Source organism: Pinus tabuliformis, chromosome 8 (assembly GCF_031772625.1).
Source record: "Pinus tabuliformis cultivar Carrire ecotype Pingquan chromosome 8, CPIR1, whole genome shotgun sequence".
NCBI lineage: Eukaryota > Viridiplantae > Streptophyta > Pinopsida > Pinales > Pinaceae > Pinus > Pinus tabuliformis.
The window spans coordinates 897,816,245-897,888,333 of record NC_142294.1 but is presented as its reverse complement, the minus strand read 5'-3'; the positions used below and the strand labels follow the sequence as shown (position 1 = coordinate 897,888,333).

At 41.0% G+C, this 72,089-nt stretch overlaps 1 pseudogene; it reads left to right on the top strand.

Moving 5' to 3' along the window:
- The first annotated feature begins 34,494 nt into the window (after window positions 1-34,494).
- On the top strand, window positions 34,495-60,178 carry LOC149238442 (protein DETOXIFICATION 16 pseudogene; annotated as a pseudogene).
- Window positions 60,179-72,089: the final 11,911 nt, after the last annotated feature.

Genomic DNA, 72,089 nt, shown 5'->3' with positions numbered 1-72,089 from the left:
GGTATCCAAGAACTGTTGAAGCTAAGGGATGCAGACATGGCGGCCTTAAGAAAGAAAATCAAGCTCCCAGCTACCATCCATCCGCAAACAGATGAGGTTGCCCAGCAAAGGCTGGAAAAGGATGCCACAGATCTAATGATATCTCTGTACAAGGAGCTGGTTCGGACTCAAGACAAACTAGGAGAATCAGAAGCTGCAAAGGCAGCACTACAGACAGCATTAAAGCAAAAAGAAGAGGGCCAAACCTCCCAGCCTCCTCCTGAAATAATCAATCTTGAGGAAGCCCCTCCAACAACTACTCCTCCTCCTCAACAGACAGGGCCTACAACACCAACTACAGCAACAGCTACACCAACAACAGAGCAGACTCCTAGTCTGGATATGCAGAAGCTGCAAGCCGAAATCCAAGTTCTTGAGGCTCAAATGAAAGAGCTTGATGAAGTCAGAAAATCTTTGACTAAAGTAAATGAAAGATTTGATAAGAGCAAGCAGAGTGAGGCTGCAAAGGAACGAGAAGTAAAAGCTCTAAAGAAGAGGATAACTGAACTTGAAAGGGAGCTCACACTAGAAAAGGTAACAGCAGAGTTAAAAGCAGTCCTCTGGGGTAACATTGGTCGGTCCATCACCAATCAGTGGCAGTATATTGAGACTATGGATGAGCAAATAGTACTCATTACAAAGGCAAACAGGGAAATACACAGAGCTAGAGCAAGCCTTGGCCACATGCCAGATGCTGCCAGCAGAATGATCAATATTTTAAATAACAAAACCAGCTCTCAACTAGCTACCATGGGAATTGCTAACAGGACTGAGACAATCTCAGTAGTTAAAAGAGTCCTGACACTACGAAGCCTAGTTGGGACGCTGGAGAGGAGAACACAGGATATGCAGACCGAAATCAACAAATTCCTGGACAGATTCCTGGCATTACAGAACAGAGGCCTCCCCAGCATATTAAGCAGTGTAGGAACACTGCTTACCCTGGAAAACTACATCAAAAGGGTTGATGCCCATGCTGCAGCACAAATTGCAAAACAACCCAGTACCTCAGCAGAAACAGGGCCAGCATCAGGGCAGAATTTGTATGATAGGGTGGACAACCTGTTTTTTATTATGAATGAAATTGATCACCTGTTTGATGCACCACCAAATTTCTTTAAGTATACAGAAGCAGATGAAACTATGGAGGCAATCATGAAGCACCAATTGCCCACACAGGAAGTCTGGAGGAATTTGACACAGATAATCTTATCAAGCCAGAACCTGTAGCGTTAATTTTCTCCAGTTTATGAGCAGTCATGCACAGGCAGAATTTTGGTGGATAAATCTACAAGGAATAGACAGATGCTGAGCCAACTCAGCAGGGCTATTTAGTCACCACAGCAGCAATCACAATCACAGGTGGCAGACCCAAAAATACAGCGCACGAGCTATAAAGTCGAGTTCTCCAGCATTTGATCAAAATATCCCAACCGACTCAGCAGCTCCCAAAGGCCAAAATATCTTCTGACAGAACATCAAGACGCCTTTATTTTGTATTCAATGCTGTAATAAATTTCTGATAATAATATCTCAAAAGTTGGTGAGAATATTAAGTCTGAGATAACTTAGAACTCAGATATTTTTGTAAAAATCGTAAGTATATATTCGCCCCGCACATAAGCTTAAGGGGTGGTTGTTATTTTCATTTTGGGGATCTCACTTGCTGTAAAATTCTCAGAGAAATAATACAAAGGGTGAATGGAATTTCCGAAGCTTGGCGTACCTTGATGCATTGTGATGAATGGTGAATGTTGCAGGATTCCAGAGTGTTTCATAAAACAATAAGTCTTTCTTAAATCTCTGTATTACATGTTTTTCGAGTCTTTTGTTCTCTTTTATTGTTTAAATGTTTTACACTTAATAGCAAAGTAGAAGAATAGTTCCAGGATTTAATCACTGATTACCCTGAACTCAATCTAAGCTATTATCCATGTTTTCTTCAGATACAGTGAATGAAGTGTAATTCTTAATTGCTGCACTTTAAAACTATATCTTTTGCAGTGATAGACATTCCCAGGGATTCAAGTTTGCTCCTGAGACATCTATCCGTTTCTCATACCTAGCTTGGTGGAAATACTTAAGTACTTTAGTGAAAATTGTTAAATGCTTTCACTGGTTTTTTCACCTGTTCATGTTATAAATCAAAAATTTTGTTGTATGAAGTATCCAAATGGCCCTGTAAGTTTCACCAATTCACCTCAAGGTTTCTAGACACCTGCAGCCATAGACTCCATTGCCCAATGATATTTGACTCTTTGAACACTACATCACAAGACCTGAAAGAAACTCTTCAACCAAAACATAAACAAAACCTGTGCATAATACCTAGCCTAAAACACTATCATAACAGATACAAATCATAAAGAGAGAGCCCTCTCTGATCACAGTTTGGCTAGAAACAGTGATCCAAAGATTGGTTAGTGGTTACCCCGGCCGTATTCCCTTGGGAGTCATAGGGAACAACCTGGGTGTTAACATAATTGGCGACTCCACTGGGGAACTTCTTAGGATTTTTCAATTACTATCTGTTTTCCAAAGTTACCATCAAACCTGAAATCAGCCAAGAGGCCTTAGAACTGTTTCTGCATCACATTAACAGCTTTAGGGAGGAGCTTGTTTGGGAAATCTTCGTCTTAGCTTTGAAGACATATAGCCATTCCAAAATCTTCATCCAGTCCTTGCAGATATAAAAACTTCCTACAAAATCCCAAAAACAGGTTGGAAGCTGGCTCCTAAGAAAAATCCTCAGCATACTAGGGCAAATCCTGACCCTAAACCACCCATCATTGTTGATAATCCAAATACCATCCAAAGAAACATCCGGAGACAGCAAAAGCAGGAAGAGCCTGCTGATGCAAATATAAGTTCGGATCATCCCAGCCTCATTCCCACTCCTTGCAAAGTTCTTTTCCGGTCCACCCCTGGTTCCCCTAGTTCACCATCAACATCGCAAAGTTCTCCGCTCACATCTGCATCCACTGCACATACTCCTTTGACCAGTCTCCCACTAGCTACTCATCCCATTAACCCTGTTATACCACTGATCCTTGCTGTCCCATTTGTTCCTATTAACCCTCTAAACCTCATAAATATGGCTAACAGGTATGCACCTCTGCAGATACCAGCTAATGCTGCGGCCTTACCTCAAGACTATCAAAGTAAAATCTCATATTTTGACTCAAATGGCTCTCTAACAGCTATCCAGCATGCCAAGAAAATGCAAGATCACTTTGAGACCTATGAAATAGATGATGACACTGTTAGAATGAGAATTTTTGTTCAAAGTTTAACTGGGGATGTTAGAACTTGGTTCAGATCCCTCAATGCAAACTCCATTACAACACCTGATCAGCTTTACGAAGCTTTTACTGAGAGATGGGAGAAGAAGAAAGATCCTCTCCACGTACTTGGTGAATATGACACTATTAAGAGAGGTCCCCAGGAGACAGTTTTGGAATATTGTGCTAGGTTTAACAATGTATATAATGCTATTCCACAGAATTTAAGGCCTCCTCCTGATTTAGCCCTATATAAATTCCCTGATGGTTTTGACCCTGACATGGCCTATCAGTTGAAGGAAAGAGATCCTCCAACCCTTGAAGAAGCTCAAAGGGTTGCTGTCACAGTGGAAGCTAACCTAATTGCCAAAAGAAACAGGGCAAAATTGGAGAAAAGGACTGCCTTCAAAGAAGAACCCTCGGGCTTTGATCAAAAGCTGGATGCAATACTAAATAGCATGAAGAGGTTGGGTGAGAGAGTGGAATCGGTTGAAAGAAAGTCATCATGGGAAACACCACAAAACAACCCTCCTAGAAATCCGAATTTTAGGAGAACCCAAAACCAGAACATTGGTAGGACAAGTGCTGACCAAGACATTAGACCCCCTTTCCAAGAAAATTATGCAGAAACTTCAACATCAACTGAACCTAATGAAGACCCTGAGATTAATCTAATGGGTCTAGATGGTAAAAGCCAGGTTTTCTTAACACAAGAGGATCATGAGGATGATGAAATCAAAATATTCCAAACTAAATCAGGAGAATCCTTTGATTTTAAACAAGGATATGATAGTGCTGTCTATGAAGTTCATAAATAGTACAAACTAAGGAGTAGGACTGTAAATGTAAATCAGCCTGAAAAGATAAAAGACAAACAGCAGTCTAAAGGAACCATAGTCACAGAAACTAATGACAAATCAAACTTGCCTACAGAGGAAGTAGTGGTTGAAGAGATCACCACACTTTTGTCACCACTACATCAGCCTATGGCAACGTCGTCCTCTCACCCTGATTTAGATATTACCCCTCCAGACATGAGTAAAAGGGACAGGTCTCAAAGTCAAGATGAAAACCAACAAGGAGATGTAATGAGCAAAGAAAGGGCCGCCATCCATAACTCCAAAACCCAAGCTGAAAAACCTTTTGACCTAAGCACAGAGATTGGCAAGCTAAAGATAGCAATTCCCCTCTCAGAATTAGCTAAGCATGACATATATAAACAACAGATTAAGAAATCCCTACAACTCACTGATAGCAAAGATGATGTAAATGTGTTAGATGACACTCCGGAATTACTGTTCGGCCCAGAGGTAGATGGAAAAACAGCAGTTACAGGGATATTACCTTTTTATGTCAGCTTGCATATTCATGACAAAATACTGCATAACGCGATGTTTGACTCAGGTGCCTCTCATAACCTCATGCCAAAAGCAGTCATGGAAAGATTGAACTTGGATATAACAAGACCATACAAAGACCTGTTTTCCTTTGATTCTAGTCAAGTCAAGTGCCTAGGTCTTATAAAAGATTTATGTGTGTCTTTAGTTCAATTTCCAAACAAGACAATCCTAATGGATGTGGTGGTTGCTGATATCCCACCTAAGTATGGAATGTTGTTGTCAAGATCATGGGGAGCCAAACTCCAAGGCTCCCTGCAATTAGATATGTCATATGCCACCATATCTGTCTTTGGGCAACCAAAGAGACTCTACAGAGAAACACTCATGAAATATATGGTCAGCAGTGAGGAAAAGCCTCAAAACTTTCCTGTATATGCTGTCCATTCAGACATAGACTCGTTCATTCTCTTCAACGACAGTCCAAGCCTCTCAAACAATGACATTAGGACCGAAACATTTATGCAAGAACAAAACATTAATCAAGCAAGTAGCACCCATAAAACATCAATCAGTCCAACAATAGACATTATCCCTCCTCTAGTTGTCAAAGATTGTCCAACAAGTGATGAAACTGTCCTAGAAAACAAGCGGGAAAAGAGGGAACCCCAACTCCTGCTTACATTGCCATCACATGAACAGATCTTTAAATCTCCTGTTAAGCAAGATATCCTGTGGATCTTAGAGTTTGATGGCTCAGTCAATAAGTTAGGGGCAGGAGCTGGAGTTTGGATACATAACAAAGAGAAAACCCATGCAGAAGGCAGAGCTTGTAGGTTAAACTTTAGATGCACTAATAACATGGCAGAATATGAAGCTCTGTTACTAGGTCTCAAGCTAGTAAAGGCACTACAAGCTCCTACGGTTTCGATCATGGGAGACTCTGATCTAGTGATTCAACAAGTGAAAGGAAATTTCGTCACCAATGACAAAAGGTTGAGGTCTTACAGGTCTGCTGTAATTGAAATATTGGACACTTTCTCTGAATTCCTTATCACAAAAATTTCAAGGGGCCACAATCTCCATGCACACAGTTTGGCAACATTTGCCAGCACGTTCAAATTTCCACTAGAACCCAATAACTGTTTCACAGCCGAGGTCAGATACAGACCCTCAATTCCAAACAATGTCAAAGAATGGCAAGTATTTGAGAATGATATACAAATAAACAATTTTCTAACCTCACAACAAGAGTTTGCAGGATTAAATATTGACACCGAATCAGCAAATCAATCACAAATACTTGAGACAGCAAGTCAATCACAAATATTGTTCCAACAGATGGCTCATCCAATATCACCCAGAACAGCAAAACAATTACTGAATCCAACCATCTTCAACAACGAAAACATTCAGCAAATTCACCAAATTGACTGTGAAGAGGTGACCAGCGCAGAAGCTGAAATCATACAACTCAAAGACAATTTCCTTCCAATAGGCCTTACCCCGCTAGAGGACATTTTTGATTCAAATGACATCCCTAGGAAGCCAAAAATGCAGCCATTAGATGCAGCCATTGAAGAATGCAACATTGGTACTATTGACAAGCCTAAAATAATAAAGCTATCTGCTTCTTTGCCCCCTGATCAAAAACCCAAATACATTGACCTCTTTAAAGAGTTTCAAGATGTTTTTGCATGGGGTTATGAGGATCTAAAGTCCTATGATACCTCTGTCATTCAGCATACCATTCCCCTCAAGCCTAATCAAAAACCATTCAAACAGAAGTTGAGAAGGATCAATCCTATACTCCTTCCTTCCATTGAAAAGGAATTGCAAAAAATGTTCAAAGCTGGCATAATAGCACCAATCAGATTCTCTGAATGGATTTCCAACTTAGTCCCTACAAGGAAAAAGACTGGTGAGATTAGACTTTGTGTAGACTTAAGGAATCTAAATCAAGTATCACTCAAAGATAACTACCCTCTACCCAAAATGGATCATATTCTCCAAAGAGTGGTGGGGGCTTCAAGAATGTCATTGCTTGATGGATTCTCAGGCTTTAATCAAATCCTAGTACACCCTGATGATCAAGACAAAACTGCATTTACAACCCCATGGGGAACTTTCAAGTATGTAAAAATGCCCTTTGGACTGAAAAACTCAGGGGCAACTTTTCAAAGAGCAATGGACATTGCTTTTGCAAAAGAGATTCATGACTTCCTAGTCATTTACTTAGATGATCTTACACCCTTTTCAAAATCCGACCAAGAACATCTGAAACATTTGAGACAGATTTTCCTAACATGCAGGAAATATGGTATTTCTTTAAATCCCAAGAAATCATTATTTGGCTTGGAAGAAGGGAAACTCTTAGGGCACATTATTTCAAAAGATGGCATAAGAATTGATCCAGACAGGATACAAGCTATCCTACAAATGCCTCACCCAAGGAATGTCAAGGAGTTGCAGGGATTCTTAGGAAAAATTAACTTTTTAAGAAGGTTTATCCCGAACTTAGCAGAACTAATCAGATTATTAAACAATATGCTAAAGAAAGATTCAAAGGTAAAATGGACTGTTGAAGCAAAACAAGCCTTTGAAGGTATAAAATTGGCCTTGACTCAAACCCCAGTGCTAACCAATCCTCAGTTTGACAGAGACTTTATCATTTTCTCTTTTGCCTCCCAGCATACTATTGCTGCTGTTTTATTACAGAAAGATGACCAAGGGAATGAGAAGCCTATTGCCTTCTTCAGCAGGACTCTTAGAGATGCCCCTCTAAAATATCAAATTATGGAGAAACAAGCCTATGCTTTGGTCAAAGCCATTAAAGATTTTAGGATTTACATCCTTTATTCCCATGTTGTGGCTTATGTACCAAGTCCTATTGTCAAAGACATTCTCACCCAAGAAAACTTAGAGGGCAGAAGAGGAAAATGGATTGCCAACATACTAGAATTTGACATTGAAATAAAACCTACAAAGCTAATAAAAGGACAAGGCTTGGCTAAATTAATGACAGAATCAAATTTCCAAGCCTTAGATATCAATCAACTGGACAGTGAAACAGAGCTGGCGACTCCAAAGATCAATGTAGCCTTTGAACAATCTCCTTGGTACTCTGATATCTGTTATGTGTTACAAAACCTGTGTGCTCCCCCAGGACTGTCCAGAACTAAGTGTAGGTTCCTAAAAATGAAAACATCTAGATTTTGTGTGATGGATGGAAATCTGCTTTGGAAAAACCATGAAGGTATATTGCTGCACTGTTTAATGGAAAATGAAACTAACAATATCATGCAGGAGTTTCATGCAGGACACTGTGGTGGACACTTGTACTGGAAGTCCACTGTAGATAAAATACTAAGGGCAGGGTATTACTGGCCCACCATGTTCTCAGATGTTAAGAGATTCACAGCCTCATGCCACAAATGCCAACTCTTTGAGGGCAAAAGACAGTTGCTGCCACTTCCCTTAAGACCCATTGCAACAGAGAGACCTTTCCAACAATGGGGCTTGGATTTCATTGGGGAAATTCATCCCTCATCTTCAGGCCAACACAGATGGATTTTAACAGCAACAGACTACTTCACCAAGTGGATTGAAGTTGCCCCATGCAGACAAGCAAATGACTCAGTAATCATTCAGTTTTTGGAAAACAATATACTGGCTAGATTTGGCTGTCCAGACAAGATAATAACAGACAATGCTGCTGCCTTCAGATCCAAGAAAATGGTGAACTTCTGCCATAAATTTCACATTACTTTGGGCCATTCTACTGCATACTATCCCCAAGGAAATGGCCTTGCTGAATCATCAAACAAAAGCTTAATAAATATCATAAAGAAGGTGCTAGAAGAGAACAAAAAGAACTGGCATAAGAAACTAGTCAATGCGTTATGGGCAGACAGACTAACGACAAAAAGATCAATTGGGACCAGCCCATATGAGTTAGTCTATGGATTAGAAGCCAAATTTCCTTCATCACTAGGAGTGTCGGTTATGAAGCTTCTGCAAGAAAGCCAAGCGGAGCCAAATGATATGCAAAGGAGGATCAATCAGATAATCTGTTTACAGCAAACTAGAGAACAAGTTTTCAGCAGAGTGCAGATAATACAAGAAAAATTGAAAAAGGCCTTTGATAGAAGAACCAAAGCAGAAGATTTCAATGTGGGGGACAAAGTCTTAAAGTGGGATGCAAGAAGAGAAGAGAAAGGAAAACATGGAAAATTTGACTCTTTATGGAGAGGACCATTTGTTGTCCAAGCAGTGCAAGGTAACAACACTTACTTCCTAAAAAGCTTAAATGATACTGATTTGGATGAAGGTCCTGTCAATGGCAGGATGCTGAAGCACTATTTTGAATATCACCCATAAGTGCAGCTTGAGTTTCCCTTGTATATATGCGGATGTACATATTATTTTCTGTTAAGATTCTGAAAATGCACTTTTCCAAGTTTATTGACTGTTAGCAAAGGTAATTAGAATCAGAGGACACCAAGGAGGAAGAGCACAGTTTTGGCATTTCAAAATAGCATGTTCCAAAGTTTTGGCAGGAGCAGTCAAGCAACAAGGCAAACTGACCTGCTGTTCTTGGTCTTTCAAGTGAAAAACCATCCCCATGTGGAGCCACTGTTAGCTACCTATACCAATAGGTTTCATATTTCATGATTGGCTATGGAAGGTCTAAATATGCTCTGCTTTGATGACTCAAACATCACATATTTCCTACAAAGTTTGATTTGTGACAATAACTTGGTAAGGCCTCAAAGTTTTGATGGATGGTCCAAAAGTCTAATCTGGATCATGCCATGTTTAAATTTTCTATTGTAGAATAGAGAAAGGAGTCTGTCCAAACTGTTCAATCTTGGCAGACAAGTAGTTCAGGTAGAGAAGAGAAGGTTCCCAACAGCTCAATCTGGGACCTTGGAAGAAATAAGGGTAGAAGTAGATAGAAAAGAATAAAGAAAAAGCCAAAGAAAAGAAAAGGCAAGTAAGGGTTTGCAAGTCCAAGTGCACCCTCCAAGGAGAAACAAAAAAATGCTAGGAAAATAGCTGGGTAAGCAGTTGTGGTTGCAGAAAGGGTATTTTCACCATTGCACATATGTCAAAAGGTGTTTTGCCAAGGCAAAATCTATCAATGGACAAAGTGGTTAATTCCATCAAATTGCAGCAAGGAGCATGACTAACCTCCCTTTCCCCCTTCATTTCATTACTAACATTCCCTTTTCAGCTGAGATTCATGGAGAGAGATCATGGTTTTATGGTGGTTCTTGTTCATTCAGAAGCCACATTTCTTGTCTAAAATCTTTTCATTTTGATCTAGTCTCTAAACTAAATCAATTTCAGATAAACTCAGTGAGATCCCCTTCATTTGCTCCCTTCATTCATATTAACCTCTAATTTTACTATATAGCTCCCCTATCTTACCCTTCCCCTAATAATATTAACACTATGGTGTATAAAGCCCCAAATCTTATAAATACCCCTTCCCTTGGCATTATAGCCATATGTTCTTAAAAAAAGAGGAACCAAAATGACCTCTGGTCACTTTGGTGAACCTATCGCATCCCACTCCCCCTTGCTACAGCCCAACTTACCTTTGAAACCCTCATTTGCATTAAGAAAACCTCATAAAAACCCCTTTTCACCCCTAAACCCTCTTTGCAAAAATTACCAAGGTCCAAAACCCCCCTTGGCGTTTATTCCAAGCATCAGCGCGCGGGTTCAATTTAATTGAAATACATTGAAAAACCTTACAAAAACCCATAATCTGAAGTTTTCCGCCCGCGCATATAACCCGAGCACTTTGTTGCTCCACCCACCGTCGGATCAGATCCTAAGGATCCGACGATCCACAGTGATATCGGAGCAGCCCCCGCAGCGGACCTTTAGCGCCCGAGAACGTGACGTTGCGTCACGTCAGGGCCAGTCCACGCGTCGCACGATGAAGGCTCTCGGAGCAAGGCCTGACACTTCCGGGACCGTACCCAAACCGCCCCGAGAGACCGTAGTGGCTAGCCTTAACCGTAACCGCTACGGTCCTAACCGCCAACCGTTGTCCAACAGCATATCGCCGCGTCACGTCCGCTTGTCCTTATCTCCGTTATTTGTCCACCTCGCCGTTGACGTGGCTGCCACCGCACCATCCTCCATGGACCAACAGCATACCGCCACGTCACCAGATGACGTCAGCTGACGTCACTTGACCTCGACCCACCAATGACATCATGCTGACGTCATCACTAAAAAAGCGCCAAAATCGTAAAAAGCCCATATTAAGCCAAAAAAACGCCTTTTCTTTCCATTTTTTATGCATTTCTCTACTGTTTCCTCTGCATGACCGTTTACGTCCTGAAATCCGCCAACCTGCTCAGTTGACCAAGGCGACCTCCACAGCACCAACCTTGCACGCGTGCACGACCTCTGCTCGTGAATTACCAGGTATTTTCCGTTTTCTATCCTCCATACGCCTGCAGTTGAAAATAAAATTACTCAGAGGGCTAAAGAGACGATAAAACTCATAATTTCACCGGCCATTTCCCTCTGCATATACCCCATTTGTAATTGTGAAGTCCAAAAACGCCAGCTGAGCCTTGTTGCCTGTATTTTCACTAAAAAAAAAGGTATTCTCTGCGCATTCCCGAAAGACTTTTGTTTACTGAATTCACCTGCTGAAGAGGACATAGTGAGACCAGACAGTAGCCCTGTTCCTGATATAAACAGTATTTCAATTGCTGTTGTATAATTTCCTCCTCTGGTACCTGAAACTCAAACTGTTTTTACAAAAATCACTTCTGTTCTGTGCTGATCCTTTTAAGCCGTTCACTTACAGTTGTTGAGCTTAAAGAAAACCATGGACACTCCTATTGCTCTGAATATCAAGCCCCTCAACGCTCCTCACCAGGAATTAGAATGGAAAGCCCTGGGAGATATGGATTATCAAATGCTGGACTGGTTTCTTATGGGCTCCAAATATAATATTCAGATGCTGAATGAGTTGAAAGCCCAGCACCTGAGTGGAGCAGACATCTTGGGGATTTGGGACTCAAACTTGCCCATCTACAACCTCCCCCAGGTAAATCCTATGCCAGAGTTGGTCTACAGCTGCCAGGAATGCTATGACCCAAGCCAAAGAGCTGTCATCAGCCCCACAGGCTCAGTCCTGTTCCATATCACCCCAGAGAGTATAAATGAGATGTTGCACTTCGATACTGCCAAGCAATTGACCCCCCTCCATATTCAGAATTTGATAAAGAAAGGGAGCAAGCTGTCAAGTGACCAACTCATTAAAATCAATCAGCTGTTTGTAAAACCAGGCTCTGAATCCGTCAGAACTCCTCCTATTGGATATCAGTACTTGAATGAATTGGGCAGGATGTTAGTGGATTTGATCAGCTATGCCCTAGGATTCAAGGGAATGGAGGATGTGGATGAAAGCATAATGGCAATGCTGTCTCTATTCTCTCCTGGTAAGCCCCCAGCTGTACATTATGATTATGCTACATACATTGCAGATAAAATCCATGACCAGTTTATGAACTTGAAGAGGGAAATACTATTCAGGTATACCTCATACATATACCACCTATTCTTGTTTTATCAGCCAGCCACCTTCTCTTTTCCTTTGAAGCAACTCAATGCCCAGGGAAATCCAAGGTCAGTTGTGTTCTCGACCTCTGTTTTTCATCATACCTCTGTATCACCTTACACATACTCTGAGTTCATTGACTTATTCGTTTATCCAGCCATGACAGTATTGCATGGTATTCCTCCTCCAAGACTAACTGATGACATGAGGAGAATTCTCCATTTGAATAAATCCTACAGCATTGGTAATTGGTACCTCTACCAAAACCACACAGTCATCAGAATATATGGCTGTGAGTTGAACCCGTTTAGGTTGCCAAGGTATGTCCCTATGAGGATTTTTGCCTTGGAATATTTCAGACAGTTTGGGAACTCAGACTACCTCCATTTTCAGAGCAAGAACAAGAAGTCACAGTTAAAAGTAAGGAGCCAGCTGGGTCCTTTCCTATACAACAGAAAAGAGGAGGGGTGGAAAGAGGCAAACAATATCCTAGAGGGCCTCAGACTGCAAACTAGCTTTGAATGGATACCCTATGACCCCAATCATTTTGTCTCCCTCAGGAGGATAAAATACAAATTGGGTAGCTATGCACACAAGAGACAACCTGAGATTGAACAGTATGCCAATGCATTAAGTTGGGAAGAAGGTACCCTAGAAGAGGAAATTACTGATGAAGAGCTACTAGAGAGAGAGGCTAGAAATATTCAAAAAGAAGCTGACTTAGAAACTTGTGGACAGGTTCCCCTCTCATACAAAAAGCAGCTTGGAGCAGCTACTACATCATCAACAACACAGCAGCAAACTGCCGGGAAAGCACCGCAGACAGCCAGCAAAGATAAAGGGAAGCAGGTGGAGCAGCCACCTCCATTGACAGAAGAGCAAGTGGAGACATTGCTACAGCAGCAAGAAGAGATGGAGCAACAGGGAGAAGGGCAGCAGCAAGAAGAGGTACAACATAATAAACAGCAGCCCTTGCAGCAAGAAAGAGTGATTGATGCTCCAAGTTCCACTGAGCAACAGGCTCAGAAAACAGTGCCTCCTAGGGCAGAAACTACTTTTGATACCTCGATCCTCAAAACCCCACAAAAGGAGGACTTAACCAGGAAAAGAGATAGAGAGACTCCCCTGACTTCATCCATCAATCAGGGAGAGAAAAGACAAAGATTAAATGACTTTCCAGAGGATGACATAGCAATAAGACAAGCAACGGGCATGGGCCCACCCAGCGGAGAAGTTTCAGCCAGTTCATTCCAGCATGAACATGATAGAGCTATAGGAGGAGAGGTCAGCTCCTCCAGCCAGCACAAAGAAGGACAGGTAAGCATCAAACATCAATTTATCGACATTAAAAGGAGGAGTGATCCTATTAAAATACAACTGTACAATCATTTGCTGAACCTGGCTCCCACCAATCAGCAAAGACTCATGTCTGCCTTTGATGTAAGTGAAGGCAAAATGATCATGAGTCACTTCATGCCCACAACTCTGCATCCCCAATCTGCCTCGGATTACCTGAGGACCAACATGGAGGTTCTGGCCAAAGACATACACCCTATGGATAAAATCGAACTGCATAAACAAACTGGTGAAATGGTGTATGCCTCCTTGGCAGATGAAACATTGGAAAATTACAAATTGAAAAGCAGCCTTGATAATACAGCCTCTCAGCTGGAATTGGAGAGAGCATCATCACAAGCCAAGGACAACAGAATCAAGTCCTTGGAAGATGTAATCATAGAAATGGGACATGATCCTAAAGATGTTAAAGGTATCCAAGAACTGTTGAAGCTAAGGGATGCAGACATGGCGGCCTTAAGAAAGAAAATCAAGCTCCCAGCTACCATCCATCCGCAAACAGATGAGGTTGCCCAGCAAAGGCTGGAAAAGGATGCCACAGATCTAATGATATCTCTGTACAAGGAGCTGGTTCGGACTCAAGACAAACTAGGAGAATCAGAAGCTGCAAAGGAAGCACTACAGACAGCATTAAAGCAAAAAGAAGAGGGCCAAACCTCCCAGCCTCCTCCTGAAATAATCAATCTTGAGGAAGCCCCTCCAACAACTACTCCTCCTCCTCAACAGACAGGGCCTACAACACCAACTACAGCAACAGCTACACCAACAACAGAGCAGACTCCTAGTCTGGATATGCAGAAGCTGCAAGCCGAAATCCAAGTTCTTGAGGCTCAAATGAAAGAGCTTGATGAAGTCAAAAAATCTTTGACTAAAGTAAATGAAAGATTTGATAAGAGCAAGCAGAGTGAGGCTGCAAAGGAAGGAGAAGTAAAAGCTCTAAAGAAGAGGATAACTGAACTTGAAAGGGAGCTCACACTAGAAAAGGTAACAACAGAGTTAAAAGCAGTCCTCTGGGGTAACATTGGTCGGTCCATCACCAATCAGTGGCAGTATATTGAGACTATGGATGAGCAAATAGTACTCATTACAAAGGCAAACAGGGAAATACACAGAGCTAGAGCAAGCCTTGGCCACATGCCAGATGCTGCCAGCAGAATGATCAATATTTTAAATAACAAAACCAGCTCTCAACTAGCTACCATTGGAATTGCTAACAGGACTGAGACAATCTCAGTAGTTAAAAGAGTCCTGACACTACGAAGCCTAGTTGGGACGCTGGAGAGGAGAACACAGGATATGCAGACCGAAATCAACAAATTCCTGGACAGATTCCTGGCATTACAGAACAGAGGCCTCCCCAGCATATTAAGCAGTGTAGGAAGACTGCTTACCCTGGAAAACTACATCAAAAGGGTTGATGCCCATGCTGCAACACAAATTGCAAAACAATCCAGTACCTCAGCAGAAACAGGGCCAGCATCAGGGCAGAATTTGTATGATAGGGTGGACAACCTGTTTTTTATTATGAATGAAATTGATCACCTGTTTGATGCACCACCAAATTTCTTTAAGTATACAGAAGCAGATGAAACTATGGAGGCAATCATGAAGCACCAATTGCCCACACAGGAAGTCTGGAGGAATTTGACACAGATAATCTTATCAAGCCAGAACCTGTAGCGTTAATTTTCTCCAGTTTATGAGCAGTCATGCACAGGCAGAATTTTGGTGGATAAATCTACAAGGAAAAGATAGATGTTGAGCCAACTCAGCAGGGCTATTTAGTCACCACAGCAGCAATCACAATCACAGGTGGCAGACCCAAAAATACAGCGCACGAGCTATAAAGTCGAGTTCTCCAGCATTTGATCAAAATATCCCAACCGACTCAGCAGCTCCCAAAGGCCAAAATATCTTCTGACAGAACATCAAGACGCCTTTATTTTGTATTCAATGCTGTAATAAATCTCTGATAATAATATCTCAAAAGTTGGTGAGAATATTAAGTCTGAGATAACTTAGAACTCAGATATTTTTGTAAAAATCGTAAGTATATATTCGCCCCGCACATAAGCTTAAGGGGTGGTTGTTATTTTCATTTTGGGGATCTCACTTGCTGTAAAATTCTCAGAGAAATAATACAAAGGGTGAATGGAATTTCCGAAGCTTGGCGTACCTTGATGCATTGTGATGAATGGTGAATGTTGCAGGATTCCGGAGTGTTTCATAAAACAATAAGTCTTTCTTAAATCTCTGTATTACATGTTTTTCGAGTCTTTTGTTCTCTTTTATTGTTTAAATGTTTTACACTTAATAGCAAAGTAGAAGAATAGTTCCAGGATTTAATCACTGATTACCCTGAACTCAATCTAAGCTATTATCCATGTTTTCTTTAGATACAGTGAATGAAGTGTAATTCTTAATTGCTGCACTTTAAAACTATATCTTTTGCAGTGATAGACATTCCCAGGGATTCAAGTTTGCTCCTGAGACATCTATCCGTTTCTCATACCTAGCTTGGTGGAAATACTTAAGTACTTTAGTGAAAATTGTTAAATGCTTTCACTGGTTTTTTCACCTGTTCATGTTATAAATCAAAAATTTTGTTGTATGAAGTATCCAAATGGCCCTGTAAGTTTCACCAATTCACCTCAAGGTTTCTAGACACCTGCAGCCATAGACTCCATTGCCCAATGATATTTGACTCTTTGAACACTACATCACAAGACCTGAAAGAAACTCTTCAACCAAAACATAAACAAAACCTGTGCATAATACCTAGCCTAAAACACTATCATAACATATACAAATCATAAAGAGAGAGCCCTCTCTGATCACAGTTTGGCTAGAAACAGTGATCCAAAGATTGGTTAGTGGTTACCCCGGCCGTATTCCCTTGGGAGTCATAGGGAACAACCTGGGTGTTAACAGTGATGATAGGATTGAGAGCCTAATTTTAGATCTCAGATCCTAATATCTAGGGAGTGGTTCAAACCACTTGATTGTGTGAAAGTCTATATGTACTAGGCTGTTCTCTTGATTGCATATGTAATTGAGTGTATCATGTATGAGTGTTTGTACAGTCTCCAAGTATCTTACTTGGAGAGTCGTTTAGCTAATATAATCATTTTTTATCAGAAATTAGTTGGTGCGTAGAGTCCGAGTGATTACATTCAACAATTTTTTTTCCTTTTGTTCCCACATCCAAAACAACCATTTTGAATTCTATTTTTTACTCAGCGAATTATTTTTTCGTCCCAAGACATGGATCAATTTTAACCAATACCACTATTCATGTTTTTCTCCATAGATCAACTCAAGATATAGGATTGAACCTTAAATCTCTTGATTTGCAAGATTTCACATCACTTCGATCACCAATTGAACTACCCTGGAACCTTAAATACAATTAGTATAGTTTTAATATAATTCAAATATAAATATATTTTACTTTGGATTTACTAATTTTGTATAAAATTACTAAAACGACACTATGAAACAAAAGTCTTTAAAAACGCTTAAAAAATCCAACCACCCTTTAATTAGGAAAAATAAATGGAAAAAACTATTTGATATCAAATTAATTTAGTGTATGATACTACAAATAAAGATGATATTTCTAACATGTGAGATGAAATGTACAACCTTGAATTTGGAACACTCTAGATTCTCTTTTGGAAATTTTGTGGTTTTCCAAGTAGAAATAAATCGAAATTTGTTTGCTAAAAAAATCACACTAAGATCAATAGACACAAACTTCTTCTACTAAATTCTATAGATGGAAAACTGACAATAGAAACACATGCAATCATTCAATCATAATGCACAAAGTTTTTTACTGGGGAACCCAACTGGGAAAAACCCCTCCTCTGTTTGTATTATATCAGATGAGAACAATGATCAGTTACAATGTCTGCTTCAATGTTTGAAGCTCAATTCTGCAATTTTGATCTCTCCGAACTCTGCTCTAGCCAATACTTAGACAAAATAGGCCTCCAACTTCCTCATATTTCCTTGCGCAATTCCTGCTCCTAAATAATAAATAAATATCATAATTTCATGCGCATTCCCAAGAGAATAAGCTCACTTGCATGCACAAACTTTGTACACTCGAAATAGTATACAGTACAGTTACAATTGTACCTTTTCGTTCCACTTCACTAAGAAATTCGAATTGCATGCATGACTAGGGATATTTTTAGTAATTTGACTAGTTAATTGAGAGTTCAATGAGTTAACAACAGTTACACTACTCAACTAAACTCATACCAACTCTATTCTAGACTAGAACTCAGATAATTGACATTCACTAAAGATAACACCTTTAGATAACCAAAGCTTAGCCACCAACTTGCACACAACTCTACTAGTAGCCCACCAACTCAAATTGACTGACTTAACTGAGTGATTTGGCCATCTTACTCCTGCTAATTGGCTGCCAACTCATCTTGTTGAAGGGGAAATTCGAATTTATTCATTTGACTAAGGTAGAAGTCAAATGAGGCCTTTTCTTGCAAGAATTTAGTACTCCCTCTTAGATATAAAGTGGGTTCGAACAACCCCAATCTTGTTCTTGTGGAACTTGAACTTGCCTCTTGATAAAACCTTTGTCAAGATGTCTGCATCATGCTCCTCTATAGGAATGTACTGTAACATGACAATCCTTCTCTGCACACAATCTCTAATGTGATGGTACCTTATGTCTATATGCCTGGACCTATCATGAAATGCTGGATTTTCAGAGAGTTTTATACAACTTTGATTGTCACAATGGATCAATGCAGGCTCCATCCCTTGATTGAAGGGACCAACCGTGATCTCCATCATCCAAATAGCCTCGCATGCTACTTGACTAGCAGCAATGTGATCGGCCTATGATGCGTTGAGTGTTACAAATATTTGTTTCCTTTGTACCAAGAAACTGTTATTGACCCAACACCGAAGACTGCTCCCGATGTGCTCTTCTTATCTGAGCGACTCCCTACCCAATCTGCATTTGTTAAGCCTTGGAGTTTCACTCCATTAGTATTCTTGTACCATAAACCAAAATTTGTTGTGCCTCTTGTTAAATTTCCACGATCTTGGGTCTAGATTAGAATCTTAAAATCTTTGATGCTACCAAACCAAGAATCTCAACAAGAACTACTTTTCATAGCAGAAAATATAAAGCAGTGAATCACATAATCAAAAGTATACACGATTTTTAACAAATATTGTACAATAATGTACAACCAATCTTCGTTATATTAAACCAAATGTAAATAATACAACAGTCTATGGTATACAAGATACAATTACAAACATGTTGCGTAGACTCGATGCCATATCTTGTCTTGCCGGTCCCTTTCTCCTATACTGCTCACTAGCTGCCCCTTAGTCCTTCAAAGGAAAACCCATCGAGACTTCAAGAGGGCTGCCACCTAACACTCATGCAAGTCACTTATGTAGTGTTTACATGGGCTAATTCAGTCTACTCTTTGTGCTGGCCACTCCCTAAGCTCTAAACTGCCAGGCTAGCAGTCACCTTAGTCCATCTAGGTACTCCACTTTGGCACCAAACTTCACCCAACCTTTAGCTCCTCTTTGTCACTTCAAGGTAGCACATCTAGGGATACTTTGGGTTATCAACACGCTACCCTCCACCATACCAATGATGCCCAATTTTTCACTATAAGTTTTGATCCTAATTGTGGTCTCCAACTTCCCAAGTTGACCTCAATACATGGCACTAATAGGCTACAATAATTTTTATCCAAAAATAACCCAAAAATGAGGATCCAACACACATCAAAACTATTGACTAAGTTTGTGTTTGTTCTTGTTCCTCACTGTGATTTGTTAGGGAACCCACATGCTGCAACAACCCTTAAACCATCCACCAAACAACCTTTGAATGACTAGAACCTCTCCTAGTACAAGTCTTCTCCTCCACGCTAAAGGTAAGGGCACAAAACAACCCTCAATGTTGCCCATGCTAACCCCTGTTGTGGTGGTATGGTCTGCGGCCTACCAGACAACCTTGTTGTATCTCATGAAACCCTTCAAACAAGGTTCCAGTTCATACAAAAAGCCTTAAAACAGACCTGTGTTCATCTCCTTAAGGCCTCGACCTTCCAACAAGTACCCTTTGCCTCCTTCTCTATCTTTTCGGACCCCTAAACTAGTCCTAAAATAGTCCTTAACTTGACCTCCTCCTTCCTATACTTGTCCTCTCCTTGCTACAGCTAAGACAAAGCTTCCGTTGCCTGCAACGAGTTCCTTTGTGTTATATGTGTTGCACTTTTGGATGGTTTAAATGACCTCCACTCACCTTCTATTTATACACAAATAGAAGGGCTCCATGAATTAATGAAGGTTCATGTTTATTTGATGAATTCTTTTCAAGCCTACATGACTTGACTGTCCAAACATTAATGACAACTACAAAAATTCATAACTTCATTTCTAGAGCTCCGATTTGGGTGATCTTCAAAGCATCAGAATCAGCATGTCAAGCTCTATCACCTCAAATTTTCTCATGTTCAAATTCTTCATGGTTTTGGCCCAAATCCCGATGGGTTAAAAACCCCAACCTTGGGTTCCAAGCCCATAAGTGACCCTTATGGTGCTTTCCCGCCAAACCTTGAACCCTAGGGCTTGGAGTCCCTCCCAAGCTACTAAAAAAGAAACACTCCTTCTTAGCGAGGGAGGTACTTCCAAGACTAGGAAGTAACTCATCATCATCATCACTACTCGCAACACTAGCCCAACTTTTGGCACTCACAATTGCAAAAATCCCTATTCTGTGAACTACGTCTCTCTCGGAAGTGTCACTGTCACTGCTAGAAGCACCCTGCTTCTTCTTCTTTTCTTATATAACTTTCCAATCCTTCCATGATTCCTTCTTGGAAGTTGTAGGAGCACTCTTGTTCCCCACTAACCACACACTCTTCTTGGGCTGCAAAGTCTCCCTCTAAACCTACAATCTCCCTCTCGAACTCAACTCCCTCTTAGTCTCTAGAACCTGGACCTTCTTCTCAAGAACCTGTACCTGTAACTGCACCTACTTCTCTGGAACCTGCACCTACTCCACCTACTTCTTATGATCCATAGGCTTACTCATAAGCCTATACAAACCATGCTCTCTAACCCCAAGAACTATGCTAGCGGAGCTAGAGCCTTTAGGCTTGAGTCTTGACTTCCCATCCTAGAACAAGACCTCAAACCCCTTCTTCTCCATCATCGAGAAATATACCCCACCATATCTGAGTCCTGGTACAAATAGTACATACTGGACCTACATCACACGTCTTGTCTCCATCCTGAATGGCACAACTCCCGATCCTTGGATCTCCAACTAACTCTTGTCTCCCAACACCACATGCAACTTTGAGTGTCATTCAGCTAGAGTCTCAAAAACCTCTTGTGACCATGTCATATGTTTCATTTCACCACTATCCACATACCATCTGTCCTCATCGATAGTACCCTACGAGAAATGGGAGATCATAGCAAAGTCCTCCTCCTCCAATCTCCTTGTGAGATCATCTATCTCAGCTGAGGTGGCAACATTGACAACTTGCTTTCCTTTCTTCTTCTCATCATCTCCCTTCTTCTTCATCAAACATCTCAATGAAAAATGACCCATCTCGCCACAGTTGAAAAACTTGACATTACTCAAGTCCTTCTTCTGCTTACCCTTCATTTGCAATGCAAGTGCGATGTCATCATCAAAAATCTTCTTATTTGAATGAAGATCCTCATCTCACAACTCTTCCTAAATGAAGTCGTTCCACAACCTATTCAAGTCTGGCAGCTATTGGGATTATGATACATGTGTTGTCCTTGATAGCAACTGACATAGATGACAGTTCATAGTGCAACAGGTTAACAACAAAGGATTATAGAGATTGAAGAAAGAGAGTAGTTTAAGAAGTATACGTTGGTTCACTTTGTCCAAGTAGCGTGTACATGTAGGTCCACAAAACAAAAGGAGCGTATATATATACACTCACTCTCGTAAGAGGAAAAGTGTGTACGGGTTGGAAATCAAGGAAATTCAAGAGGAGACAATACTACGGGTCAATACCATGGTATTAGCTCATAATATTGAGTGAAGTAACGACTATTTGATCCTTCCTAAGAATGCCATGCGTCCTAAGTGGTTTTGGTCTGAGGTATTGAGAAAGGCCAAAAACTATATAAGGAGGACAAGATCATTAGGCCACTATGTGGAGGTGAAAAGGTTTCTGAGGAATACTTCTATCTCAAGTATATGTTATGTTGTAGGGGCTATGATTATGAGATGACCTGAAATATTTTGTGCCCCTTGGATACAATGTTAGATCAGGATCATAAGAACTAAAATGACTTATCATTGCATGATCTGATGTTGATTGGGCTAGATCTGATTGCTTAAGCATGTTTTATTCTGTAAATGTTATGATCTGGGTATGACTAAAGTCTAGAATAGCTGTGAAGTTTTAAGTTAGTATTTGCAGATCTATACGCTAGTTCGCTTTGGTAAAAGCGCATATACACGTTGGTTTGGCACATCAAAGTAGCATATACATTATGAAATATGATGTTTGAAGTTGCAGTTGGTTTTGGTTGTTGATGCAGAGTTCTGGGTTCTGCTCTATGTTTTGGTGACTGTGTTCTGGTGTCAGTGTTCTAAATGTTCAGATTGAGTGATTGTGATTTCCTTCAGTGATGATGGGTTTTCAGTGATTGGTTGTATTGCAGTGGTGATTGATTTTGAGCTTCAATGTTGTTGATGGGTCTAGTATGAAAATTGGATGAAACATGGCCTTCAGATAGTGGTGTTGTGTTCCAGGAGTATCCAGTCTGAAAATTTATGAAACGTGGTCCCTGGAGGAAGAGAGAAGGTCGTAGCCTTCTATAGGCCAACGCCTACATACTGGTAAACATATCACTAGTACAAGAGCCACGGGGTTGGAGCTCCCTTCCAGTAGTAGCTGGAAAATGAGTGAAGGTTGGAGCCTTGTGTAGGCTGGTGCCTACATACTAGTAAACTGATCAGAAAGTACAAGAGTTAGGGGGTTGTAGCTCCCTTCCAGTAGAAGCTGGAGAACGAGAGAAGGTTGTAGCCTTCTGTAGGTGGGTGCCTCTGTATTGGTATGAGTCTACACCAGTACAAGATTGTAAACAGGTTTTTCTTATATTAAAAGAGGACAACAATAGGTGGCTTTTGTCCCGCATTAGGTTTCCACCTTAATTCTTGGTGTTCATGTGTGTTTCTTATGTGTGATGGTTTATTCTATTATTACTGCACCTGGTTACTATTTATATGGTTAATGAAGCGCTGATGCACTGATTAAAGATCAACATATGATGAATTAACTGAATCATATGTTTGCTAGATATATGTTGGTTTCTTTAAAGATAGTTACGTGTACACGCGAGTTACCTTGATTGAAGTAGCGTATATAAATCTGAGTATGAAATGAAAAATTTATTAATTTGATAACACTGATTCACCCCCACCTCTCAGTATTATTTCCATCAGAAACTTCTCTCTGGCAACAATCCCTTTGATGAAGGGCTTTCATTCCTCAGTGAACCTTTTCAAAGAAATCCTCACCATATCTCCATCTGAAATCATCACACTGACAGTAGAAATCTCTTCATGCCTTCACCCTTTATCATCTTGGTAGAATTCAACTTATCCTCCAATACAAATACCCGGTTCTCATTCTTATTCTTTATCAAATTCTAAAGAGCCATCCACAACTCATGTGCTGTGTTCTTCCCAGACAAATGAGGTATTAGGGCATCCTTCACACCATCAATGATGATCAATCTTTCCCTTGTATCCAAATCTTCATATATTTCTAGCTCCTTAGGGTCAGCTGGCTTCTTGGTGGCTTTCTCGGAAAATTCCCAAATCCTATTGACTTGCAAGACAAACTTGATCCTTTCCTTCCATGGACTATATTTGGACAACCCCTCCAATCTATGCTCATATTGGATACCATCCTGCAACTTCAACATTATCACCTACAATGTGACCAACTCCCTCTTAAGTTGTACTTCATTGTGCACAACTTTGACTTCCAAAGTAGCTCAAACATGCTCTGATACCATGTTGAGTTTCCACGATCTTGGGTCTACGTTAGAATCTTAAAATATATGATGCTACCAAACCAAGAATCTCAACAAGAATTACTTTGTACAATGGAAAATATAAAGAAGTAAAGCACATATGCACAAGTATACACAATTTTTAACAAATATTGTACAATAATGTACAACCCAATCTTCGTTATACTAAACCAAATATGAAGAATAAAACATTCTATGGTATACAAGATACAATGACAAACATGTTGCACAAACTTGATGTTGTATCTTTTCTTGCGAGTTCTTTTATTCCATACTACTCACTAGCTATCCCTTAGTCCTTCAAAGGACAACACATCGAGACTCTAGGAGGGCTTCCACCTAACATTATTGCAAGTCACTTTTATAACATGTACACTGGCTAATCTAATATTCTCTCTAGGCCGGCCACTTCCTGATCTCCAAACTGCCAGGCTAGTAGTCAACTTAGTCCATCAAGGTACTGCACTTTGGCAACAAACTTCACCCAACCTTCAGCTCCTCTTTGTCACTTCAAGGTAACTCATCTAGGGCTACTTTGGGAAATCAACATGCTACCCTCCACCAAACCAATGATGCCCAATTATTCACTATACGTTATGCTCCTAATTGAGGTCTCCAACTACCCAAGTTGACCTCAATACATGGCACTTATAGGTTGCAATAATTCTGATCCAAAACTGACCCAAAAATGAGGATCCAACTCACATCAAAATTGTTGTCTGAGTCTGTGTTGGATTTTTTTCCTCACTGTGATTGGTTAGGGAACCCACACACTACAACAACACTTAAACCATTCACTATGCTACAACAACCCGTAAACTATTCACCAAACAACCTTTAAATGACTGTCGCCTCTCCTGGTATGAGTCTTCTCCTCCACACTAAAGGTTAGGGCACAAAAAAACCCTTAATACTACGCACACTAACCCTTGTTGTGGTGGTATGGCATACGACCTACCACACAACCCTATTGTAGCTCACGACACCCTTCAAACAACGTTCTAGCCCATACAAAATCCCTAAAATAGACCCGTGTTTAGCTCTTTAATGCCTCGACCTTCCAGCAAGTACCCTCAGCCTCCTTCTTCGGCTTTTTGAACCACTGAATTAGCCCTAAAACAGTCCTTAACCTGACCTCAGCCTTCCTGTAATTGTCCTCTCCTTGTTGTGGCTAAGATAGAGCATCCCTTGCCTCCAACGAGTTCCTTTCTGTTGTATGTGTTGCAATTTTGGATGGTTTAAATGACTTCCACTCACCTTCTATTTATACATAAATAAAAGGGCTTGTTATATACATTTTTGTGCCTAGCATCACTGAGCATGAAATGTCAATAATCAAGGGATCCAAAGTCCCTAAACATGTTGTTCCTACCCCTAGAGGAACAAGGCCAAGTAACCACAGCAATTCACAAAAGTTGTCCACCTGAAAACACTCAAAACAAGGCAATTCTGGATCATGTCAACTGCTCCACTGAGCATCTGCGTTGAATGTCAACTGCTCCACTGTCTACCTGCGTTGAATGTCAACTGCAAAGAAGGCTACCTGCGCTGAGCGAGTTTGGACAAGTGGCAGAGTCATTCCTCAAGGTGTCAATGCCCAGGATGCTTCCAAAATGACACTTGGATCAGGGAATTCGACTGATGATGAGTAAGAGGTTCCAAATCTCCAAGTGGAAGCAAGAACCTCCATGTGGACTCAAGAACTAACAGAGGGAGAGGACACTAGTCAGATCTCAAGCTGACTCATCCTCTCTCCAATATCCCTATATATAGATCTCTTTCCATGAGGTCAAAGGAAAGGCTGGAATTTGGTATTTGCAAAGAATTGCTGTTGGTTTGTGGCTAGAAACATTGGGTGTGTTATGCTTTGAAAGGAGCTGAAGAAGGAATTCCATTCTGCCGGGAAGGAGATGCTGGGTTGGAGCCCTATGGGTTGTATCTCTTCCTGAATCCTGTTACTTTCAATAAAGCTATCTTGATTCTTTCCTATATGCTGGTGTATTTTGTATGATTGCATTAGTATATTTGGTTTGCTTCTAATCCTGAATCATTTATGAATATGTATATTTGCCTTTGTATTGTGTTCTTCTCTTGTCACAAGTAGCTGTTCTCTTGTCACAGGTAGCTGTTCTCTTGTGATCTCGTGGGATTCAAGTAGCTGTTCTCTTGATCAAGCGAGGAGGCAAGTAGCTGTGGATACACAAAGAGAAGAGGATCTAGTTCGAGGGACAACTGCAAGACAACGGTAAGTCTGCCGATCTCTCCTCTTTCACATTTCATAAAGGAAGAAATCATAGTAGCTGTATTCGTTTGTTGCTAAGGCGCTGTCACACCTTAGGTGGATAGGATCGTCCTAAATAGGCATTTTTCCCCACAAAAAATTGGCGACCATACTGGGGAGGAACTTGTTTATTCATTTCATTTGTGTTTCCGTCATTTGTTTACTTCATAGACTTGACAGTAACTCTTGAACTGTATCTTTCCCGGATGCAAAGTAAAAGTTGCTGCTTTGATCCAGTATGTTGGACTTGTCTCTGATTTAAACTAGATCCACAAATGATTTGATTGATCCTTGTGATAGTCTTTAGTACCCTATCAAAGCATCCCTCTGTTTATACCTTGCTTGTGTTTCTGATTTGGCCTGAAACAGTTGTTTTTTGAGCATTTTGTGACCCAAAAACCAAGGGAAACGAGAGTTTCTCTCTTCAGCGCAGGCACTGTGAAGGTAGTCTGCATTTCAACGCAGGTCCCGAAGGGGCTACCTGCACTGAATGTCAAACTGACAGTGTTGGACCTGCGCTGAACCAGTGTGGCCTTGTGCAGCTGGGGTTCTTTGTCCTTTTTTTCCCTGTTTTGATCTCTGTTTTTGCAGCCTTTAACCAAGTATAGGTGCTAGCCTGATAACCCTTTTCTTTGCCTGAATTCCGCCCCAATTTTTGTACAAAAAGATTGTGAATGTTTTTATGTGTTTGTGGCATCATTTACAGTCTTCTTGTGCATGAGTAAAGTAGTCTTTCTGTAGCCTTTGATTCAGATCTGATTGAGAGTGATCTTAGAAGAGAGTTCATTGGCTGTTTGTTCAGATTGATTATAGTTTTACTTTTGCTTATTGGTTTGAATTTGTCTCTTTCAAAGTATCAAAACAAGTCTTTATTTCGAAAATCGCAAAGTGATTGTAATCTCTTCTACCCTTGTTGATTTCAGAGAAAGTGAACTTGTTTATTTTGATCATTGTAAAAGCAAATTCAAAGTTGTGCAAAAAGCTTTCTTTGTAGGCATTTATACTAAGAAAGTGAAAACAAACACCTGCATTGTGCATTTTGCATTTGATAGTTTGCATGTTGGATTTAGGGAAAGTGCATTAGAGTGTGCTGATTGCTCTTTGAGAAAAGATAGTCGCTCTCTTTTCCCTTAGTAGCTAGGATTTTCAAAGTTGAAAGATTGTAAAGCTTGCTTATCATCTTAGACTGCATTTAGGAATTTGTATCATACATCTCGTGGTGAACCTTGAAAGGCAAACTTTAAAAAGATCAACCTAAAATAAACTGAATGAACCTAACAACGCTTTGTAACATAATGCACAACATAGAGGTCTAGGCTAGAGACGTGTTCCGGCGTCGTTAAACATAGTGACTGTCGATCTCGAAGAAGGTGGGTGATTCCTCCTGAGAGTCGGTGGCGCTAATACGGATTGTGCTCCCACGTACCGTCGTGTATATATTGGGAGACCCCTATAGGCATATATCTTTTATCCTTAGGAAGCCGTGTCGGCCACCCTACTGATCGCAATGCAGTGAACACAGCATTCACGAAGATCGACCACCCGTACCATAAAACGTATTCTGTGGTTTTGCGAAAAGTTTGGCACACCCTCTGCCTAGATCTCCAGAGCAGTTTCTTTTGGCCTTTTTCAGACTCTATAACAGAAAAAGTCCATCCGAGCATTTGTCACTTCGGGCTCGTTAAAACATCGAAGGAGACTAGAGTCATCTTTAGCTTTTTCTCGACTCTTTAAAACTGAAAAAGCAAGTTGTGTCTAAAAGTGTCGTTAACAATTTATTTTAAACGGAACAATCACCCTTTAATCCTGCGTTGATCTTTAGGTTGAAAAGATGGAGCACACCAACCAAGGAGTTCCCTTGGGTGGAAATCCTAGTCCCTTCTCCTCTTGGGGAGATGTTGGTGTGCCCCACATGGCCACATTGTCGCTTCCAGGACTGACAATTGGCCTACCAGTTTGGCTCTTTTCGACCAATGTCGTTCAGAATACCACCACTCCTGAACAGTCGAGTCAACAGTTAGATCAGACAAGAGTTGCCTCCCAGCCTTCCACTTCATCTTCCTCCCCTCCTTCCTCTTCACTTGACGGAACTGGTCGATCAAAAAATCGGGTTCCTAAGGAGAAGAAGGAGAAGAAGAAGAAAGAAAAGAAGAAGAAGGAACCTAAGGCGACTAGGGGCAAACAAGTGTCATCTAACAAAAATCCACACACCGCACTCGTAAGGCCTAAATTGCCATGCGTCATATGCAGGGGAGACCACTTCCATAGAGATTGTCCCTGTATCCCATGGATACTAAGAGACTGGTCCCCCCGTTTGCACAATTCGGGAGCATCGACCTCTGATAGCCATGTCGACTGCTCACCGTCAACTAGTGGGAGTGAAGCTCCAGGACAGAATGGGAAAGTTAAATTTCCCTGCAGACTGTGTGAAGGCGATCACGCCATCCATCGTTGTCCCTTCTTAGACGAGGCAAAAAGAGTCCTGGAAGATCGCCCGATTTTACGAGCGAATCTTCCTCCTGGATATCAAAGACTCCTGCCAAGTCCCTCACTAGTTGAGAATCCGGCTGAACCACTTAGATGGTCAGCCAAAGCACCTGTCATTGAAGAAGAACCGTCTGGATCCATGCCTGAAGAAAGTCAAAAGGTTGATACGGCAGTTGACCCGGTTTTGCCTTCAGAGGCTCCATCTTCGAATGACACCATCACATAGGAGAATACAGACGACACCGTCCAAGTTCTCTTCATCAGCACTGACTCTGATGATCAAGGGGGCAGTGCCACCATTCCTTTGTCGCAGGAAGGAAGTTCATCAGAGCGCTATCCGGCCGTATATTCGGTCCCACCACCAAGCAACCTGGTTGTGTCCTTTGATTGCAACCAACTAGGCAGACCCCGGTTGCCAGCCAGTGTGCCATTCAGAATTATTTGTCAAATATACAGAATGGTAATGGCTGGCACTATCATTGATGAGGGGGCATCTGTGAGTATCCTTTCCTCTATTGCTTGGAAAGTGCTTGGTTCGCCAGCGCTTTTACCTGAGATGAGAAATCTATCAGGTTTTGATAAAGGAACCAGTCGACCTTTAGGGATCCTCCCCAATGTGCCTATAACATTGAAAGGGAAGACCGTTCAAATGAACGTGATGGTCATTCAAGGACCCTTGGATTATAACCTACTCCTTGGATGAGACTATATATATTGCATGGGAGCTGTAGTCTCCTCACTCTTTAGAGTAATGTGTTTTCCGCATGAAGGAAGAATGGTCAAGCTCGTGGACCAACTTTCGTTTCCTGGGTCACACATCGCAAATAGTCATGTGCCATCCCTAAATGGTCTATTCATGCAAGAAGTGTCTCAACCCACGGTCCATCCTCCTAATGAGCGCGAGTAATCTGGGAGGATATGACTGGAACCCAGGGGGCATGCATCCTGGCCTACTTCGGCAGGGAAACTTTGGGTATAGGGTAGGTTTCCGCGGGAGAATATGACTAGTCCGTACCCCGTCCATGGATGGAAGAGGGGTTGTTCTAGAATAAGATTCTTTTGTCAAAGTTATGTGTTTGGCACTAGTCATTCACCCTTGTCTATTTTGGTAGACATTGCCGAGGAAGTGTTTTGTTTGAAAGAGTAACGAGACAATCTTTGGGTAACCTGAAAGAGGTAAGCCTCTCTCGATTAAAACAAATGTTTTGGCGGAGGGTAAGTAGAGGTAACCTTGAAACTCTGTTTTATACCTGGGGGCATGCAAACCTTTTGGAGTGCAAGTAAGGGGCGACTATTTATTTTTTAAATTTTTAGGTCCTCCCTTTAAACCTGTAGGTCTAACCCTTTAAACTCGTAGGATTAGCCGTTTCCGAACTTGCATAAAGAAAGGAGAGTGAGCATAGCTTTGGTAAGGCGCAAGCTCTATAAAAAATGGGATCTTTCATGAGACACTCTTATCAAAAGACTGGGTAAATCGAGCAGTTTTAGCATAAAGTTCATGCTCGTTAAAAAATAAACGCAAGATCCGAGCAGTTTTAACGCGGTCTTCATGCTCGTTAAAAAATAAATATAAGCAGTGAGAAATGTTTCCTCCAGAGTTTAAGCTCATTTTTATCTAAAAAATGAACCTATCCCGGTAAATAAACACTGTGAATGTAATTTATCAGCCATACAAAGCCTTGGTCGTGTTTGCACCTGCCACCTCCACTTTCATTTGGCCGATCGTTCACCTCCATATGATTGTTTACCCATTTTGAGGAACAACTGCGAAGAGTGATTTCACCTAGCCATCCTTGTGACACTGCCGTGATTGGAAAATTCCAACCTGTACCTGGAATCAGTTGCTATCCCTGTTTATCACTCGTTCCTCAAAAGACGAGTCTTCTTTAAGCTCTTTTCAACTGACTCGTAAAATATGAAAAGATTGCCGAGTTTTGGCCTTCCAGCTCATTAAAGGACCGGAAGAGCTATCCCTCCTCTAGATTTTAATCTTGTTGGACCTGAGGGATTGTTGCACAAAAAGGTCAAGCGCTTGTTTTATTCGGCTCGTTAAAGTTATCGAAAACTCATCCCTTCTGTATTGTTTTATACTTTTTCGGACTTAAGGGATTAGATGACGAAAAAGGAATTTTGGAGTTAACTTTATGTACCTTTTCAGACTCTCTAAAAATAAAAAGGACCGAGTTATCCTTGTCGTTAGACTCGTTAAAATTATTAAATAGCGACAAACTTGTCTTTAGACGAGAACGAGTTTCACTATCGCTAGGCTCGTTAAAACATAGCGATGGGCTTGCCCGAAGGGCAGGTTATAGAACAAGCATATGTTATCCTCCTCAAGCATGACAAAAATAAAGAGGTACTGGTCAGCAATGACTGGGGAAAAATTGGGAAAAATCAAGAAAACTTTGATGGTAGCAGGTCGCTCTTGAACATGACACTTTTCCTCCGTATCAATTCGGGTTGGGTTGTTTCATTCACCGGTCACATCACCATGGTCTTGCCATACCATCCATATTTGGGGTAATGCTACCGATCCATCGCATCAGTGTCGCCATATGTTCAAGAGAAGTCGTTCAGAAAGAGTCAACCGGGTCCCATCCACTGCCATACATTATCCTTCATCCATTCATGACCGCCACCCTGAATCATATGTCACAGATTGTTTTCACCTCCATTAAAATCATTAGCTCCGTTCCGTGTCACTGATGTGCGATTCATTAAGGCCCTCCTTTGACGGATCGCTCCTTGTCAACATCAGCTCATTATCCAAGGAGTTGATCTAGGAACAACCCCTTCAGTACTTTGAAGCTTGCATGCCTCAATGGCAAGTTTCTCACTTCCGGCGACAGGTATACATCAATGACCTTCGACCAGAAGATTTTGCGTGGTGTTCGACGCCAAGTCCTTTATTCACACCACGTGAATTGTACTGCAGTACCTTGAGGGTCATTATCATTATCGGTGATTCCTCTCGTGTTTGTTAACGGTTTACATCATTGACCGGTAATCAAGCGATGTCTTTCCATGTTCGACTTCAGCGCAATTCTCACATGGATCGACTTGTACTTAGAGTGAAGATCGAACGAGTTTGAAGACCCTGGATCTAGTTTCATCCATCTGGGCTGCGATATATATTCAGGAAAAATAAAAACATTTGACATGTACATCATTGCAGCAGATGATCATCCTACTCAAAGGATGATAATTTTCACCAAAATTATCAGTCTACCATCAGACGATCGTCTGTTCTATGTACAAAAATGAATTTATAAAGCTGAGCATGGGAATGCCTGCCTCAGCTAGATCATCAAAGCAGTATGAATCATAATGTATTGTATTGTATTTTATTACAGGTCTCCTCCCAGCAGATGGATGAACTTCGGACCCTCCTGGATAAAGCATTTCACCCGATAAACGGCCTCATACTTTAGGGGGCAACTGTTATAGACATTTTTGTGCCTGGCATCACTGAGCATGAAATGTCAATAATCAAGGGATCCAAAGTCCCTAAACATGTTGTTCCTACCCCTAGAGGAACAAGGCCAAGTAACCACAGCAATTCACAAAAGTTCTCCACCTGAAAACACTCAAAACAAGGCAATTCTGGATCATGTCAACTGCTCCACTGAGCATCTGCGCTGAATGTCAACTGCTCCACTGTCTACCTGCATTGAATGTCAACTGCAAAGAAGGCTACCTGCACTGAGCGAGTTTGGACAAGTGGCAGAGTCATTCCTCAAGGTGTCAATGCCCAGGAAGCTTCCAAAATGACACTTGGAACAGGGAATTCGACTGGTGATGAGTAAGAGGTTCCAAATCTCCAAGTGGAAGCAAGAACCTCCAAGTGGACTCAAGAACTAACAGAGGGAGAGGACACTAGTCAGATCTCAAGCTGACTCATCCTCTCTCCAATATCCCTATATATAGATCTCTCTCCATGAGGTCAAAGGAAAGGCTGGAATTTGGTATTTGCAAAGAATTGTTGTTGGTTTGTGGCTAGAAACATTGGGTGTGTTATGCTTTGAAAGGAGCTGAAGAAGGAATTCCATTCTGCCGGGAAGGAGATGCTGGGTTGGAGCCCTATGGGTTGTATCTCTTCCTGAATCCTGTTACTTTCAATAAAGCTATCTTGATTCTTTCCTATATGCTGGTGTATTTTGTATGATTGCATTAGTATATTTGATTTGCTTCTAATCCTGAATCATTTATGAATATGTATATTTGCCTTTGTATTGTGTTCTTCTCTTGTCGCAAGTAGCTGTTCTCTTGTCACAGGTAGCTGTTCTCTTGTGATCTCGTGGGATTCAAGTAGCTGTTCTCTTGATCAAGCGAGGAGGCAAGTAGCTGTGGATACACAAAGAGAAGAGGATCTAGTTCGAGGGACAACCGCAAGACAACGGTAAGTCTGCCGATCTCTCCTCTTTCACATTTCATAAAGGAAGAAATCATAGTAGCTGTATTCGTTTGTTGCTAAGGCGCTGTCACACCTTAGGTGGATAGGATCGTCCTAAATAGGCATTTTTCCCCACAACAGGGCTCCATGAATTAATGAAGGTTCATGTCTATTGGACACATTCTTCTCAAGCCTACATGACTTGATTGTCCAAAAATTAATGACAACTTCAAAAATTCATAACTTTATTTCTAGAGCTCTAGTTTGGGTGATGTTTGAAGCGTTGCAATCAGCATGCCAAGCTCTATCACCGCAAATTTTCTCCTACTCAAATTCTTCATAGTTTGGCCCAAATCCCGATGGGTGAAAAACCCTAACCTTGGGTTCTAAGCCCACAAGTGAAAGGCCAAGTTCTTAACCTTAAAAGAGAGACTTGGAGTTGTGGAAAGACCCTCCCATGAGGGTATTGATTGAATTGGACATTGAGGTTTGGGAGCTCCTGGGAGCCTGGGGTACTTGCTGGAGCTATATGAGCACTGGGTGAGTGATTCACCGTCCCTTATGGATTACATAGCCCAACATGTGAGCATAGGGTGAGTGTTTCACCTTCTCCTATGGAGTACACTATATGAAAAAAAGGTGAGTTGTTCACCTTCCCTTGTGGAAACTGTTATCACTCAGGTTGTTCCCTGCCTCCTGAAGGGAATACGACCGAGGTAACCACTAACCAATCTTTTAGCTGCAGGTCCTAGCCTACCTGCAACCAGAGAGGGCTCTCTCTTTATAATTTAGCTTTGTTTTGAAGTGTTTTAGGCTAGTTATGATGTACAGAGTTTGTTTTAAGTTGTTGGATGGTGATTTCAGGCAGAGCTGTGATGCAAAGTCCGGAACAGTCTATACCATTGGGCAATGGATTCAGTGAGGGTGTACTGCTGAAAGTGTTTCTTGAGTAAATGGGAATGTTACAGAGCCAGATGGGCAGTTTAGGAACAATTTTCAAATCTGGAAATTGATGGAATGAAGTCCGGGAATGAAAAGCAATCAAGAGTTTCTCATTATGCTGGTATAGGGAAAGTGTATGAATATTATCCAGGAGAAATTAAGAATTCCTAAACAGTATTCAAAATGAAGGAATTAGTGCAAACATGAGCAGTTAAGAATTCATATTCATAACCAATCCTGAGGAAAACACAATTAATAGCAGAGATTGAACACAGGGTGCATTTAAACAAATCCTGGGCTATTCTTCCTTCTCTGTTACCAAGATTATGAAACATATATGGAAATTGCAAACACAGGAAACATAAAACGAAGTTTAGAATAACTTATTGTTCCATCGAATGACACAGGAATCCTGTAGTAGGTCCTAGAACCTCATTTGCAGATTCAGACAGCACAGAAGCCATGAACTTCAACAGCCATTTGTATTAGAGAGTCTCAGAAATTACAGCGTAGCTAAGAGAGAAAATCACCAACCCATAAAACATATGAGTTTCATCTATATATAAGAGAATTTGTTACAAAAATATCCCGTAGGAAAATATCTAGTCATAAATTTATCCATCTACTTTGCTGAACAGCAATAACTGATGTGGAAGCCAGCGCAAGCCAAGTGAGTAAATATGCTGTACTTGGCCGCCTTAGGTGTCTGGCTTTTGTTGACTTTCCGGCTTCTTTTTCGACTGGTGGCTGTAGCTTTGGTTTGCGTTGCTGATATGCTGTCTCTTGCCACCTGTGATTGCTTTGCTTTGATGAGCTGCCATCCTATTTGACTTTCTCCTTCCACCACCTTGACACTTTGGCAGGTGACCCGTATGTGTGGAGCTGCGGACCCGTAGCTGACCAAAAGGAAAAACAGAGACAAAGTTACCTTGGCAGAATCTCCAGCATTGACTGCCACCAATCTTCTGTAGGCAATTGATGCCTTTGTATCTTTATTAATGTCTCATCTGCTTCAGTATATCTGTAAAAATTTGGTGGAACCTCAAAAAGATGATTTATTTCATGTTCAATGTAAAACAGGTTTTCTAATTTGTCATACAGAGTCTGTCCAGAGGGAGGCCCTGTTTCCTCTGAGGTACTTGAGGATGCTGTAATTTGATTTGAAACATAGTTATTCATCCTGGTAGTATACTGCTCACGGGTCAGCAGTCTTCCAGCGCTGGTTAATAGGCTGGGCAATCCTCTGCTCTGCAATGCTGCAAGTTTTAACTTGAAATCATCTACTTCTGCCTGCATTTCCTGACACTTTCTTTCTAGAGTTTGGACAAAACTTCTTAGGGTCAGCACCTTTTTTGCTGTCAGAATAGTATCTGTCCTGCTACTGATGTCTAATGCTGCCAACTCCTCTTTGGTATGAGTGTTCAGGAAATGAATCATTTTATTTGCTTGCTCAGGCATGGTTCCTAATGCTGCTCTAGCCCTTTGAGTCTCAAATTGAGCTAGGCCTATCAATTCTACCTGTTCATGTATGGTTTGAATCGATTTCCATTGGTCAGTGATTGATTGGCCAATTTTGGCCCACAAAATCTTCTTGATTTCAGTCAGAGTTTTGTCCAAAGTCAGCTCCTTCTCTAAGGCTTTTATTTTGTCATTCAAAGCCTTTATTTCCCTTGTTTTTTCAGCTACTGTCATCTTGGATTTGTCGTAGCTTACTTCCAGCTTGGCCAACTTTTCTTTGGCCTATTTCACCTCTGTTACCTGACCTTCAAGCTCTTTGACAGCTTTCATCATTTCTTCCATGTGTATGCTAGATTCAGGTGCTGTTGTTGTTGCTGCTGTAGCGTTCGTGGTTGATGTAGCTGTTGTGGATGCTGGGATAACCGGAGGGATCGTTGTTGCTTGTGTAGGAGGAACAGTAGTAACAGTTGGAGTTGTTTGAGGTGGCTGGGAGGTCAACTCTCCCTGCTTGCCTTGTAATGCTTTCTCCAACTCTCCCTCCATCTGAATTATTCTTTGGTTCATCCTCATTAGCAAATCCATGGTATCCTCACCTTCTTTCTCTTGCACAAGTTCTGCAGTTTGAGGGTGCATTGTTGAAGGCAGCCTCAATTGTTTTTTGAGTGCAGCAATATCATCCTCTTTTTTCCTTATGAGGGCTTGGATGGCTTTGGCATCCTTCTTAGGATCATGCCCTAGATCCACAATAATTTCCTCCAATGTCTTTATTCTGTTATCTTTGGCCGAGGAGGACATTCTTTCCAAATCTAATTGAGTGTTTGTGTTTTTCAATGATTCCTTCAGTTGATGAGCCAGTGTGGCCTTGTCTGCTAGAGTGGCATAGACCATCTCACCCGTTTGCTTATGCAGCTCTATTTGGTCCATCGGGTGTATGTCCTTGGAGAGGACCTCTAAGCTTGTCTTTATATAGTCTGCAGCTGTCTGGGGTTGTGGGATCTTCGGCTTGAAATGACTTAGTATCATTTTCTCCTCTTTAAAGTCATAGGCTGCCATTAATCTTTGCTGTTTGGAAGGTGTTTCCTTGAGAAACTAATCATATAGCTGTACTCTTAACAGTTCATTTTGAGCTTTGATTTCCATGAAAGTTGCTTTAATGCCAGGCGGTTGCTTGCTTTGCTGTCTTGAGGAAGACACCTCCATACCATGCTGCCTCTCTTGCTCTTGCTGGAATGAGCTAGTAGGTGTCTGCTGGCCTGTTTCCCTCTCTCTCCTCGGACTCTCTATCACTTCTTAACTAATTTCTTCCTCAACTTGAGGATCAACTCTTTGTCTCTTGGCTTCCGGTCACTGTGTTGATCAACTAGCAGGTGTAGTCTTTCCCCGGTCCCGCTTCTTTCCTCTTTCTTCATTGGCAGGAGTTTGCAATGCTGGAATCTATGAGGGCTCAGTCTGCTGTGGAGGGGCTTGCCCTTGATTCTACTCCTTTGAGGTAGCAGGCTGCTCTGTCACTGTCTCCTGCCCTGCATCCATTGGCTCCCTGCCTTTAGCTGTACCTGTTGCTGGTGTAGATCTTTCTTGGGCAACTTGTGAAGCTGCAGCAGTAGATGTGCCTTCTCCGACTTGTTGTGGCAGTTTGAATGTTACCTGGTCAAAAGAATCCAAATCAAAGGTTTTTTCTAAATCTTTGACATTTTGCTCCATAATTTCTTCTTGGGTGAATTCCTCAACTAGTGTCCCTGCCACCCACTCATCTTGGTTGGCAAATTGTTCAATCTATGGGATTTTACAATGTTCCTAAGTTGTCAGCCTATATTTTACTTTTCTGGCACTGATAAAGCCATCTGTGTCATAAGTAACCCACCAGAAACTCCTCTTTAACTTGAGTTTCTGCCCCAATATTTGATCAGCATCTTGCCAACCTTCTTTCTTGTTCATGACAAAGGGGCCTAGTTGGTCTCTGAATTTCAGGCGAGCCTTCTTCTTGGCACTATGAAAATGAGTTAAGTCTGAATTGATGAGTTTCCTGTAATACTCCAAGGCAAAGAGTCTCATTGGCACATATCTTGGGAGCCTGTAGGGACAGAGCTCACAGCCATAGATCCTAATGACAGTGTGATTCTGGTAAAAGTACCAGTCACCTATTTTGTAGTTCTTTGAAAGCTGCAATATTTTCTGCATGTCATAGGATAGTCTAGCAGGAGGAGTTCTCTTTAGAAGACAAGAGACTAGATAGACAAACAGGTCAATAAACTCACAGTAAGAGTAGGGGGAGTTCTGGACTTCATGAAAGACCGAGGTCCAGAAAATTACAGACCTCTTTTCCCCTTTAGAGTCCAATCTTTTGATGGGGCACTGGAAGCAGTCTGGCTGATAATACATGAACAAATGATAAATGTATGATGAGTATTTGAAGACTCCCTCCCTATCCAGTTTCAGTAGTTGGTCATGTATCTTGTTGGAGATAAATTTAGCATAGTTGTACTTGACAGCAGGAGGTTGTCCTGGGCTATATGCAGACAATAGGACCATAATGGTTTCATCAATGTGCTCACTTGTTTTGAAACCTAGAACATAGGATATCATGTCTACCAGTAGTTTCCCTACTTCATTGAAATTGACATAGAGAAAAGGAGGTGGCTCTGTAGGCTGGCGATCTGCTCTCATGAATATTTTGGCAACTCTGGCTATCTCTGAGGTGGAGAGTTTGGGACCTTCATCAAGCAGGTATTTCATTGAAAGAGGCATCAGAAGCTGAGTTTTCTTGAAGTTAAGCATTTGGTTGATTGAATCAGGAGTTATTTGGAAAAGAATGCTCCCAGATGGAGACTTGACTGCTCTTTGATTTGGCTCATAGTTTTCAGCACAGAGATGAATTATCTCAGGGAAAATGTTGACAGAAGGGAGGAAGTAAATGGGCAGGTTAGATTCCCATATCCCATACATATCACAATTGTTCAAAAAACTATTTCTCAGCTGACAGAAGGTCTGCAATTGGTTTCTTTCTCCAACCAAATCTTGAATAAGGTGGTCCCTATCAGCTAGGGGTAATGCTTCAAGTTCCTTGTGAGGTGCATTTAGAGGAGCAATGTTCAATGCTGCTGGAGTGGCCATGTTGTATGCTCTGTGTCTGTAATTTGAAATTTGGATTGGTGAAACAACTGAACAGTGAGAATTGCCTCAGAAACTTTGTGAGGAAGCTGTAGAATAAACTTAGATATAGAACTGGCCTTCACTATGTGTAGTTTATGATAAAAAGGCAAATTTGCAGAATTTAGAGAGGCTTTTAAATGATTTCACTGGATTGATAGGCTCTGTGGGTAAACTGTAGAGGGAATGGGATTGATTTCTAGCCAAAGAGTGAGATTTTACAGAGGGTTTTGACAAAGGAATTAAATGCTTGGACAATTTGTAGACTTTGCCAGCGAAACGGCCTCAAAATGCGTTTTTATAGTGAATTTGCAGGGGAGGGCAAATTTGCAGGGTTGGTCTTGAACAGGGGGTCAACAAGTGAGTTAACAGGGGGAATTTCAGGTGCTCGATTTGAATTTGCAGAGAATTTGCAGGCATTCAACCAACTTTAAATGTGAAATCTCTAAAAAATAGGGTTCATAGGTCAGCTGCGGGTAAATACCTATTTTTTATGGTGCGGAGGGCAATTAGCATGTTCAATGGCGAGCTAAGGGGCCGGATTTGTAGGTGGAACTCGCTTGGTTGAGCAATCTCGAGTGGTGGTGGCAATGTTGTCATAAAATTGCATGCACGTTGTCCGCGGGAGCAGTAATAAAAAACAAACAAAATGGTCGTTTTTGCAACTTTTTATCGAATTTGGGACAATTTGGCACTTTTGGCGCTTTTTGGGGATGACGTCAGCATGACGTAATTTGGCACGTAGTGGGTACGGAAGATGACGTGGCAGTCAACGTGTATGGTGACGTGGCGGATGACACGTTGGCGAGGTGGTGACGTGAGCGGGTGATGTGGCAACGGTACAAGGCAACGATGGGCAGACACAGACGTGACGTCATTAGTGACGTGGGAGCTGACGTCAGGGGGCAGGTGGCGGGCGGTTTCCGGTTTTCCCCGCACCGCTTATGGCCCGGGGCGGTTTTGCAGAGAGGGCCTCCGATCACGCTAGGAGATTGATGCGTGGCGGGGGTACGGCAGCAATACCGCCCATCCCCCGGACGCTAATCTACGGCAGATCGGGGTGCCCGATATTGCCGCCCACTGTTGGATTAAGAGCTGTGAATCGGATGGCGGTCGGGAGGTTGTAAGCTGCGAGCAACTTCAGGCGCGGGACCCGCGAAACATTATAATATTTATTAATATGGCGGGGGGTAAAAACTTTGGTTATACGGGTTTATATGGTATATACAGCGTGGGAATGGTTATTGGTTCAACCATATATTAAACCAATCCCAAACAAAGATATGTGCGCGGGGTTATAGAATGGTTTAGGAGGGGGGGGTAACATAGTTATTAACCTAACCAAGTGTTAGATTAATCCTAGGCAAATGGATGCGGAGGGGTTAATACAAGCCCCAAATGAACTTAGCATTTCCCCGAACTTTAGGTTATATGGCTATAGTGCCAAGGGGTGGGGATATTTACACTTCTTTTTTGGGGTTTTTAATATAGTTTTTTGTACTATAGGGATAGGGAAATGATTATGGGAGCTATATAGTAGAATTAGAGGTTAATATGACCTTACGAACTGAAATTGTATGGGTAAATGCTAGGTAGGTGGAGTGAAAAGTTAGACATAGGAAGATGAAAGGAGTTTGGAATGAATTTTACACAAGAAATGTGGCTTCTCTCCACTAAATGGAGTTAAAGATTCAACTCAACATTTATCATGAAATGAAGTGAAACAGGACCCTTGGGCAGATCCCAAGCTCCTTGAGGGGATGTTAGTAAAAGATTTATGGGGAATGAAGGGGAAATTAGTCATGCTTCCATTGTTATGCCATCAAACAACTGCCTTGATATTTCTATCATTGATGAGATGAGTCCTTCTTGATAAGAAAAAGTGATCACAACCTTGCTTCTGCAACCTCAAACTACCTGCCCAGCCTAATACACCTAGCATTTTTTCTTCCTTTTGATTGGGTGCACTTAGACTAGCAAACCCTGATTGTCCTCTTTTCTTTTGACTGCCCTCCTATCTAAATCTACCCTTATTTCTTCCAAGGGCCCAGATTAAGCAGTTGGGCTCCTTAATTTCTCTACCTGTCTACTCATCTGCCAAGCTTGAACTGTTTGGACAGATATTCATTCTCTATTCTACAACAACAAATTTAAATATGGAATGGTCCAGATTGAACTGTTGGGCCATCCATTAAGTGTGATAAGCAGCAGTATCTGCACATTGTGAACTTGTAAATAAGATAACAATGGCATTTGACTGGCCACTTTCCTGGTCTTTTGGTTTGGGGTTCATTTTCTTTTCTTTTTGTTGACCATTTTACTCTTTTTGCCCTTTGATTTTTCTTTTAGGGCATACCCTCTTTACATTTTTTAATTTTCTTCTTTTGTCTACAAAATATGGAACCATTGCAGCATGCAAGGATGAACATATTTGGCACTTCCATAGTCAATCATGAAAAATGAAACCTATTGGTATAGGAACCTAACAGTGGCTCCACTTGAGGATGGCTTTTCCTGGTGAAAATCCAAGAAAAACAGGTCAGATGGCCTTATTCTTAGATGGATGTTGTAATTTCAAAACTTCCTTCTCCTAGGAACCAATGATCTGAACCTTGATAGCCTGTATGCAGTGCTTATGAGCTGATCTGTGCAAAATTACAGCTCTGTCTTTGCTGGTTTTTCTGAGTGCTTATTATCATCTTTATGCTCCTCAAGCATTCCTCTTGATCCTCTGTTGTAATTTCAAAATATACACCAAAAGTGGTGTAATTCCTTGACTTTTCGTCAAAATCTGTTGCATCTTTTTCCTTATCTAATTGCTGTAAATGAAAACTGTTGGAAATACAAATATTTATGTACAATATACAGTTGTGTTACGGTCATCAAAGGGAGTCAAAATAGTGCTTGAGCATTCGTCCATTGAATAGACCTTCCTCAGTATCTTTGCCATCCAAACTGTTCAGAAAATAAGTGTTATTACCTTGAACAGCATGAATAGTAAATGGTCCTTTCCAAAGAAAATCAAACTTCCCATGGTTCCATTTATCTTCCCTCCTAGAATCCCATCTCAGCACTTTGTTTCCTATGAAAAAATGTTCAGCTTTGGTTCTTTTGTCAAATATCTTTTTGAGTTTATCTTGTAAAACCTGGGTTCTCTTATATACTTCCTCTCTTGTCTGCTGCAAGTGAATAGTTTGATTGATCCTTCTCTGAATATCATTAGGCTCTGCTTGTATTTCTTGTAGCATTTTAATCACATGGATTCCCAAAGATGAATGGAATCTTGCCTCCATTCCATAAACCAACTCATATGGACTTGTACCAATAGATCTTTTGGTGGTCAATCTGTCTACCCATAGTGCATTGACAAGTTTTTTATGCCAATTATTTTTATTCTCCTCCAATACCCTTTTGATGATGTTGATGAGGCTTTTATTGGATGACTCAGCTAAGCCATTACCTTGAGGATAGTAGGTTGTGGAATGGCCTAACGTAATGTGGTATTTGTGGCAAAAGTTGATCATTCTTTTGGATTTGAAAGCAATAGCATTGTCTGTAATAATTTTTTCTGGACAGCCAAATCTAGACAAGAGGTGGGTTTCTAAAAATTGCATGATGACTGAGTCATTGGCTTGCCTACAAGGGATGGCTTCTATCCATTTGGTAAAATAGTCTGTAGCAGTCAAAATCCACTTGTGTTGGCTAGAGGATGAAGGGTGGATTTCACCAATGAAGTCTAAACCCCATTGTTGAAATGGCCTTTCAGTTGAAATAGGCATGACGGGTAAAGGTAACAACTTTCTCTTGCCTTCAAAGATTTGGCATTTGTGGCAAGACATTACAAATTTTCTCACATCAGCAAACAAGGAAGGCCAATAAAAACCAGCTCTTAGAATCTTATCAGCTGTTGACTTCCAATACAAGTTCCCTCCACAGTCCCCTGCATGAAATTCCTTGAGTGCATTGTCAGTTTCATCCAATGTTAGGAAATTAAGCAAAATACCTTCATGATTTTTCCAAAACAACACATTATCTATAATACAAGACATTGATGCCTTCATTTTCAAGAATCTGTTTTTAGTCCTCGACAACCCTGGAGGAGCTTGCAGGTTTATCAATACAAAACATATGTTAGCATACCAAGGTGATTGTAAAAAGGCTTGATTGATCTGTGGAGTCGCCATCTCCTGTTCGTTGTCCAGTTGATTGATATCAAGGGCTTGGAAGTTGGTTTCAGTCATTAATTTGGCTAGCCCTTGTCCTTTTATGAGTTTTGTAGGCTTGATTTCAATGTCATATTCTAAAATATTGGCTATCCATTTGCCCCTTTTACCTTCAATTCCTTCTTGAGTTAAAATATCCTTAACCACAACATTTGGAACATAGGCTATCACATGAGAGTATAAGATATAAACTCTGAAATCCTTGATGGCTTTTACGAGGGCATAAGCTTGTTTTTCCATGATCTGATATTTTAAAGGAGCATCTCTAAGGGCTTTGCTGAAGAAAGCAATGGGCTTCTCACACCCTTGGTCATCTTTTTGTAACAGGATAACTGCAATAGTATGCTCAGATGCAAAAGAAAAAATGATGAAATCTCTATCAAACCTGGGACTTGTGAGGACTGGTGTTTTTGTCAAAGCTCTTTTGATGTCTTCAAAGGCTTGTTTAGCTTCCATTGTCCATTTGACTTTAGAATCTTTCTTGAGCATATTATTCAATAGTGTAATTAGCTCAGCTAAATTGGGAATGAACCTTCTTAGGAAATTGATCTTTCCTAAAAAAGCTTGCAGTTCTTTGATGTTTCTTGGATGAGGCACTTGGAGGATAGCTTGAATTCTGTCTGGGTCGATCCTAATGCCATCTTTTGAAATTATGTGACCTAGGAGTTTGCCTTCTTCTAGGCCAAACAGTGATTTCTTTGGATTCAATGATATGCCATATTTTCTGCAAATTATGAACACTTGTCTGAGATGTTCTAAATGTTCTTGGTCTGATTTTGAAAAAGCAGTGAGATCATCAAGGTATATGACTAAAAAGTAATGGATCTCCTTGGCAAGGGCTATGTCCATTGCTCTCTAAAATGTGGCCCCTGCATTTTTGAGTCCAAAAGGCATTTTGACATATTTGAATGTTCCCCACGGTGTTGTAAAGGCAGTTTTGTCTTGATCATCCGGGTGAACTAAAATCTAATTGAACCCTGAGAATCCATCTAACAATGAAATCCTAGAGGCTCCCACTACCCTTTGTAGGATATGATCCATTTTTGGTAAGGGGTAGTGGTCTTTAAGGGAGACTTTGTTCAAATTTCTCAAGTCAATACACAGTCTTATCTCTCCCGTTTTCTTCCTAGTAGGCACTAGATTTGAAATCCATTCTGAAAATCTGATAGGTGCAATGATCCCAACTTCATACATTCGTTTAACTTCCTTTTCAATCATGGGAAGAAGGATAGGATTCACCCTTCTAAGCTTTTGTTTAAAAGGTTTTTGATTCTCTTTCAAAGTTATAGTGTGTTGGATGACCGAAGTGTCATAGAATTTGAGATCCTCATAACTCCCGGCAAACACATCTTGGAATTCCTTAAACAAGTCAATGTATTTCAGTTTCTGATCAGCAGGTAATGCTTTGGAGAGTTCTACCATTTTGGGATTTTCTGTGGTTCCAATGTTGCAGTCCTCAATTTCTGCATTGAGGGGTTGCATTTTTGGCTTCCTCGAAATATCATTTGAATCGAATAAATCCTCCAAAGGAGTTAAGCCCATGGGCAGAAAATTATCCTTCAGTTCAATTACTTCAGCTTCTGCCTCAGCTATTTCATCAAAATCTGTTTGCTTTAGCTCTTGTAAATTCTTGTCATCAAAAGTTGTTGGGTGCAAAATTAGATTTGCGGTTTCAGCTGATATACTTTGTTCAATTTTGTCTACTTGTTGTTGATCATCCACGGTGTTTGTGTCAATGTTTATACCTAAGAATTCTTCCTTCAAAGTCAGAAAATTATATATCTGTGTATCATTTTCAAAGACCTGCCAATTTTTGACATTATCTGGGACAACAGGTCTATGTTTGATTTCAGCAGTGAAATGGTGATTGGGTTCAAATGGTAGCTTGCAAGTGCTGGCAAAAGTTGCCAAACTATGTGCATGTAAATTGAGATTTCTAGGAATTTTGGTGAGTTGAGATTGTGAGAAGGTGTTAAGTATTTCAATGGCTGCCCCTCGGTAAGCCCTCAATCTGAGATCATTTGTAACAAAATTTCCCTTCATTTGTTGTATAATCAAATCAGAATCCCCTAGAATTGAAACCTTGGTTGCCCCTAGACCTCTAATCAGTTTGAGACCTAACAACAGGGCTTCATACTCGGCCATATTATTTGTGCATTGGAAATTTAACCTGTATGCATGACCTTCAGCATGGTCATTTTGCATGTTGTGTATCCAAACCCCTGCCCCTGCTCCTAACTTGTTTACTGACCCATCAAACTCTAAATACCATAAAATTTCTTGATTATGACTAACCTTAAGAGTTTTAGGAGTTTGTTTAGTGGGAAGATTTGGCTCTTGTATGTCAAATGATATATCATTTCGCTTTGTTACATCAATCATATCAACAGTTTTCTGATCTTGAGCAGTAGATTGTTCATTCATACTTTCTGTTTGTGCTGCTTCTAGTAATTTGACATCAGTTTTGTGACACATGTCAGCATTGTATAAGATGAATGAATCCATATCGGAATGCATGGAATAGATGGGGAAGTTTTGGGGTTTTTCCTGACTACTAACCACATATTTCATTAATGTTTCCCGATATAATCTCTTTGGCTGTCCAAAGACCGAAATAGTGGCATAGGACATTTCTAGCTGTAAAGATCCTTGGAGTTTTGCGCCCCAAGATCTGGACAAAAGCATACCATACTTAGGTGGAATGTCAGCTACCACCACATCCATCAAGATTGTCTTAGCTGGGTATTGGACTAAAGACACACAAAGGTCTTTGATTAGGCCTAGACACCTGACCTGGCTAGAATCAAATGAGAATAAGTCTTTGTAAGGCCTTGTGATGTCTAGGTCTAGTCTCTCCATAACAGATTTTGGCATTAGGTTGTGGGAAGCTCTGGAATCAAACATAGCATTATGCAGCACTTTGTCGTGAATTTTTAGGCTCACATAAAATGGAGGAACCCCTCCATCTACTGTTTTGCCATTGACTTCAGGACCAAAAATCAATTCTGGTTGATCATCAAGAATATTGACTGCATCCCTATTCTCTGGTATTTGTAATGACCTATTGATTTTTCGTCTGTATACTTCATGTTTGGCTAATTCAGAGAGAGTAATAGTTATTGTCAGCTTACCTATTTCTGTTTCTAAGTTGAATGGTTTTTCTATCTGCATTTTTGCATTATGGACAACAGACTTTTCCTTTTCAGCTGAATTTTCAGTGATCTCTTCTTGATTATGAGTGCTGTTTTGAGGTACATCTGTTTTGGAATTATTTTCAAAAGAATAGTTTGGACTTTCCTGTGAAGAATGAGATGTATACGGTTGATTCTTTGAAGACTGTGAGTCTGATACATCTTCCACGGTGACTTCCTTTGGGTCTGTTTTACTAGAGGGTTCTATCAAGACATCATTATCCTTTGTCTTCTTTGGCTGTTTGGTATCCTTTGGCTTGGTAGATTCAGGCACATCTCTGGTTCTGCTTCTTAGTTTGTACTGTTTATCAACCTCATAAACTGCTGCATCATAGCCTTCCCTGAAATCAAATGATTCTCCGGACTTGGTTTGAAATTGATTGATATTATGAGCCTCTTGGTCATCTTTTGTTAGAAAAATTTGTTGCTCACTGTTCAATCCCATTAGGTTGATTTGGGTATCCTTTATTGGCTCACTGGATGTTGAGGCCTCGGCATAGTTCTCTTGAAATGGAGGTCTGATATTTTGGTCAAGACCAGCCCTTCCAGCATTTGGATTTTGATTTTTTCTAAAGTTTGGGTTTCTAGCAGTGTTACTTGGTTGACCTTCCCATGATGATTTTCTTTCAATAGTTTCCACCCTATCCCCAAGTCTGTCCATACCTTTGATGATTGCATCAAGTTTTTGTTCAAATGCTGAAGGCTCTTCCTTGAAAGTTGTTCTTCTTTTAGCTCTTGCCCGATTTTGTTTAGCAATCAAGTTTTCCTCCACACTAACAGCTATATTCTGCATGTCTGCTAAGCTTGGAGGGGCTCTTTCCCTCAACTGATATGCCATATCAGGGTCAAATCCATCAGGAAATTTGATCAAAGCTAAATCAGGTGGAGGTCTAAGGTTTTGAGGAATAGCGTTATACACATTGTTGAACCTAGCACAATAGTCTTGGACGGCTTCTTGTGGGCCTCTTTTCAAATTGTCATATTCTGTTAAAATGTGCAAAGGGTCTTTCTTCTTTTCCCATCTGTTTAGAAAGGATTGGTAGAGGGCATCTGGATTAGCTATAGAATTTGGAGCAAGTGCTCTAAACCAAGTCCTTACATCACCAGTTAGACTTTGGACAAAAATCTTCATTCTTACATCATCATCATCAATTTCATAATTTTCGAAATAATCTTGCATTTTCTTAGTGTGTTGCTGGGCTGTATAGGAGCCAGTACCATCAAAATATGTGATTTTACTTTGATAATCCTGAGGCATAGCCCCTGGATTTCTAGGTAACTGTAAAGGAGCATAACGGTTTGCCATATTTACAAGGATAAATGGGGCAACTGGAAGAAATGGGACAGTTGAAACAGTAGGGATAGTGGTAGTAATGTGTGCAGTAGATGGAGGTGTAGAGAAGGTACTGTGGGTGGTGGATGAAGAACTAGGAGAAGCAGCAGTAATATGAAGGCAAACTGAAGCTTTAGCAGGAGTTGGGATATAGTTCTGCTGAACTGTTTCAAGGTTTGAATCAACGGATTTTTCTTGTTCTTCTTGTTTCCTAAGGGTCTTAGCAATTAAATTGGGATTTTCAAAAACAGTCGGAGGATCTGGGTCAGGATTTGACCTAGTGTAATGAGTTTTCTTTTTTGGAGCCAGCTTCTAACTTGTTTTTGGTATTTTCTGGAAATGTTTTAAGATTAGAGTTTCTTCACAATATTTTGCAAGGATTTCTTTGAAATATAGGAGGCTTTGGGCTTTCCTTTGAATATGTTGAAACAGGGAAACTGATCAAATCTTTGGAATAGCTATTTATAGCCTAAAACTATACTGGAGATTGACTGAAGCAACTTTTACTTACTCCTGTAAATGCACAACAAGAACAGTTTCGGAGGCTACCTAGCTACCTTCAGGCTCCATCTGTAGCTTTAGAAAATAGACAACAGTTACAATTAGTCATTCATTCCCCAGTGGAGTCGCCAATGATGTTATCACTCAGGTTGTTCCCTGCCTCTTGAAGGGAATACGGCCGAGGTAACCACTAACCAATCTTTTAGCTGCAGGTCCTAGCCTACCTGCAACCAGAGAGGGCTCTCTCTTTATAATTTAGGTTTGTTTTGAAGTGTTTTAGGCGTGTTATAATGTACAGAGTTTGTTTTAAGTTGTTGGATGGTGATTTCAGGCAGAGCTGTGATGAAAAGTCCGGAACATACCATTGGGCAATGGAGTCAGTGAGGGTGTACTGCTGAAAGTGTTTCTTGGGTAAATGGGAATGCTACAGAGCCAGATAGGCAGTCTAGGAACAATTTTCAAATCTGGAAATTGATGGAATGAAGTCAGGGAATGAAAAGCAATCAAGAGTTTCTCATTATGCTGGCAGAGGGAAAGTGTATGAATATTATCCAGGAGCAATTAAGAATTCCTAAACAGTATTCAAAATGAAGGAATTAGTGCAAACATGAGCAGTTAAGAATTCATATTCATAACCAATCCTGAGGAAAACACAATTAATAGCAGAGATTGAACACAGGGTGCATTTAAACAAATCCCAGGCTATTCTTCCTTCTCTGTTACCAAGATTATGAAACATATATGGAAATTGCAAACACAGAAAACATAAAACGAAGTTTAGAATAACTTATTGTTCCATCGAATGACACAGGAATCCTGTAGCAGGTCCCAAAACCTCATTTGCAGATTCAAACAGCATAGAAACCATGAACTTCAACAGCCATTTGTATTAGAGAGTCTCAGAAATTACAGCGTAGCTTAGAGAGAAAATCACCAACCCACAAAACATATGAGTTTGGTCTATATATAAGAGAATTTGTTACAAAAATATCCCGTAGGAAAATATCTAGTCATAAATTTATCCATCTACTTTGCTGAATAGCAATAACTGATGTGGAAGCCAGTGCAAGCCGAGTGAGTAAATATGTTGTACTTGGCCACCTTAGGTGTCTGGCTTTTGTTGACTTTCCGGCTTCTTTTTCGGCTGGTGGCTGTAGCCTTGGTTTGCGTTGCTGATATGCTGTCTCTTGCCACCTGTGATTGCTTTGCTTTAATGAGCTGCCATCATATTTGACTTTCTTTTTCTACCATCTTGACACTTTGGCAGCTGACCCGTATGTGTGGAGTTGTGGACCCGTAGGTGACCAAAAGGAAAAACAGAGACAAAGTTACCTTGGCAGAATCTCCAACATTGACTGCGACCAATCTTCTGTAGGCAATTGATGCCTCTGTATCTTTATTAATGTCTCATCTGCTTCAGTATATCTGTAAAAATTTGGTGGAACCTCAAAAAGATGATTTATTTCATGTTCAATGTAAAACAGGTTTTCTAATTTGTCATACAGAGACTGTCCAGAGGGAGGCCCTGTTTCCTCTGAGGTACTTGAGGATGTTGTAATTTGATTTGAAACATAGTTATTCATCCTGGTAGTATACTACTCACTGGTCAGCAGTCTTCCAGCGCTGGTTAATAGGCTGGGCAATCCTCTGCTCTGCAATGCTGCAAGTTTTAACTTGAAATCATCTACTTCTGCCTGCATTTCCTGACACTTTCTTTCTAGAGTTTGGACGAAACTTCTTAGGGTCAACACCTTCTTTGCTGTCAGAATAGTATCTATCCTGCTGTTGATGTCTAATGCTGCAACTCCTCTTTGGTATGAGTGTTCAGGAAGTGAATCGTTCTGTTTGCTTGCTCAGGCATGGCTCCTAATGCTGCTCTAGCCCTTTGAGTCTCAAATTGAGCTAGGCCTATCAATTCTATCTGTTCATGTATGGTTTGAATCGATTTCCATTGGTTAGTGATTGATTGGCCAATTTTGGCCCACAAAATTTTCTTGATTTCAGTCAGAGTTTTGTCCAAAGTCAACTCCTTCTCTAAGGCTTTTATTTTGTCATTCAAAGCCTTTATTTCCCTTGTTTTTTCATCTACTATCATCTTGGATTTGTCGTAGCTTACTTCCAGCTTGGCCAACTTTTCTTTGGCCTCTTTCACCTTTGTTACCTAACCTTCAAGCTCTTTGACAACTTTCATCATTTCTTCCATGCTCATGCTAGATTCATGTGCTATTGTTGTTGCTGCTGTAGCGTCTGTGGTTGATGTAGCTATTATGGATGCTGGGATAACCGAAGGGATCGTTGCTGCTTGTGTAGGAGGAACAGTAGTAACAGTTGGAGTTGTTTGAGGTGGCTGGGAGGTCGACTCTCCCTGCTTGCCTTGTAATGCTTTCTCCAACTCTCCCTCCATCTGAATTATTCTTTGGTTCATCCTCATTAGGAGATCCATGGTATCCTCACCATCTTTCTCTTGCACAAGTTCTGCAGTTTGAGGGTGCATTGTTGAAGGCAGCCTCAATTGTTTTTTGAGTGCAGCAATATCATTGTTATAGACATTTTTGTGCCTTACAGCATTGAGGATGAAATGTCCATAATCTAAGGGATCCAAAGTCCCTAAACATGTTGTTCCTACCCCTAGAGGCACAAGGTTAACAAACCACAGCAATTCACAGAAGTTCTCCACCTGAAACTGCTCAAAACAAGTCAATTCAGGATCATTTAAGTGGCTACACTAGCTGTTTGCGCTGAATGTCAAAGCCAACACTGGCTACCTGCATTGAATTTCAACTGGAACAAAGGCTACCTACGCTGAACGAGAGTGGACAAGTGGCAGGCTCATTTCTGAAGGTGTCAAGACCCAGGAAGCTTCCAAAATGACACTTGCCTCAGGGAATTCGACTGGTGATGAGTAAGAGGTTCCAAATCTCCAAGTGGAAGCAAGAACCTCCAAGTGGACTCAAGAACTGACAGAGGGAGAGGACACTAGTCAGATCTCAAGCTGACTCATCCTCTCTCCAAACATCTATATATGGATCTCTCCTCCATGAGATCTAGAGGCTGGAATTTTGTTATTGCAAAGAATTGCTGTTGGTTTGAGACTGGAATCATTGGGTGCTTAATGCTTTGAAGGGGCTGAAGATAGGAATTCCATTTGCTGGGAAGGAGATGCTGGATTGGAGCCCTCTGGGTTGTATCTCTTCCTGAACCTTGTTATTCTTCAATAAAGCTATCTTGGTTTCTCCTATATGCTGATGTATTTTGATGTATGAATGTATTAGTGTATTTGGTTTATTTCTAATCCTAAACTAGTTATGAATGTGAACATCTGTCTTTGTGTAGTGTTCTTCTCTTGTCTCAAGTAGCTGTTCTCTTGTCGCAAGTAGCTGTTCTCTTGTGATCTTGCAGGAAGTTGTAGCTGGATAAGCAAGAAGGCAAGTAGCTGTGAACACCCAAAGAGAAGGGAGATTGGATCGAGGGACAAACGGAAGACACCGGTAAGTCTATTGATCTCTCTTCTTTCACATTTTATAAAGGAAGAAACCAGTATAGCTGTACTCGTTTGTTGCTAAGGCACTGTCACACCTTAGGTGGACAGGATCGTCCTGCATAGGCATTTTTCCCCACAAAAAATTGGCGACTCCGCTGGGGAGATTTGTTTAGTCATTTTATTTGTGTTTCTATCATTATTTCTTTCATAGACTTGATAGCAACAATCGAACTGCGTCTTTCCCGGATGCAAAGTAGAAAGTTGCTGCTTTGATCCAATTGCTGGACTTGTCTATGATCTGAACAATGGATTCACAAATGATTTGATGATCCTTGTGATAGATCTTAGTAGCCTTCAAAGCAACCCTTTGATTACACCTTGCTTGTTGCTTTTATTTGGCCTGAAACAGTTGATTGAGTAGCAATTTGTGACCCAGAACCTGAGGGAAACGAGAGTTTCTCCTTCAGCGCAGACCCAGTGAAGGGATTCTGCATTTCAACGCAGGTCCCGTGAAGGCTACCTGCGCTGAATGTCAAAACCCCTGTGTTGAGGTTGCGCTGAACCAGTTTGCTCTTGTGCAGCTGGGGTTCTCTACTCTGTTTTGCCTTGTTTTTATCTCTGATTTTTGTGGCCTGTAACCAGCACATGTACCAGTCTAATAACCCCTTTTCTCTGCTTACATTCTGCCTCCTTTTGTACAAAAAGACTGTGAGTGTTTTTATGTGTTTGTGGCATCATTTACAGTTTTCCTTTGCATGACTGAAATAGTCATCATGTAGCCCTTGATTTAGATCTGTTGATTGTGATCTTAGAAGAGAGTTCATTGGCTGTTTGCAGATTGATTATATATTTACTTTTGCTTATTGGTTTGAATTTGTCTCTTTTAAGTGTCGAAACAAGTCTTTATTTCGAAAATCGTTAAGTGTTGTAATCTCTTCTATCTTCTCTGATTTCGGAAAAGTAAACTTGTTTGTATTGATCATTTAAAAGCATATTCAAAGTTGTACAAAAAGCTTTCTTTGTAGGCATCAATACTAAGAAAGCGGAAAACAAACACCTGCATTGTGCATTTGCATTTGATAGTTTGCATGTTGGATTTAGGAAAATTGCATTAGAGTGTGCTGATTGCTCTTTGAGAAAAGATGGTGTCTTTCTTTTCCCTTAGTAGCTAGGATTTTCAAAGTTGAAAAGATATAAAGCTTGCTTATCATCTTTAGACTGCATTTAGGAATTTGTATCATACATCTCGTGGTGAACCTTGAAAGGCAAACTTTAAAAAGATCAACCTAAAATAAATTGAATGAACTTAACAACGCTTTGTAACATAACGCACAACATAGAGGTCTAGGCTAGAGACGTGTTCCGGCGTCGTTAAGCCTAGTGACTGTCAATCTCGTAGAAGGTGGGTGATTCCTCCTGAGGGACGATAGCACCAGTACGGATTGTGCTCCCACGTACCGTCACGTATATATTGGGAGACCCCTATAGGCATAAAACCTTTATCCTTAGGAAGTCGTGTCGGCCGCCCTACTGATCGCAATGCACTGAACACAGCATTCAGGAAGATCGACCGCCCGTACCCTAAAAAGTATTCTGCGGTTTTGCGAAAAGTTTGGCACACCCTCTACCTAGAACTCCAATGCAGTTCCTTTTGGCCTTTTTCAGACTCTATAACAGAAAAATTCCATCCGAGCATTTTTCACTTCGGGCTCGTTAAAACATCGAAGGAGACTAGAGTCGTCTTTAGCTTTTTCTCGACTCTTTAAAACTGAAAAAGCAAGTTGTGTCTAAAGCGTCATTAAAATTTATTTTAAACGGAACAATCACCCTTTATTCCTACGTTGATCTTTAGGTTGAAAAATGGAGCACACCAACCAAGGAATTCCCCTTGGTGGAAATCCTAGTCCCTTCTCCTCTTGGGGAGATGTTGGTGCGCCCCACATGGCCACATTGTCGCTTCCAGGACTGACAATTGGCCTGCCAGTTTGGCTCTTTTCAACCAATGTCGTTCAGAACACCACCATTCCTGAACAGTCGAGTCAACAGTTAGACCAGACTAGAGTTGCCCACCAGCCTTCTACTTCATCTTCCTCTCCTCCTTCTTCTTCGCTTGACGGAACTGGTAAAACAAAAAACCAGGTTCCTAAGGAGAAGAAGGAAAAGAAGAAGAAAGAGAAGAAGAAGAAGGAGCCAAAGGCGACTGGGGGCAAACAAGTGTCGTCTGACAAAAATCCACACACAGCACTGACAAGGCCTAAATCTCCATGTGTCATATACAAGGGAGACCACTTCCATAGAGATTGTCCCTGTATCCCTCGAATACTAAGGGACTGGTCTCCCCATTTGCACAATTCGGTAGCATCAACCTCTGATAGCCATGTTGACTGCTCACCGTCAACTAGTGAAAGTGAAGTCACAGGACAGAGAGGGAAATCCAGTTTTCCCTGCAAACTGTGTGAAGGCGATCACGCCATCCACCGTTGTCCCTTCTTAGACGAAGCTAAAAGAGTTCTGGAAGATCGCCTGATTTTACGAGCGCAACTTCCTCCTGGATATCAAAAACTCCTGCCAAGTCCTTCACTAGTTGAGAACCCGGCTGACCCGCCCAGATGGTCAGCCGAAGCACCTATCATTGAAGATAAACCGTCTGGATCCATGCCTGACGAAAGTCAACAGGTTGATACGGCAGTTGACCCGGTTTTGCCTTCAGAGGCTCTATCTTCGAATGATACCATCACAGAGGAGAATAAAGACGACACCGTCCAAATTCTCTTCATCAACACTGACTCTGATGAACAAGGGGGCAATGCCCCCATTCCTTTATCGTAGGAAGGAAGTTCGTCAGAGCGATATCCGGCCGTTTATTCGGTCCCACCACCAAGCAACCTGGTTGTGTCCTTTGACTGGAACCAACTAGGCAGACCCCGGTTGCCAGCAAGCATACCATTCAGAATTATCGTTCAAATATACAGAATGGTAATGGCTGGCACTATCATTGATGAGGGGGCATCTGTGAGTATCCTTTCCTCTATTGCTTGGAAAGCGCTTGGTTCGCCAGCGCTTTTACCTGAAATGAGAAATCTATCAGGTTTTGATAAAGGAACCAGTCGACCTTTAGGGATCCTCCCCAATGTGCCTATAACATTGAAAGGGAAGACCGTTCAAATGAACGTGATGGTCGTTCAAGGACCCTTGGATTATAACCTACTCCTTGGACGAGACTCTATGTATTGCATGGGAGCTATAGTCTCCTCACTCTTTAGAGTAATGTGTTTTCCGCATGAAGGAAGAGTGGTCAAGCTCGTGGACCAACTGTCATTTCCCGGATCACGCATCGCAAATAGTCATATACCATCCCAAAATGGTCTATTCATGCAAGAAGTGTCTCAACCCACAGTCCGTCCTCCTGATGAGCGCGAGTAATCCGGGAGGATATGATTGGAACCCAGGGGGCATGCGTCCTGGTCTGCTTCGGCAGGGAAACTTCGGGTATAGAGTAGGTTTCCGCGGGAGAATATGACTAGTCTGTACCCCGTCCGTAGAGGAAGAGGGGTTATTCTAGAATAAGATTCTTTTGTCAAAGTTATGTAAGTTGACAAGAATCGTCACTCACCTTTGTCTATTTCGGTAGACATTGCCGAGGAAGTGTTTTGTTTGAAAGATTAACGAGACAATCTTTGGGTAACCTGAAAGAGGTAAGCCTCTCTCGTTAAAACAAATGTTTTGGCGGAAGAGAAGTAGAGGTAACCTTGAAACTCTGTTTTATACCTGGGGGCATGCAAACCTTTTGGAGTGCAAGCAAAGAGCGGTTATTTATCTATTTTTTGGGTTAGCCGTTTCCTAACTTGCATAAAGAAAGGATGCGGAGCAAAGCTTAGTGAGATGAAGCTCCATAAAAAATAGAATCTTGATGAGACACTCTTATTATATGACTGGGTATTCGAGCAGTTTTAGCACAAAGTTCATGCTCGTTAAAAAATAAACGCAAGATCCGAGCAGTTTTAACGCGGACTTCATGCTCGTTAAAAAATAAACATAAGCAATGAGCAAGTGTTTCCACCAGCGTTTAAGCTCATTTTAAAATAAAAAATGAACCTACCCGGTAAATAACCACTGTGAATGTAATATAATCAGCCATTAAAGCCTTGGTCGTGTTTGCACCCTCACCTGCACTTTTCATTTGGCCAATCGTTCACCTCCATATGATTGTTTACCCATTTTGAGGAACAGCTGCGAAGAGTGATTTCACCTAGCCATCCTTGTGACGCTGCCGTGATTGGAAAATTCCAACCTGTACCTGGAATCAGCTGCTAACCCTGTTTATCACTCGTTCCTCAAAAGACGAGTCTTCTTTAAGCTCTTTTCAATTGACTCGTAAAATAGGAAAAGATTGACGAGTTTTGGCCTTCCAGCTCGTTAAAGAGACCGGAAGAGCTATCCCTCCTCTAGATTTTAATCTTTTTGGACCTGAGGGATTATTGCACAAAAAGATCGAGCGCTTGTCTTGTTCGGCTCGTTAAAACTATCGAAAACTCATCCCTTCTGTATTGTTTTATACGTTTTCGGACTTAAGGGATTAGATGACGAAAAAGGAATTTTGGAGTTAACTTTATGTACCTTTTCAGACTCTCTAAAAATGAAAAGGACTGAGTTATCCTTGTCATTAGACTCGTTAAAATCATTAAATAGCGACAAACTTGTCTTTAGACGAGAACGAGTTTCACTATCGCTAGGCTCGTTAAAACATAGCGATGGGCTTGCCCGAAGGGCAGGTTATAGAACAAGCATATGTTATCCTCCTCAAGCTTGACAAAAATAAAGAGGTACTGGTCAGCAATGACTGGGGAAAAATTGGGAGAAACTAAAGAAAACTTTGATGGTAGCAAGTCGCTCTTGAACATGACACTTTTCCTCTGTACCACAATCGGGTTGGGTTGTTTCATTCACCGGTCACACCCATGGTCTCGCCATACCATCCATATTTGGGGTAATGCTACCGATCCATCGTATCAGTGTCGCCATATGTTCAAGAGAAGTCGTTCAGAAAGAGTCAACCGTGTCCCATCCACTACCATACATTATCCTTCATCCTTTCATGACCGCCACCCTGAATCATATGTCACAGATCGTTTTCACCTCCATTAAAATCATTAGCTCCGTTCCGTGTCACTGATGTGGGGTTCATTAAGGCCCTCCTTTGACGGATCGCTTCTTGTCGACATCAGCTCATTATCCAAGAAGTTGATCTAGGAACACCCCCTTCAGTACTTTGAAGCTTGCATGCCACAATGGCAAGTTTCTCACTTCCGGCGACAGGTATACATCAATGACCTTCGATCGAAAGATTTTGCGTGGTGTTTGACGCCAAGTCCTTTATTCACACCACATGAATTGTACTGCATTACCTTGAGGGTCATTATCATTATCGGTGATTCCTCTCGTGCTTGTTAACGGTTTACATCATTGACCGGTAATCAAGCGATGTCTTTCCATGTTCGACTTCAGAATAATTCTCACATGGATCGACTTGTACTTAGAGTGAAGATCGAACGAGTTTGAAGACCCCGAATCTAGTTTCATCCATCCAGGCTGCGATATATATTCAGGAAAGATAAAGACATTGACATGTACATCATTGCAGCGGATAATCATCCTACTCAAAGGATGATAATTTCATCAAAATTATCAGTCTACCATCAGACGATTGTCTGTGCTATGTACAGAAAAATGAATTTATAAAGCTGAGCATGGGAATGCCCGCCTCAGCTAGATCATGAAAGCAGTATGAAAAATAATGAATTGTATTGTATTGTATTACAGGTCTCCTCCTAGCATTGGATGAACTTCGGATCCCCCTGATAAAGCATTTCGCCCGATAAACAGCCTCATACTTTAGGGGGCAACTGTTATAGAAATTTTTGTGCCTTACAGCATTGAGAATGAAATGTCCATAATCTAAGGGATCCAAAGTCCCTAAACATGTTGTTCCTACCCCTAGAGGAACAAGGCTAACAAACCACAGCAATTCACAGAAGTTCTCCACCTGAAACTGCTCAAAACAAGTCAATTCAGGATCATTTCAGTGACTACACTAGCTGTTTGCGCTGAATGTCAAAGCCAACACTGGCTACCTGCGTTGAATGTCAACTGGAACAAAGGCTACCTACACTGAACGAGAGTGGACAAGTGGCAAGCTCATTTCTCAAGGTGTCAAGACCCAGGAAGCTTCCAAAATGACACATGCCTCAGGGAATTCGACTGGTGATGAGTAAGAGGTTCCAAATCTCCAAGTGGAAGAAAGAACCTCCAAGTGGACTCAAGAACTGACAGAGGGAGAGGACGCTAGTCAGATCTCAAGCTGACTCATCCTCTCTCCAAACATCTATATATGGATCTCTCCTCCATGAGATCTAGAGGCTGGAATTTTGTTATTGCAAAGAATTGTTGTTGGTTTGAGACTGGAATCATTGGGTGCTTAATGCTTTGAAGGGGCTGAAGATAGGAATTCCATTTGCTGGGAAGGAGATGCTGGATTGGAGCCCTCTGGGTTGTATCTCTTCCTGAACCTTGTTATTCTTCAATAAAGCTATCTTGGTTTCTCCTATATGCTGATGTATTTTGATGTATGAATGTATTAGTGTATTTGGTTTATTTCTAATCCTAAACTAGTTATGAATGTGAACATCTGTCTTTGTGTAGTGTTCTTCTCTTGTCTCAAGTAGCTATTCTCTTGTCGCAAGTAACTGTTCTCTTGTGATCTTGCAGGAAGTTGTAGCTGGATAAGCAAGAAGGCAAGTAGCTGTGAACACCCAAAGAGAAGGGAGATTGGATCGAGGGACAAACGGAAGACACCAGTAAGTCTATTGATCTCTCTTCTTTCACATTTTATAAAGGAAGAAACCAGTATAGCTGTACTCGTTTGTTGCTAAGGCACTGTCACACCTTAGGTGGATAGGATCGTCCTGCATAGGCATTTTTCCCCACAACAATCATCCTCTTTTTTCCTTATAAGGGCTTGGATGGCTTTGGCATCCTTCTTAGGATCATGCCCTAGATCCACAATAATTTCCTCCAATGTCTTTATTCTGTTATCTTTGGTCAAGGAGAACATTCTTTCCAAATATAATTGAGTGTTTGTGTTTTTCAATGATTCCTTCAGTTGATGAGCCAGTGTGGCCTTGTCTGCTAGCGTGGCATAGACCATCTCACCCGTTTTCTTATGCAGCTCTATTTGGTCCATCGGGTGTATGTCCTTGGAGAGGACCTCTAAGCTTGTCTTTATATAGTCTACAGCTGTCTGTGGCTGTGGAATCTTTAGCTTGAAATGACTTAGTATCATTTTCTCCTCTTTAAAGTCATAGGATGCCATTAATCTTTGCTGTTTAGAAGGTGTTGCCTTGAGAAACTGAGCATATAGCTGTACTCTTAACAGTTCATTCTGAGCTTTGATTTCCATGAAAGTTGCTTTAATGCCAGGCGGTTGCTTGCTTTGTTGTCTTGTGGAAGATACCTCCATACCATGCTCCTCTCTTGCTCTTGCTGGAATGAGCTAGTAGGTGTCTACTGGATTGTTTCCCTCTCTCTCCTCGGACTCTCTATCACCTCTTCACTAATTTCTTCCTCAACTTGAGGATCAACTCTTTGTCTTTTGGCTTCTGGTTGCTGTGTTGATCCACTAGCAGGTGTAGTCTCTCCCTGGTCCCGCTTCTTACCTCTTTCTTCATTGGCAGGAGTTTGCAATGCTGGTGTTATCACTGAAAATGCAGTTGTCAAAAATTTTTAGCTTGGCTTAAAGTCAGGGTATTTTCGCAGCGCCAAAATTCTTTTTAGCAGTTTCGCAGCGCTACCTGTTTGAGTGGTTTCGTAGCGTGCTACGAAACTGGGGATTTGTTTGAGTTTTCAGTGAAGGTCCAAATCCTAGCATGCTTATTGTACAGAGTTCTACTTCCCTCCAGGAATGTTGATGAGAGCAGTGGCAGAATGTTTAAGGAGACACCTTATGATGATGCAGCTATTGTAGGATTGCCATCAAATACATTAAGGGAGTTATCTCTGGATTCTGGCTCATGGGTGATTGTGAAAGATGTACATACTAATGTGGGAGAATTGCAGGAGATTTTGTGTTGAATCCTCTAGACAAAGAATCTATTAAATTTTATAAGTCATAGAGTGTTTGATATTTGGGATTGTCTTTTCACAATCTATAACTTCTTTCACAAAGCAGGGCGCCACAATGGATTGAAAGATTTGAAAAATATTTATGATAAAGTTCATGTTCCCGTTTGTTGGGTATTGGTGTTCAAAGTTGGATTAGGTAATAAAGGGGCTGCGCTTGCAAATAGCATTTCCAATTGGCTAAATGTGGCACTTCTATCAATTTATGTTAAATCTTCCCCTGCATGCAAGAAGACATGGACATCTTTCTCAAGGGAAGCTTTATATGACATTACAAACTTTCTTAAGCTTACTATTCTATCTGCAGTAATGCGTTGCTTGGAATACTGGTCTTTTGAAATGCTTGTTCTCTTCTCCGGTTTGTTGCCTAAGCCTGAACTTGAGATATCAGTTCTCTCCATCTGTCTTAGCACTGATGCAGTTGCATATATGATCCCCTTTGGCGTGGGTGCTGCTGTAAGTACACGAGTTTCCAATGAACTAGGAGCTGGACGCTCACGCACTGCACAGTTATCAGTGTGTGTCGGGGTTTGTATGGCAGTCATTGAGGCTCTTATGATAGGACATATTTTATTCTCTGTCAGAAATGTATGGGGCTATGCTTATAGCAATGAAGTAGAGGTAGTTGAATACATTTCAACCATGATGCCACTGCTTGTACCCTCAACATTTATGGATGCCATCCAAGGTGTTCTATCAGGTATTGCTAGAGGATGTGGATGGCAAACGTCGGGTGCCTATGCAAATCTTGGGGCATACTATGTGGTTGGCATGCCTATAGCTGTCATTTTTGCCTTTGCACTGCATGCTAGCGGCAGGGGACCTTCGGCATTTGAGCACCTGTTCTGTTGCTAAGAACATTGCGCTAGCCAAAGGAAAATCTTATCAAAAATTTATCACTGCTGCACAGAAAAGGATATATGGGAGCACCCAAAAGAAGTTGATCAGGTTTTGGTTAAATGTGAGCGCCTTCAAAAATTTCGCATTCATACTCCAAGGTATGCACTTGTGAACAGAGATTACCCCTATTAAGAGTTGAACTACTTTGTGGAACTTTTAAATTACTTCTCCACCATTATCAAAGCGCGTGCTTAGCAAGTTTGTGGCAGTGTTACAGAGAGGCAGCGTTGTGTTTATTACTGCAGGGGATCACATTTTTTTTAGACTGAGATACACAGCGCCTCCTTCTTGATATTACTCTCTGAAACAAAAATGTTTTGGAGCTATCGTAATTACCTGGCTTATGCGAAATGCGTTGTAGCCGTTTCTTCAAGGCACATGGGTTTTAAGATGACCGATATAAATGCAAGTGTCATGAATATTATAAAGCATGTTGGTTCAGCATTAATGCGCATATTAAAGATATGAGAGTGCTCTTATGAAATACAGTGATTAATGCCATGTGTCAAATGGTCTTTATAAAGGTTTGATTGCCACAAGATCGCCATTAACACCGGGATTGAGATGTGGCACTTCTGATGGCCACCTGCATTAGCAAAATCACCAGAATCACGACAGATGCTACGTATAAGGATGATGTGCTGAGCGATGTTTTTTGTTTAGCTCACCGCGGTTTAGATAATGGCGTTATTCCAAATAAGACACAGAGGTGCGCCTGCCACTGAAAAGATATTTCCATGGATGCTCATCCCTCGGCTATCGAGCAGCATAAGAATTGGATCCGTTTCTGGTGAAACGGATGGGGGGGTGTCTACCATAGGGACTTGAAGCCAGAAAATTTGCTTCTGGATACATATGGAAATCTTAAAGTATCAGATTTTGGCCTAAGTGCACTGTCTCAACAAGTCAGGGATGACGGTTTGCTTCAGGGAGGCAGAGCTAATTAATTATTTTAGATCCCAAGAATGAAGTAATATTCCTGTAGTTGAAGTTGAAGTGCATTTTTAGGGAGTTGAGGTTGAATTGTTGTGCCAATTTTGGAGAGACCGTGTAGGGTCTTCCTAGAAATCATTCGCTCAGCCAAGTTCTGGAATATTTGTCCATATTGCTGCCTTTCAAAGCAAGGTTTCGATCAGCCAATTACACCCTAGAGGAGGACAAATGATTTACTTGCATTTCAAGAATTTGTGCCAAGTCTATCTTCAAAATTTGGAGCTGAACTTGTGGTCGAATTTACTACAACTAGTGGGCCAAAAATCTGTCTTAGGGACTGATATTTTCATGTTGATCTCAGATCTGAAGGTGCCACGAATTTGTCATTTCTGGGTTGAAATTTGCTAGATTAAATACTGTAGTACCTTTGTGTTGATTTCCTGAGTATACCCAGGTGTTGGGAGGTGAAAAACAATTATTAAATCTCTGTTGAACACTGCATGTAATTGCTGATACTATTACTCTGAATGATGACCTCCATATGCAGTCATTTGCTCACTATAGTGGCTGGAAAAAGGGTAGATATACAATGGGGCAATTGCAGACTTATGGTCATGTGGTGTCATCCTATTTGTTTTAATAGCAGGTTACTTGCCTTTTGATGATCCAAACCTTATGACATTGTATAAAAAGATATATAAATCAGATTTTACATGCCCTTCATGGTTTTCTTCTGGTGCAAAAGAGAAATTACAGGATGAAGATGCAAGGTTCAAAGACTGGAAGAAAGGGTCATTTGAATGTAGCTACAGAGGTATTTGAAGTAGCTTCTTCTCTTTTTATGGTTGAAGTCCGCAAGGCTGGAGGTGATACCTTGGAATTTCATAAGTTTTACAAGAACCTTTCGGCAGGCCTAAAAGTATCTCCAAAAAGCAGAGGAATCCGAGCATGCTGTTTGAGTTTGTTTTTAGGAAAAGCTATTGACATTGAAGCCTGGCAGCTAAACAGGATTATTTGCAAATTGTTGTTCATTTGTTGGAATGAGGAAGATCATTAATAAATGTAGCACAGTGTTAGCAGAAAACCAGTGAGGGGGACTGTGTTTTTAAATCACACAGCAGTTTCGTAGCGCGCTACGAAACTGCTGTAGGTGATGATTTAAAGCGCAGGGCAGCTAGTGTTATACTGTGAGCAGCTAGTCTGACACGGTGAGCAGGAGTTGAGGAAAAGGAACAGTTGTTTATCAAGACCACCTACAGCACATCAGAAACCTGGCATCATTCCATACCTGGAGTTATTAAAAGATTTGGGAACATGCTGCTATACTTTAGGAGAATGTTGGGAGACAGAGACCGTTAAGATAGGAGCATCTCTTCTGGTCAATTAATGAGCCATCAGCGCTCTTAAGCATCCTAAATCAGCATCCATTGCACCTGTAGCTCAGCCATATCAGATTAATTGGAGGAGGACAGCTGTCAAAGCATTCAAGAAAGCATCAAGTCTACGAGGAGAGTGAAATTAGTATTTTAGTTTGATTAGGACTTTATGTAATTACAGCCCAGCATGATTGTAATTAATGCATTAGTTAGTAGCATGTAGGAATAGTTAATAGCCACCTTCGAGGCTCCCCTCATGCTGGAGGAGGAAGCTCGAGGTGTTTTAGTTTGCTTGCCTATATATGGGCCAAGGTGAGATGTAGAAGGGGTTGGATACTTAATAGAAAAACAGTGTTGTTTTGGGCCATTGTAAGACCTTTTTTGACAGTAATAGTAAAACAGAGTTATTCTCTTCTCAAGATTCTCGAAGGATTGTCATGATCAAATGTAGTGATGATGTGTTATACTTTATGTTATTTTATGGTTTTGTTGTATGCAATCACTCAGAATTCATAATTATATGCTCTGACTTCCTGTGTATACAGCAAGCTATGTGTTGGTGGAATATATTTGACATGTAATGCTAAGAGCCTTGATTTCCATGAGGTCACTGTGTTTTCCTTGTTTACTTGATATTATAGACTCCATAGCCCAATGAGAGCTAGTTTGATGTGTTTCCAACCAGTTATGTTTTCATAAGTGAATAAAGAGTTAGCCATCTAGTGTTTGAAGGATTTTATCAAGAGTTGTGAGAGAGCCCTCTCTGATTAGGAAGGCTAATTCCTAATCTAAAGTATGGTCTGAAACAGTTACATGAAGCTTTGCTTGGTTGCAGCCCCTAGTACTGGTTTTGTGATAACAGCTGGAATATGTGACGGCTCAGTCTGCTGTGGAGGGGCTTGCCCTTGATTCTGCTCCTTTGAGGTAGCAGGCTGCTCTGTCACTGTCTCGTGCACTGCATCCATTGGCTCCTAGCCTTTAGCTGTACCTGTTGCTGGTGTAGATCTTTCTTGGGCAGCTTTTGAAGCTGCAGTAGTAGATGTGACTTCTCTAACTTGTTGTGGCAGTTTGAATGTTACCTGGTCAAAAGAATCCAAATCAAAAGTTTTTTCTAAATATTTGACATTTTGCTCCATAATTTCTTCTTGGGTGAATTCCTCAACTAGTGTCCCTGCCACCCACTCATCTTGGTTGGCAAATTGTTCAATCTGTGGGATTTTACAATGTTCATAGGTTGTCAGCCTATATTTTACTTTTCTGGCACTGATAAAGCCATCTGGGTCATAAGGAACCCACCAGAAACTCCTCTTTAACTTGAGTTTCTGCCCCAATATTTGATCAGCATCTTGCCAACCTTCTTTCTTGTTCATGACAAAGGGGCCTAGTTGGTCTCTGAATTTCAGGTGAGCCTTCTTCTTGGCACTATGAAAATGAGTTAAGTCTGAATTGATGAGTTGCCTGTAATACTCTAAGGTAAAGAGTCTCATTGGCACATATCTTGGGAGCCTGTACAGACAGAGCTCACAGCCATAGATCCTAATGACAGTGTGATTCTGGTAAAAGTACCAGTCACCTATTTTGTAGTTCTTTGAAAGCTGCAATATTTTCTGCATGTCATAGGATAGTCTAGCAGGAGGATTTCTCTTTAGAAGGCAAGAGACTGGATAGACAAACAGGTCAATAAACTCACAGTAAGAGTAGGGGGAGTTCTAGACTTTTTGAAAGACCAAGGTCCAGAAAACTACAGACCTCTTTTCCCCTTTAGAATCCAATGTTTTGATGGGGCCCTGGAAGCAGTCTGGCTGATAGTACATGAACATATGATAAATGTATGATGAGTATTTGAAGACTCCCTCCCTATCCAGTTTCAGTAGTTGGTCATGTATCTTGTTGGAGATAAATTTAACATAGTTGTACTTGACAACAAGAGGCTGTCCTGGACTATATGCAAACAATAGGACCAGAATGGTTTCATCAATGTGCTCACTTGTTTTGAAACCCAGAACATAGGATATCATGTCTACCAGTAGTTTCCCTACTTCATTGAAATTGACATAGAGAAAAGGAAGTGGCTCTGTAGGCTGGCGATCTGCTCTCATGAATATTTTGGCAACTCTGGCTATCTCTGAGGTGGAGAGTTTGGGACCTTCATCAAGCAGGTATTTCATTGAAAGAGGCATTAGAAGATGAGTTTTCTTAAAGTTAAGCATTTGGTTGATTGAATCAGGAGTTATTTGGAAAAGAATGCTCCCAGATGGAGACTTGACTACTCTTTTCAGCACAGAGATGAATTATCTCAGGGAAAATGTTGATAGAAGGGAGGAAGTAAATGGGCAGGTTAGATTCCCATATCCCATACATATCACAGTTGTTCAAAAAACTATTTCTCAGCTGACAGAAGGTCTGCAAGTGGTTTCTGTCACCAACCAAATCTTGAATAAGGTGGTCCCTATCAGCTAGGGGTAATGCTTCAAGTTCCTTGTGAGGTGCATTTAGAGGAGCAATGTTCAATGCTGCTGGAGTGGCCATGTTGTATGCTCTGTGTCTGTAATTTGAAATTTGGATTGGTGAAACAGCTGAACAGTGAGAATTGCCTCAGAAACTTTGTGAGGAAGCTGTAGAATAAGCTTAGATATAGAACTGGCCTTCACTGTGTATAGTTTATGATACAAAGGCAAATTTGTAGAATTTAGAGAGGCTTTTAAATGATTTCACTAGATTGATAGGCTCTGTGGGTAAACTGCAGAGGGAATGGGATTGATTTCTAGCCAAAGAGTGAGATTTTACAGAGGGTTTTGACAAAGGAATTAAATGCTTGGACAGTTTGTAGACTTTTCCGGTGAAACGACCTCAAAATGCGTTTTTATAGTGAATTTGCAGAGGAGGGCAAATTTGCCGGGTTGGTCTTGAACAGGGGGTCAACAAGTGAGTTAACAAGTGGAATTTCAGGTGCTTGGTTTGAATTTGCAGAGAATTTGCAGGTATTCAACCAAATTTAAATGCGAAATCTCTAAAAAACAAGGTTCATAGGTCAGCTGTAGGTAAATACCTATTTTTTATGGTGCAGAGGGCAATTAGCAGGTTCAATGGCGAGCTGAGGGGCCGGATTTGTAGGTGGAACTCGCTTGGTTGAGCAATCTGGAGTGGTGGTGGCAATGTCATCGTAAAATTACATGCACGTTGTCTGCGGGAGCAGTAATAAAAAACAAAAAAAATGGTCATTTTTGCGACTTTTTATCGAATTTGGGACAATTTGACGCTTTTGGCGCTTTTCGGGGATGACGTCAGCATGACGTAATTTGGCACGTAGTGGGTACGGAAGATGATGTGGCAGTCAACGTGTATGGTGACATGGCGGATGACACATTGGCAGGGTGGTGACGTGAGCCAGTGATGTGGAAACGGTACAGGGCATCAACGGGCTGACGCGGACATGATGTCATTAGTGACGTGGGAGCTGATGTCAGGGGGCAGGTGGCAGGCGGTTTCCGATTTTCCCTGAACCGCTTATGGCCCGTGGCGGTTTTGCAGAGAGGGCCTCCGATCACGCCGGGAGATTGACACGTGGCGGGGGTACGGCAGCAATACCGCCCATCCCCTGGACGCTAATCTCTGGCAGATCGGGGCGCCTGATATTGCCGCCCACCGTTGGATTAAGAGCTGTGAATCGGACGGCGGTCGGGAGGTTGTAAGCTGCGAGCAACTTCAGGCGCGGGACCCACGAAACATTATAATATTTATTAATATGGCGGGGGGTAAAAACTTTGGTTATATGGGTTTATATGGTATATACAGTGTGGGCATGGTTATTGGTTCAACCATATATTAAACCAATCCCAAACAAAGATATGTGCGCGGGGTTATAGAATGGTTTAGGAGGGGGGGTAACATAGTTATTAACCTAACCAAGTGTTAGATTAATCCTAGGCAAATGGACGCGGAGGGGTTAATACAAGCCCCAAATGAACTTAGCATTTCCCTGAACTTTAGGTTATATGGCTATAGTGCCAAGGGGTGGGGATATTTACACTTTTTTGGGGTTTTTAATATAGTCTTTTGTACTATAGGGATAGGGAAATGATTATGGGAGCTATATAATAGAATTAGAGGTTAATATGACCTTACGAACTGAAATTGTATGGGTAAATGCTGAGTAGGTGGAGTGAAAAGTTAGACATAGGAAGATGAAAGGAGTTTGGAATGATTTTTACACAAGAAATGTGGCTTCTCTCCACTAAATGGAGTTAAGATTCAACTCAGCATTTATCATGAAATGAAGTGAAACAGGACCCTTGGGCAGATTCCAAGCTCCTTGAGGGGATGCTAATAAAAGATTTATGGGGAATGAAGGGGAAATTAGTCATGCTTCCATTGTTATGCCATCAAACAACTGCCTTGATATTTCTGTCATTGATGAGATGAGTCCTTCTTGATAAGAAAAAGTGATCACAACCTTGCTTCTGCAACCTCCAACTACCTGCCCAGCCTAATACACCTGGTATTTTTTCTTCCTTTTGATTGGGTGCACTTAGACTAGCAAACCCTGATTGTCCTCTTTCCTTTTGACTGCCCTCCTATCTAAATCTACCCTTATTTCTTCCAAGGGCCCAAATTAAGCAGTTGGGCTCCTTAATTTCTCTACCTATCTACTCATCTGCCAAGCTTGAACTGTTTGGACAGATATTCATTCTCTATTCTACAACAACAAATTTAAATATGGAATGATCTAGATTGAACTGTTGGGCCATCCATTAAGTGTGATAAGTAGCAGTATCTGCACATTGTGAACTTGTAAATAAGATAGCAGTGGCATTTTGACTGGCCACTTTCCTGGTCTTTTGGTTTGGGGTTCATTTTCTTTTCTTTTTGTTGACCAATTTACTCTTTTTTCCCTTTGATTTTTCTTTTAGGGCATACCCTCTTTACATTTTTTAATTTTCTTCTTTTGTCTACAAAATATGGAACCATTGCAGCATGCAAGGATGAACATATTTGGCACTTCCATAGTCAATCATGTAAAATGAAACCTATTGGTATAGGAACTTAACAGAAACCTCAACACACATCCTACCCTTATAGTCTGGGAGTCTTGGGAAGTACATTTCATTTGACCAATGAGTTAGGAGAAGTGGTTATGGTTAATTTGTACTACCGACAAATGTGTCAAGTACTATCATATCTCCTATGACTAGGATGTGTAATGTTCAACATCTTGATCACTAAGGATCAATCCTAGTAGGGGTTCTATCCCTAGACATGAGGACTTGCTTCTATCATTTTGGCAAGAGTGGCAGGGTCTTATGATCCACCCTCTTTCAATCCTTTCTTGTTCAACTATGATATCAATCTTCAGTAGATATGAGACAAGTTATAGAGATGGAACATGATGGACAAACTAGCATAACAATGGATGAATGTTGATAGGTGGAATACCTCCCTAGTTGAGAGGGAGTGTTAAAGAGTGCAACCAGGGGTTAATTCCCCTTCCTAGAACCCTTTAATATATATATATATATATATATATATATATATATATATATAGTGTTGAAGAGTCATGTCTCTAAGAGCATGTCCATTCATTGGAAATAGCTCATACTCACGTAAATAACATATTTACCATAAGTTACTACCCACCATAATTTAAGCAAGTATTTGCATAAAACATGGGATGAGGAAAAAAATGTAAATACATATACTTACTAGGAGTTCTTCCCGCCATTATTTGCAGGTTCCTCAACACTTTAACAAATATGGGTATAAATGTAAATGTGAAAACTTACTGGAATTTAATTTACAAATTGTTGTAGCGGCTACAACCACCCTCCAAATTTTTTCCCTAGCCCATTTTGGAGCCTCCCTACCAACTTTTCACAGCAACTTGTCTTGGTTCGTTGAGTTCACAAGCTTCAGTGTTTTTCTTGCACAAAGACAGATTGTTGATCAAGCCTTGATGCATTCCACTCACAGGTTGTTCATCCAGACTTGGTCCAGCTGCGGGCTGAGTAGCTCCCCCAAGAAATTGCGCAATTCTGGAAGGAAACCAGCCTTCCCTCTGGAAATTGCGTAATCCTCTATCGCAGCCTGCTGGGCTCCAGAATTGCGCAATTTTTCCAATCAACCCTCACAGAGAAAATTGTGCAATTTTCCCCAGCAAGGCTACTCAGCCCATAATTTGAAAAAATCTAGGCAACAGTCAACTGCTCTGCCCAGAAATTATGCAAATCTCCTAGGCAGCTAGCCCAGCTCCCAGCCATAAATGCACATTTTCTCCCAGCAATTGAACAACCTCTTGCATGTGTAGTTGAGTTGACTTGTTCCCTCAGGGAATGAGTGTTTCAGGGAAACCTAGTGTCGATTCGAACTGCTAGCCCCAAAGATGGGTAGCTATCTTAGAAACAAACAATGAAAGCCTTTCAAGAGTTCCTTTAAGTGTGATAGATTAGAGGGAAGAAAAGAGGACCATCCTAGATCTTCTGCTTTGGTCCTAGCTTGATTTCTCCTTTCCTTGATAGAATTTGCCACTCCTCTCCTACTTGTCCCACTTCAAAGAGTACCTGTAGAGTCAAAGTAACAGTTGACCATCAAAGCATCTCCATCTAAAACATCATAAACAATGTGGAATCAAAAACACATTGACCATACAATTGCATTCATAAACAATAAGATTCATAAACACATGATTATATGGAGGAAAACTCAAAGAACTTTATTAATAGTGAAAGAGAGGATTACAACCCATCTCTCTGATCCAACATCATCCTCCCAGTTTAGAAGCCCTCTTCACCTCATGAACAAGCAAATCGCCCAACAATGCAATGTCTCTTCTCACAGATAAACCAACAACACTTCCTTACGAAATACAAAATTCCAGCCTCTAGATCTCTTAGATGAGGGATCCATTTATAGATGTCTTGCAAGGGTGTGAATCAGCTCTAGGGTTTTGATTAGTTTCATTCCACTAATAGTTCTTGGTTCCACTTGGAGATTTCATTGATCCCTTACTCATCACTAGGCGAATTTAGAGAGGCAACTGTCACAGGAGAAGTTTCTGGAAGATTCCATGATCATCCACTTAGCAAATTGTCTCTGCCATTTGTCTATTCTCACTCATCGCACCCCATAGAAGGCCATTTCAGTATGCATTGCACCTAGCTAGTGTTGCACCCAATATGCATCAGACCTTGACCATGGAGCAGTCAATATGGTCCAGTTTTGGCCAGTTTTGAGTAGTTTTTCAGGTGGAACTTCTCGGAAATTATGTAATCAGTTGGCCATGATCCTTTAGGGTATGAAACAAAAATTTTAGGGACTAAAGAGCCCTTAGTTTGTGGATGAGTTTGGGGTTGCAGTGCCGAAATATGTCTATAACAACTGCCCCCTAAAGCATGAGGTCGTAAATCTTCTAATGTCGGGTGAAATTATTTATCATGAGAATCCGAGGTATCATACTGGAAGGTGACCTATATAAGATACAATACAATACATCATCATCATATTATTTTCATGATCTATCTAAGGCGGGCATTCCCATGCTCAGCTTTATAAATTCATTTTCACGTACATAGGAAAGACAATCATCTGCTATTGCAAACTCGTGATCCTTCGCATGCAGAGTCATCTTACCTGGCTTAGATGACTATCTGTGCAGCTTCTGTGTATATTTGATGTCTTTATTTTCCTGAATATATCACAACCCGAATGGATGAAACTAGATCCGAGGTCTTCAAAACTTGTTCAATTTTTGCCTGATGTACAAGTCAATCCATGTGAAAAAATGTTCTAAAGTCAAACATGGAAAGACATCACCTGATTACCACCCAATAATGTAAGTTGTTAACAGACGCGAGAGGAGTCACCGATAATGATGATGACCCTCAAGTTACTACAATACAATTCATGTGGTGTGAATGTATGAGCCGATGTCGAACACCACGCAAAATATTTCAGTCAAAGGTCATTGATGTAAACCTGTAGCCAGAAGTGAGAAACTTGTCATTGAGGCATGCAAGATTCAAAGTACTGAAAGGGTTGTTTCTAAGTCAACTTCTTGGATAATGAGCTGATGTCGACAATAAGTGACCCGTTGTAGGAGGGCCTTGATGTATCCCACATCAACGATGCGAAATGGAGCAAATGATTTTTGTGGAGGTGAAAACGATCTGATGATATAAGGTTCAAGAATGGTAGCCATGAAAAATGAAGGGTGGATGTATTGCAGTGGATGAGGCGTTTGCTGGATAGTGAATTCTCTAAATGAATTATCTTGAACATATCAGCGACACTGATATGGACTGGTAGCGTTAACCCCACGGATGGTATGGAGGACCAATAGTGATGGTGAACGAAAAAACCCAACCCAACTCAATGATCGTGATGGAGTGAAAGTGTCATGTTCAAGAGCGACCCGCTACCAATAAAGTTCATCAAGTTTTCTTCCCTTTTTCCCCAATCATTGCTAACCAATACCTCTTTATTTTTGTCAAGCCTAAGGAGGATAACATATGCTTGGTCTATAATTTTCCCTTCGGGCAAACCTGTCGCTCTGTGTTTAGCAAGCCTAGCGTCAGTGAGACTCGTTCTTGTCTGGGTGGACAAGTTTGTCACTATTGTTTTAACGAGTTTAACGACAAATATAACTCGGTCCTTTTCATGTTTAGAGAGTTTGAAAAGGAATGAAAAGGAAACTCCAACATCCCTTTTTCGTGGCATAATCCCTTAAGTCTGAAAAAGTATAAAATAATACGAAAGGGATGACTTTTCGATAGCTTTAACAAGCCGACAAAGACAAGTGCTCGATCATTTTGTTTAATAATCCCTCAAGTCCAAAAAGATTAAAATATATCGAAGGGATGGCGTTCCCATTACTTTAACGAAATGGAAAGGCCAACGGCTCGACAATCTTTTTATATTTAACAAGTCTAAAAAGAGTTTGAAAGGGACTTGTTTTTTAGGAACGAGTGGTATTTTCGGGTAGCAACTAGTTCCAGGTAAGTTTGGAACTTCTCAAAACATGGTAGTGTGAAGAGGGTGGCAATCAGAATCACTCGTCGCAACTGTTCCTCAAAAGGGTAAACAATTAAGTGGAAGCGTATGGTTGGTTCAATGAATGGAGGTGATGGTAGGAACATGACCAAGGTTCAAAAGGGTTGATAGAAAAGCGATCACAAAGGTTATTTACCAAAGGTGGTTTCATTTTTTAATGAGCTTGAATCAGGAGAAACTATGCTCAGTGTCAGGTTTATTTTTTAACGAGCTTGAACCTTACGGGAACATTTCTCTTACCAGTCTTTTGATAATGTCTCTTGGTAGATTTATTTTTTAATGAGCTTCAACACTACTATAACATGTGCTCATTGCCTTCTTATGCAGGCTAGAAACAACCGAGCTACGAGGTTAAAGGGTTGAGAACCAACAAACTAAGAAAATCAAAGGTCGTTTTTCACTTGCATGCAAAGGCTTGTATGCCCCCAGGTGTTTTAGTAAAAGGAAAGTTTCCAGGTTACCAAATGGATGTCCCTACAGTCAGGTAGGATTGTTTCTGTCGGCAGAAAAAAAGT